This window comes from Alexandromys fortis, unplaced genomic scaffold (genome assembly GCF_014885135.2).
Source record: "Alexandromys fortis isolate MF-2015 unplaced genomic scaffold, M_Fortis_MF-2015_v1.1 scaffold_84, whole genome shotgun sequence".
In the NCBI taxonomy this organism is placed as follows: Eukaryota; Metazoa; Chordata; class Mammalia; order Rodentia; family Cricetidae; genus Alexandromys; species Alexandromys fortis.
In genome coordinates, this window is record NW_026068017.1 from 3,356,140 (window position 1) to 3,421,799 (window position 65,660).

Genomic DNA, 65,660 nt, shown 5'->3' on the forward strand with positions numbered 1-65,660 from the left:
TCAGGAGTTTGAGGTCAGTCTGGGCACTCTAACAAGCTGCCTGGTAAGAGACAGGGTAGGGTGGGCTACTCCTAAGGGCTGGGTTTGCAAAGGCATTTCTTAGAGGGATGCTCACAGAGTACTGGTTCAAAAGTTTAGCACAGTACTGAGTACAGTACCACATCCTTCCCGAAGGGTCTAGAACCTGGATGTCAACAACTCATGGAAGTGAAGGGAAAGAAGGTCAGCACCCACAACTCTTGACAGGACTCTGGAGACACTGTCCAGTCCCAGGACGCTTGTGTGTGATTGGGTGGACAGGTGACTACAGTCCTTGCTTACACAGTTAAACCTGCAAGTTTGTCAACAGACGCTATCACACACTTTCTGCTATCCTTTGCCCTAAGTGACAACATGTTCTAAGTAGTCCAAATAGTATGTATGATCCAGTTTGTAGATCAATGGAGTAAGGCTAGATTTCAAATCTGGACCCAGCCCTTGGGGTGAGTGATGGGGCAGACCAGGCCAAAGTCTTGCTGACATTCTTTCCTGCTATTGGGAGAGAGGGGGAGTACCAAAGAGTTACATATACACTCATGTGTGTACATGTACGTGGGTGCCCTGCAAGTGAGTGTGAGTGTCAGTGTGTATGTAGGTCAGAGGTCAACATCAGTATCTTCCTTCCCTCTCTAAAGTTCTCCACCTTCCTTTTTGAGACAGGGTTTGTCACTGAACCTAGAGCTCATGGATTTGGCTAACTGGCCAATGAACTCCAGGAATCCATCTACCTCAGCCATCACAACTGGGGTTGCAGTTATGAGCCATCCTACCTGGTTTTTACATGGGTGCCAGGGATCCAAAGTCAGGTCCTCACAGTGTCCAGTGGCCACTTCACTGGATGAATCACGTTCACAAGTCTCCTCCCCTTGTTTTCACTGTCAAACCCTCACTTTGGGGGCCACAGAGGTGGCCCAGTGGGTTACAGCACTCAATGTGCAGACGCGATGACGTCAGTTTGCGGTGGGCAGTAACTACTCAAAACATTAGGCACAGACACGTGTGTCTGTAAGCCCAGCTTTGGGTGGAAGGGGGTAATATAGGTAGATATTATCAGGAGCTTTTACTAGTCAGCTTAGCCCAAAATAACAAGCCTCTGGACCAAGGGCGTAAGGTGGAGAATGAAAAAAGGCATCCAACGTTTCCTAGCTTCCCAGGTTATGTGCACCCACACACTCACATGAACACACATGTGTACACACACACACACACCTCGATTTCACAAAGAACTGCTCTGTCACATGCCACTAAGGCTATGGCAGTTTGTCCTATCCTACACGAACAATGGTGACATCCCTCCCCTTGTCTGGGTAACAGCTGAACACCCAGTCCCAGCCATGGTCTCTGTCATCATCCTTTAATCATTTTACACCACTTCAAATGCCACAGGCTTTACAATTCCCCCTCCTTCTGTCATCCTGTCGGAGAAAAATCGCTCAATGCCCTCACTGCTGCTGCGGGAGGTCGGTCCTCCAATCCCTCTGCCTCTGACATCTGTCAGCCTGTGGACAGCTAGCATCTCAGCACACAGCAGCAGTGCTCTGCTCAGCAGCCTAGACATATGCCCCACTGCAGCTCTCCTGGTGATGCTGGCTCCACAGAAGCAGACAAGAGCAGGAGGAAAGACACGTTCAAAGAACACACACACAATTACTTGAGAGACACAAAAGAACATGCAAAATCATTTAAGAAAAAACACCTGTCAACAACCACCACCAAAAAGAAGTCCCTTGAAGGTGTGCTGTGGCATGACATCAATCATGCCGCAGTCTAAAACTTCCAGCCACTGGACAGTAGAGAGAAACTGATTTATGAAGTGGGTCAAGCAGAAGAGGTCAGCCTGGGGCCTACTTGGCCCTTCCCAGCCACTTCTGTTCATGCTTTCTTCTTTGTGAGGAGCTGCAGTGCCAAGTCAGAAGGCTCTTCTGGAACATAACCAAGTTTGGACAGAGACAAAGATGACTTAAAACTAGAGGCCCAAATTTTCTCTCAGATGATACTAACTTTATTTTAGAGTCATGGCTTGGTTAGAGCTCTGCCTTATCACAAGACAAGGTCTGATCTCAACACATCTCAGAAGATACTCTTTGCTGTTTTTGAGGCAATGTCTGAGCATCCCAGGCTGCCCTGGAACTTTTGTTTCTTGAGGCAGGGTTTCTCTATTATGTAGCCCTGGCTGGGATACATAACTGTAACCCAGAGATCTCACCTACCTCTGCTAGGGTTAAAGGTGTGTGCTGCAACACCCAGTTGATTTATGTTTATTTGTGTGTGCACACATGCCCATACATGCATCATGGCACACATGTGGAAGTCAGAGGACAACCCAGGAGAGTCTGTTCTCTTCCTTCCACCATGCGGTTCTGAGGATCAAACCCTGGCTGTTGTCAGGCTTGCAGTAACTGCCTTTACTCACCCGAGTCATCTCCTCTGGCCAGGTCCACCATTTCTTCCTCCCCTGCCCTCCACCAGATAGAGTTTCTCTGTGTAACCCTGGTTATCTGGAACTCATTATATAGACCAGGCTGCCCTTGGTCCCACAGATCTGCCTGCCTCTGTCTCCCAAGTGCTGGGATTAAAGGCGTGCGCCACCATGGCCCGGCAGGTCTAGCATTTCTTGAGTTGTTTTTTCTGTTTCGTTTTTTTGTTTTGTTTTGTTTTGTTTTTGTTTTCCCCCAAGACAAGGTGTCTCTGTGAAACAGTCCTGGCTGTCCTGGAACTCGCTCTGTAGACCAGACTGGCCTCAGACTCACAGAGATCCCCCTGCCTTTGCCTCCTGAGTGCTGGGATTAGAAGCATGTACCACCAAGCCTGTCATATTTCTTGAGTATCTGAAGCAAGCATTATACTAATAGCTTTCAGTTACTATACCATGCACTCATTTAACAAATATCTGAGCTCCACTATGTAAACTCTGCTCTAGGAACTGGGGACCCAGACGGAACAAAGCAAGTCAAAATTCTAGCTAACAGTATGTTTTTATTGTTCTGGCACTAAGGATCCTAGAACTTCATGGATCTAAAGAAGACAACTACCACTGAGACTGAAAGAAATCTATGTCAACTGTGCTAAGGACTACGAAAACGGAATTCAAAACAAACGCAGGGAAGAGAGTGCTATTGATTAGAATCGTCCTGGGATGCTTCCCAATTCTTTTTTCCCCCCTCAATTCTATGCTAGGAATTGAGCTAAATACTTACTGTGTGGAATTTCATTTCGTTTGAGTAACTCTGTTCAGTGCTATTGACATTCCCACCAAACAGGCATGAAAATGGAACTTAGGGAAGTAAGACTCTGCAGAGTCTGCGGGGAGGGAAGTGAGGACTAAGGACCAGGGCCTGTGTCCTCCAGGTGAGGAAACTGGGTCCAGAATTCAGGAAAGCAACTCCAGATTCACTGTCCTCCCCACCTGCACTACCCCACCCACCTGCTGGACACACACCAGCCCAAGAAGTCAAGGGTAGTGTGCTCACTAAATAGCAGCTCCATCCGGCCTCCTTGCTAAGAGATTAGTGCAATTCAATCTTCCTCTAATATCAGACTCTTCCTTTCACTCCCAGTTGAAAACCAAGCCTTATCTTAAACAGGAGAAAGACGTCTGAGACTCATTAAGGCTTCTCCCACCCTACCACAACCACCACCACCAGTACCAATTCTCTCCAAAAAATGGAAACAGAATAAGGTTTGACTGAGCCAGCCGTAGTGGTTGTTAGAGGCGTGCTGGAAGGACTGGCAATTGAGAAGCCAGCAGCAAGGGATAGCGGCCTTTCCAGCCCTATTTCGAGAAAGCACGGCTCTACCTCAAGTCCTGGAGTACCAGAATGAGCACAGGGAACAGGTCACCTGGCTCTCGTGTAGAGGAGGAGAGGAGAACCAGGAGGAGGCTGACTTACTCAAGAAGGGAAGTTCTGAAGGGAAATGCCATGCCCAAGGTCAGATGGCAATGGCAGAATTGCTGGAAATCCCAAGTTGGGGGCCCAAGTTAAGTTACCAGAGAAGCCAAACGAGAAGCAAGCAGAGGACCGAGGTTCAAATCAAAGGTCACGGTCTGCACCTACCCACTGTGTCACAGTGTTTCAGTCACCACAGCCAGAGAACTTGTGGCTGGAGTTAATCAACAACTTCAGTTTGCAGTTTCATTCCAAATCTAAGTGCATTCACAGAGACTTCACTCAAAACCTGGATTTCCACCTTCCATTCCAACGGACTTGAGTACTGTAGCTTAAACACTGACTGAACTGACCTCCCAAAGCCTTCAGATCTTTTCCCCATTGAAATACACACACACACACACACACACACAGAGAGAGAGAGAGAGAGAGAGAGAGAGAGAGAGAGAGAGAGAGAGAGAGAGAGAGAGAGAACGCCAAGGCTCAGTCTTGTTCTCCAGAAACTTATCTCCAGCAAGTCAGGTCTCATAACCCAACATTGCACCAAACAAATTATGACCTGAATGGCAAGGGAAAAAAAAACTGTGTCACCTAGAGAAACCCAATTAACAACATGACTGTGCTCTCTTCAATTCTCTCTCCCCTCCAGTCATATCCGGGGCGCTTGCGGGCTGGCTGCCTTTTCCCTGGCTAATTCAAAAGCCAGAAGACAAAGTGCTCAGGGACCTTCTGAGAAGCTAAGCATGAGGTGGGAAATCCTGCTCTATCTACACCTCGGCCGGCCGGCGGGTTGGGAAAGCTCGCAGGGCACGGTATCCAAACCACACCTGGGAGCCAGTCTGGAGTGGTTCACCTTGAAATCACTATGTTGCCCTTAAGACAAAGCTGCCCGCTAAAAAAAAACCATACAGATGCTACTGAATTGAAAATTCGGGAAGGAGAGAGAGAAAGAGAGTAAGCGCCCCACGTGGAACAATAATTGGGTTATTTGAAAGCATTCCTGACACGGTTGTTTGCTCTTAAACGGTTTCCTAATGAGCCCCCTTCCTCCAGGTCTCCTTTGCCTCCACCCCCACTGGTTTCCCCAACCTCTCACTAGTGACCACAGGCGGCATGTGTTTTGTGTGTGTGCATGTATGTAAACACCGTCTTCCGGCCCGAGTTTCCGAGGGCATCAACGCTTCCCTTCCTCCCCCTGTGCACTTGTCTGTCCTCCCATTCCCACACGGCTGCAGAGTTAGTAATGTAATATTCAGGGACCCCGAGACCGGAAATGCCTGGCTCTGGAAAGCTGCACTTGAAACGGGAGAGAAGGGATCGAGAAAGTGAACGTGGGATGGAGACGTAGGTGGAGTGAGGAGGTGAACTGCAGCCCAAGTTGCAATCCAGGGGTAGGCGAGGAAGAAAACGAGGGATGAGGGGGAGGTTGAGGCACTTGCAAAGTCAAGATTCCAGGAGCTGGAGGAGGTAGTGGTGGCAGGAGACGTGAGGACCGAGGAAGGGTGAGGGGCCACAAAAAAAGACTCTGCAGGTGATGCCGCACTGGATTTAGGGACCCTAGGGGTGACCCTCAAACGCAGAGAAGGGTGGGGACTCGGATCCCAGCAGCGAGGTAGGGGTGGCAGGCAAGTGTGGGGGAGGGCAGCACAGGGTGGGGACTGAACTGGCTCCCAGAAGCTGCAGAGGGCGGGGCCCGTGCGGCGCGAGCCGGGGAGAGGGGCAGGGGTCGCGGGGGCGAGGCTGGGGACGGCGCTCACCCGCAGGGCCGACAGGTCGATGTCGTCCAGGCTGCGGGCGGGGGCTGGGTCGCCCATGGCCGCCGCAGGGCCGCTCACGCTCCGGCTCGCTCACTTCGCTGCCGCCGCCGCCGCTTCTCCCCCATCGGGGGACCCGGGGGGCGGGCTCCACCGCGCCTGCCCCAAAGGCCGGGGAGAGGGAGGGCCAGCGGGAGGACCGACCCAGCGGCTGACAGGCGCTCTCGCCCGCGCGCCTGCAACCCGAGCCGCCGGCAGCCCTGCGCACGCGCGGAGCGGACCGTGACGCGAGCGCGCCGGGCGCTCCCTCCCGCCCGGCGCCGACACCTGCGCGCAGGCGCACGAGAGCGGGTGGCGGGTGCGCGCCAGGCCGAGCCTCGCGGGAGCCCGGCGTGGAAGGAGCGCGCCCACCCGCTGGTGCGCGTGCGCACACACCTTCCCTTCCTTTTCTCTTTTTTTTATTATTATTATTTTTGCGTTCTCTCCCCTTATTCCTCCCTTGATTTTTATTTGACTTCTCTCCTTCCTTTCTTTCTTTCGTGTGCCCGGCTGCCAATCAAACCACCCCCTCTGGATTTGCGGGGGAAGGGAGGCGGGACCCAACCCCCTCTATTACTAGGGGGTTGTTATGGTAACTCCCCACGCGAGGGCTGCTGGCCTCTAGATAGGACGGGCTGTCCACCCACCCAATTGCCATGGCAACAGTGGAGCCGCTGAGGGCGGGGCCTCTCCGTGAGAACTTGGCTGGAGAAACCACGTGGGAGGGAAAGAGGGGGTACTGTCTGCCCTTTAGTCCTTTTCCTGGCTGGAGTGGGGATGTGCGGAGCGGATCTCAGCCCCTAGGATAGGCACTCGGACTGCACACGCTTATCTTAACAGTGTTCTGCCGGAAGGGACTGGCGCTGGAGTTGCTAGTAGCAAAGCAGCAAGTATCCAAGCTCCAAGTTTTGTTCCAGCACCTTAGCTCTACTCCTGTTGACACAGCACCTCCAGCCGGTTAGTCTCACTAGGTGGGTGGTGCAGTGTAACTGTGTAGACGGTCACGGTTTGCCACTGACGCGTGCGCTGTGTGACCTTGAGCAAGTCAACTTGCCTCTCTGGCCTCTTCTTTCTCTATGGAGTTGAGGGGCGAAGGTTCCGCGTGTCTCAAAATCTCTTCCAACATTAATACTCCTTCTGAAAACCCCCATTTTCAGTCTTTTTATTTTGTTTTGGGTTTTTTTCCCCCCGAGACAGGGTTTCTCTGTCCAGTCTTAATATAAACATTGCTTAGGTGAGTTTGAATTCTCTGGAACAGTCTTGTACATTTGGATGCTCATTCAGTCTTGCTCTGGATACCCTCCTGACTCGTTTACCGTGTGCCCCATATTCAAGCCCCAACCCTCCCTCCTCCCCCATTACTGTCATCCACCCACAGGGCCTCCCTGCCGGGCACACTCTAGTCAATTCTTCATATCCAGAAGGGATTTTCCTAAAACTTAAATCTGACATCATTCTCCTGTTTAAGGCCGGTTTCTGGACCCCACCACTCAAGAACCTGAGGCAAGAGGATTGCATTTCTGTTGTCCTGGGTTATCTGAGAAGGAAGTGAGTGAGCCCACCCTTTGCTGACTCTGTTGCCCTGTGGGCAGGGGTATCAAAGACTTTCAAGATTCTGCCCGTGTCTCGTCTCTGACCTTATGCTTTCTTCCTTCCTTCCTTCCTTCCTTCCTTCCTTCCTTCCTTCCTTCCTTCCTTCCTTCCTTTCTTTCTTTCTTTCTTTCTTTCTTTCTTTCTTTCTTTCTGCCACACTTAAGCTTGTTCCAGCTGTTCTGAAGGATACATTGCTTGAAGCTCCCAGACATCTCTTCCCTGTCTCTGCACTTGCTTTTCTTTCTCTTGGAGTATTCTCGGACTTCCAGTTGGGCTGGCTAGTTTTATGTCAACTTGACACAAAGTAGAGCCATTTGGGAAGAGGGAAATTCAACTGAGCAAACACCCCCACCAGACTGGCCGGTGAGTAAGCCTGGGAAGCATTTTCTTGACCGATGATTGATTTAGGAAGTCCCAGCCTACTAGGAGTGGTACCACCCGGGCCTGGGTTGTGTAAGGGCAGGTGGAGCCAGCCAGTAAGCTGCACTCCTCTGTGGCCTCTGCATCAGCTCCTGCCTCTGGGCTCCTGCCCTGACTTCCCTCAGTGATGGAGTGACGTAAGCATTGTAAACGGAAGCAGACCCTTTTCTCTCCGAGTTGCTTTGGTCGTGGTGTTTCATCACAGATAGAAACCCATGAGACAGGGCTGGAGAGATGGCTCAGAGGTTAAGAGCACTGTCTGCTCTTCTAGAGGTCCTGAGTTCAATTCCCAGCAACCACATGGTGGCTCACAACCATCTGTAATGAGATCTGGTGCCCTCTTCTGGCAAGTGTATGTACAATAAATAAATAAAAAAAAAAAAAAAAAAAAAAAACCCTAACCAAAAAAAAAAAAAAAAAAAAAAAAAAAAAACCCTGCCCCAAAAAAAAAAAAAAAAAAAAAAAAAAAGAAACCCATGAGACACCAGCCCTTGCCGCCCTCACTGGCCTTTGCTTTGCGATCCCTGTTGGAATCACCTCTCTGTGAACATTCTTGTATGAAACTCTGTTACGTGTATTTGTGCGCGTGCCCGAGTGATACGGTGCACGTACGGAGGTCAAAGGACTACTTCTGTGTGGAGGTCTCCTTGCGCCACGTTGGTCCTGGGGGTCTAATTCAGGTCACCAGGCAGGCCTGATGAGACAGGCATCTTGCTGGCCCTGAAGCCTTTCTTGATCTGGTGAGTTTGGCTCTTGTTTTAGCTGCCTTAGGCCTTTGGTAGTGTTTGATAACTGAATTTTAAGTGACTCTAAGCAGAGATGATGTCAGTGTTGTCCAGTCCAGGGTCTGGCACCTTCAAATGCTTTGTGGATGCTAAGATGAATCCAGGCTTCTGCTGTCTACTAAGTAACTACAGTAGTTCAAGGTCGAGACCATTGTATAGTAGGGGAAACTAAATTTGAAGTACTGCTATAGGCAAGACACTAACTTCTCTGAAACCAGTCATAATTACCATAAAATAGATGTTAGGAAAAGCTTCTAACTCCAATGCTCTGGAGGCTGAGGCCAGAGGATTCCTGCAAATACAAGGCCAGCCTGAGCTACAGAGTGAGATCTAAGTCAGCCTGTGCTATATGAGGTCTTGCTTAAGGAACAAACAAAAACCCAAGTGTGGTTTACACCTGTAATCCCAGAATTTGGGAAGCAAAGGCAGGAGGAAACCAGCAAGTTCAGGGCCAGCCTGGTCTACACAGTGAATTTCAAGTCAGCCAGTGAGATTCTGTCCAGAATGAATTAAATAATGGAAGCACTTGGCTTATACTCAATAAATTTGTTGATGCTGGACTCATGAAGTATTTGATAAAGATAGTTAATAAACAAATGAGCAAGTCAACGTCTCGGGGACAGAATAAACAGCTACCTTCGCCTTTCGAGGCCATGCAATGGAGTGGAAAAGGGGAGAGGGCAAGACTGGTGGCAGCCGACTCGTGTTCGTAAAGAGACAGGGTGGCTGCCTTGCTTTCCTCCCCTACACTATGTTAGCCTTCGATCAGGAACCTGGACAACAGCCGGGCTTGTTCATTCCTGCAATCCCTGCCCGCAGGAGGTTGAGGCACGAGGCTCAAGGATCAGGAATTAGAGGCCAGCCTGAGTTGTACAGCAAGACCCTGTCGTAGCTGGCCATGAAGCAGAGGCAGGATTGCTGCAGCCTTGCTGGTCTTCGCAGCAAGACTGTCTTTAGACACTCCATGGGTAAGAACTAGAAGGCTGCTATCTGGAATAAGAAGCCAGTCTATCTCCAGGCCCAGCTTGGGGTGCTGCTGCCCCCACCTTACAGTTAAGGAATGGTTCCCCAGGGAAGGAGATATTTAAGTGCTGACAATGAGACTAATTAATGCATTGGATGCTAATTAGTACCTGGAATTTCTGTGTGTGGGAGGCGGATTTCTCGGAGATTAGTGTTTTGTTTTGCATGTGTGCGCATCTGTTTGGAGGTACACAGGTGTGTGTGTTTGTGTGTGTAGACGGGTACAGTGAAGGCTGGAAGTCAAGGTTAGTGGTCTTTTTGTGGGGGGATTTGAGAGAGGGATCTGTGTAGCCCTGGCTGTCCTGCAGATCAGGCTAGCCTCGAACTCAAGAGATCTGCCTGCTTCTGTCTCTCAAAGGTGTGAGCAAAAAATTTTTTTAGTTAATTTTTAAAATTAATCAATTTATTGTGTATGTGCACACAGGAATGCCCATGGCCTGGGTGTGGAGGTCAGAGGACAGTTTTCAGGAATCTGTTCTCTCCTTCTACCGTGTGGGTCTTGGGGGTCAAACTCATGTCATCAGACTTGACAGTAAGCACCTTGAGAGAACTGAAGGGCTACTCTCAGATAGGATGGGCCCACATCGGTACCCACCCCCCCATACACCCTCCGTGAAGCCTTCCTAAATCCTCCACCCCTCTGAGTTTCTGTGTGCTTCTGTGGCTACCTGTGCTCAACATTTTCTAACTGCAAAATACCTCAGACATATGAAGTTACGGAATAAATGTGTGTGCGCGTGTGTGTGCACACACACAGACACAGTTTGGTCCTCATCTTCCTTCAGGAATTAGGTGAATGAACTTGAGACACAGATATGCGAACAGAAGAAACAAGAATCGAGGCAGAGAGGTGAGGACGGGTGTCCTGTGCAGGCAGGGAGAGCCTATGACGACACATATCACTACTAAGAAGAGGCATGGGCCCTTTCTACACTTTTATTTATGAAATGTTTGATGAACCAATACAAAGTTAGTGTCTGTCAGCAGGCTGGTGGAGGCAGTTACAGTGTCTTCCCCACCACTGTGAGTGGGAAACTGCTGTCAAAAGTGGCTCCGTTCTCCCTCCATCTTGGCAGTGACGGACTGGGAGAGAGGCCCTGGGGCACATAGGGGGTTCAAGGGCAGGAGGAAGAGTGAGATGAGGAAGACCCAGGACAGGAGCTCCTTTTCCTGGAATAAAAGGCCTGACCTCAGGCCTCCTAGTAAGAGTTAGGCTTCTATGAGCAGTGGTTTGAACTAGGTGGTGGGAGGACAAACCTCTCCAGAATGCTCTCCTGCCTCCCCAGGCCAGGCTTGGGAGTGCTCCCTTGGGTTACTTCTCAAAGGTCCTCTGTGATTCTCTAGTATTCCTTAGAGATGTCCTCCCTAGGGATCAGAGGGCACTGCCCTTGGAGCTCAGGGTTTGTGGCAAGGATCAGGCACCAGGGAGCCCGGTGGCTGTGGCTGCCGCCAGGCTGAAGCCTCGGCTACGTCCATACTTCTAAAGGGATCATGCCCTCCTTGCTCCCCAGCGGGGGCAACAGAGACTCATCCTCCAGAAACTTGAGGGGGAAGTGAACTAGGTGGCCCTGGATGTGGCTGAGTTCAGACTGGGCCAAAGAAGGGCTGACCGTGGCCAAGGGCTCCACAGCCACGTACTCCCGGAGAGACCGCAGGGAACGAGTGGCATTGGACGGCAGGCAGCGGAAGATCTAGGGTAGAAGAGCGGACATGGGAGCCAACTGAGATTGGCTGGACCCCTCATTCCCTATGCCACCTCTCAGCACCCCTGGACTACCGAATCCTAGTAGAAAATGCTCCCCAGAGGCATCGCCTTTCTGCACAGGATAACCCATCAATTCCTCATGCCAGACCTTCCCCAGCTTCTACCTGCTCATAGATGTTGGCATTGTTCTCAGCTGTTTCTTGCCACAGCTGGAAGAAGTCGTCACAGACGGGGTCTCGGAGATCCAGGTCTGGCCGGGTATTTGCCCCAAGAATCACACTAGAGAAGAATGGTACCAGTGGGCCAAATTAAGTTCCTTAAGAAACCTCAACGCCTGGTACTTCCAAACAGCTGTGATAAACGGTAAGCATACATGTTAGACCACCTAGTGGGGCTTTGATTGGTCTTTCTTACTTTGATGTTTTTAAAAAAACAATTACTTTAGCTGGGCTTTGTAACTTTGAAGGCAGGGGCCGGAAGATCAAGAGTTCAAGGTCAGCCTATGCTATGTAGCAACTTCCAGTATCTGTGTGTTCCTAACTGGATTAGTCTGGTAAATCTGGTACCAGCTCTAGGAAACCCTCACATCTAGCTCAAAGGGCAGCCCCTCCCATCGCCCCCACATCCACCTGCACTCCTACCTGAAACAGTGCTTCCGCAAACTCAAGGCAAACCTGCCTGCCTGGTACTCCACCCCATCCATGAGGGACGCCTCCATTTCTGTATCCTCAATCAGTATGGCTAGCTCACTGTCCCGCTTCCCCAGCAAGCTCCTGTCGTTGATGTTCGCAGAACCTGGGATGAGTTCAAGGGCACACCGTGTCTACCTGGGCCCAGGAGGGCCTCCCCAGCACCTCATCCCCTTTAGCCAGAGCACTAGCCTGAAGCCCCTCACTGTGAGCTTCACTGCAGACTCTGTGTTGCCCTCTGAGCCTCCCAGCCCCTCTCTTGACAGAGGACCGGGTGTAGCACTGACCAATGATGACTGTCCTGTCATCTGCGATGAGCAGCTTGCTGTGGATATAGATGAGCTCAGAGATCGGGTGTCCGCCCAGCTCCCCGTGTGTGCGGAGCCCACAGATGGACACGTAATCCCGCCACGCTGTCCCCACTGTACACGAGAGAGGTGGGGGAGGGGCAGCGAAGTGAGAGGGTCTGCTGTGAGTGGATGGGACTCCATCCCACCTCATCCCAGCAGTGAAAAGCCACCTGCAGGCTGAAGAGCGTGCAAGAATGACAGTGTCCTTCCCCAATTCCCAGAACTCCAGCTACCCAAGCTGCCTCCCTGTCGGGGGTCCAGGCCTTGAGCCCCTAGCACTCACTGGCTGCTTTGAGACGGTGTAAGATCGAATATTCCCCACGACACAGGGTCCTGAGAGGAAAGAAAGGGTGAGGGAGGCAGAGGCTGAAGGAGGAGGAAGGGAAGAGCTGAGAGAGGCAGGGAGGGGTCGGGACACTAGTGTGACCTAGTGTGCCGGGGCCATGGAGGGGGAGTCTCACTGTGGGGAAGTCACCTGTAAGTGAAGTGCAGAATGGCCTGGATTGAGTTACCACCCCCTGTGGAGATGTCACCCTCAAAGCCAGGGAGCAAAGGCAAAAGCACGTAGACTCGGAAACACTGCCCCTGTCTGGGAGACAACAGTCAGAGGTGGGATGATCCCCAAAACGCATTCTGCCCCTACACCTGGGCTTCTGCAATGCCCCATCTCTGCCTTACTTGTGGGCCTTCAGGATTCTGTCCACAATCTCATCGCCCACCTTGTTCAGAACGGTACGCCCATCCGAGCAGCTAATAAAGAACTGGTTCTGGGGAAAGGATCAGAGAGACATCAGCATCCTGGCCTTGACCTCTGCCCCAGTCCAAGGTCCCAGCCAGGCCAGGCCTCAAAGACTGATCCTCCTGGTGTCCCCAGGCCCTCTGCTGGGACATCCTTGCCATATTCTCCCTCCACTTCTGCCTCAGTCAGACCTCAATGTACAGGAAGTGCTGGCTCTCTCTGATGGTATGTAGGTAGGCATTGAGGATGGAGTTCTCCAAAGTCCCCGCTGACCATCGGTCCACAGACCTCAAGACCTATGGCATGGTGAATAGAATGTGGTTTATAAGACCAGGAGAGGAGAAACTGGGCACGGTGGGGGGTGGGAGTGGGCTCTCTGAGGGGGGGAGGTGCTGCGGGCTAATGAGAGGGAGGGTAGGGGCTGGCTGATCAGGACTGTCACCTGCACAGTGGTGCACTGCCCGCCTGGGATGGTGAAAGGGAGATGGTTCGCAGTGCTGGTGGACTTGGGCAGCAGGTAGGGGTACGTGGGTATCTTGTACTTGGCCTTGGTGGTCTGCCATGAAGGGACAGCAGAGTCAGCAGAAGGTGAGAGGCCGAACCTGGCTTTTCCCTCCCTCCCTCCGGTCCCTCTGGAGTCAGCACCTTCGTGAAGTTCCAGCGCTGGATGAAGTGGCGGGCAAGGTCCCGGGCAGCTGCGCCGTGTACAACCACGCCGACATCTCTCCATGGCATCCTGGGTGAGGTCTCTCTGTCAATAAAATCTGGAAGTCCCAGGAGAGTTAAGGGAGAAGTGAGGGCTGGCGTGTTGGGGATACTTGGAACAGGAGTGTGCTGGCTTGTCAACTTGACTCAAGCTAGAGTCATCAGAGAGGAGGGAACCTCGATTGAGATAATGCCTCCGTAAGATTGGGCAAGCCTGTAGGGCATTTTCCTATTAGTGATTGATGTGGAAGGGCCCAACCATTGTGGGTAGGACCACCCCTGGGCTGGTGGTCCTGGGTTCTTTAAGAAAGCAGGCTGAGCAAGCCATAGGGAGCAAGCCAGTAAGCAGCATCTCTCCATGGTCTCTGCAGTAGCTCCTGCCTCCAGGTTCCTGCCATGCTTGACTTCCTGTCCTGACTTCCTTTGATGAACAATGATGTGGAAATAACCCCTTTCCTCCCCAAGTCGCTTTTTGTCATGGGTTTCCTCACAGCAACAGTAACCCTGACTAAGACGGGGACAAAAGGGGAGATGTAGAGAAGGAACCTTCCAGAGGGAAGGTCGCACTCTTCGTGACTCATTTCACCTCAGCTTCTGCCCCAGCTGTCAGCTCCTGGAGGCCTTGGGGGAGGGAGCCTCACCTTCGAAAGGCCGATCCAGCTGCACCCAGTCCTTGGTGATAAGATTGCTGTAGTCCTTTCCCAACCAGAAGAGTCGGTTATGCGACAGGTCTGGGGTGGCTGCAGGGTCTGCGCCTGCTGTGGGCGTCTGTAGGAAGAATACACCACATCCAGGCAAAGTGAGGTCATGGGGCCAGGCCAAAGAGAAGACAGGTGCACCGCAGCAGAGGCTGCTCCCCTAACCTCCCCGGTCAGCTGCAGTCCGAGTCCGAGTCAGATGTGTGTGTGTGTGTGTGTCCATCCCAGGCTGGCCTCAAACTTGAAATCCTCCTGCCTGACATCCCTATAATCTCAGCAATCTGGAAGCTGAGATTGGGGATGACAGATTTTGGATAGCTTGAGCTATACAGTTAGACCCTGTCCTAGAAACAACAACATAGCTCCTGGAGTCTCTGAACGGCTGAGGAGCTCCGCAGGTCGGCAGTGCTGGGAAGGGTGTAAACATAGAGTACCTGGCCTTGGGGAAGCTCAGGATGGCCTTGGGCAATTACCTGTGAATCTGTAGATTCAGAGGGGTCCCCAAGGTCAGTCAGTCGGTACTGCACATCATCCCAGCGGCCATAGGCAAGGTCCAGCCCCCCCAAGAAAGCCACTACTTGGTCTACCACCAGGAGCTTCTCATGATGGGCCCACAGTGTCACAAAGTCTGGGTGGCGCATCACCTAGAATTGGGTGGAGGAGTGGATGGGGAAGGGTTTAGGTGAGAGGACTGGGTAGGGAAAGATGGAGCATGAGACATTTCAGGGAGAGGAGGGGAAGTGGCTGTGGTGTAGGAAGGGACTCGGGCCCGAACATCACCTTTATGTTGGGGTGCAGCAGCAGCAGCACCCTCTTGCTATAGCCACTGTTGATGCCCAAGGCCAGTTCCACTTCCTTAAACAGCAGTATGGATATACGAACACCTTCTTCCTGGTAGGAAGTGGGAAAACCAAATCCTAGTGCCTCTCCCCAAGCGGCCCCACCCGACTCCCATGCTCAGGATTCCTGTATGCCCCTCCGCCCTTCCTGGATGTTCTCCCTCGTGCGCCCGTCAAGGCACTTGCAGCAGAGGGCTCACCCACTCATCTATCCACCCGCCTTTCATAACCTAACCAGGCATCGCCCCAACCATCTACTCATCATCTTAAACTCCTGTCTGCCATCGTCCTAATCACCTCCACCTTTCCACGTCATATCCTTCCATTCAGCTCCCTGGTCTTTTCTATCCCTGTTTGAGACACAGACTTTAGTCCAAGCGGGTATAATACTCAGCACACAGCCAAGGCGAACCCGTTCATCTCCATCTCCCAAGTGCTGGAATTACAGGCGGGTGCCACCACACCCGTTTTCTGCCCTCTATCCGCTCTCTCCCCATCATCCATGTGTCCTTTCTCTTGTCCGCATTCACATCGACATCCACTAATGCCAGATGTGGTGGCCTGCACCTTTAACTCCAGCACTGATGAGGCAGAGGCAGGCGGATCTCCAAGTTTGCCAGCCTGGTCTATATAGAGAGTTCCAGGCCAGCCAAGGAGCTGTCTTAAAAACAAAGCACTCACAAATGCTTGGTGCATTACAGGTGCCGTGCTGGGACTTAGGATGCTGCCCAGCAAAGAGACACAGCCATCTACAGCAGACAGCACAGAAAGGGTCTGAGTAGTGGGAACCTAATCTATGCGAGTATCCTGAAGAGGGAACCAGGAGGTGACAGCTGACAAACACTGAGCCAGGAGGGGGACAGTTCCTGGTCCTGAAGCCTCAGACTCCCAACCTTCTCCTTGGACGACGCCTGCTGAAGTCCTTCCAGTTAACTCCCACCCACAGCCAACCCACTCCTCACCGCCTTCCTCTTGAGCATAACGTCCAGTCTCCAGTCCTCTGAATGGGCTGGACGCTTCAGGTAAATCTCAGGACTCAACCTGGAAGTCAGGGCAGTGGGTAAGGAGCAAGCTAAGGTGAAGACAGCTCCCCCTCCCCCAGCCCCCAGGCACAGCTCTGCCCCTACCCCTCAGACCCCTCTATCCCTTGCACCTGACCTCACTCACCACCAGTCCGTGATGAAAATTTCCTCCCGAGCTCGCAGGATGGCGTCTGCCACAGCAGCAAAGTAACCTGCCCCATTCACAAACCTGGGGGGAGGCCAAGCCAAGGAGGTCAGGGGAGTCAGAAGCCAGAAAGTTCTGGAGAGTAAAGACCGGAGGATAGTCATGGGTCAGAGGTGACGGCAGGGTCAGAGATCAGGAATGATCAGAGAGGTTAGATCGTATCAAATACATCGAGTGGGATTAATCGGTGTGACGTGCCAGAGTGAGCTAAGAAAGAATGACAAAACACGATCATACAGAAACTGACCAAAGACCACAAGGATGAATTCATCACACATTAAACAGCTCCAGCAGAACAACAGGAAGCAAATGAAAGGAAAAACAGAGAAGCTGAAGAGTAAGCAAAGAATCAGAGCTGGCAGTTCACAGCAGATACTAAGATGGTTGGTCAGTCAAAGGGCAAAACGCTCAGTTCCCTAATTAACAAGAAATCAGGGCAGGGTGTGGCGCGCAGGCCTGTAACCCCAGGCTGAGGCCAGACCATTACCTAAAGTTTGAAATGTCACATTCACAAGGAATTCAAGTTAAATAAGTAGTTCTGGCTGTCCTTGAATTTACTCTATAGACCAGGCTGGCTTCCAACTCACAGACTGGACGGCCTCTGCCTCCCAAGCGCTGGGACTTGCCACTGCCACGCCTGGCTTTTTAAAGGAAACAGTGCCTTCTGCCAGGCGTGGTGCTTCACGTCTATAACCTCAGCTTTCAGCATGGTAAGGCAGGAAGACCTGTCTCACCCAAACCAAACCACGAAAGACACTCATCTGTAACAGTATCAGCGTGTAAGAAGCGGGTATTCTCACCGACCACAGGGACCGGTTATCGACCTTTTTGAGACAGGATCTCACTGTGGTCTAGGCCGGCCTTGAAGGTTTGACTCTCAGTTCTTTGCACATGCCAGTGTTCTATTGTTGAGCTACATCCAGCCAACATAAACCTCAAATTTTTTTCAAATACATACTCTTTAATGCCATTAAATATATATGGCGATTTTGTTTTCGTTTTGTTTTTTTGACAGGATCTCACTCCGCAGCCTGCTAGTCTGAAACCATCTATGTAGACCAGGCTGGACTTGAACTTGGAAAAACACTGCCTCTGCCTCCCTAGTGCAGGATTAAAGGTGTATGACATCATACCATGGCTCTTTATTTTAAAAAATTCTTATTTATTTATTGTTTTTTTGAGACAGGGTTTCTCTGTGTAACAGTTCTAAGTGTCCTGTAATTAGCTCTTGTAGACTAGGCTGGTCTCAAACTCACAGAGATCTGCCTCTCTTTGCCTCCAGAGCTGGGATCAAAGGTGTGTGCCACCAATGCCCAGCAATAAATAAATAAATAAATATTGTTACATTGATTTATTTGGAGGGTGGGGGGCAGGGACAATTTCAGGGAGTCGGGACTCTTACACTGTGTGAATCCCAGGGATCAAACTCAGCTTGTCAAGCTTGGCAAAGTGCTTTTACCTGCTGAGTCATTTTGACAGCCAGTAACTGTATTTCTAGGAATACATATTCTAAATATTTAGGCAAAGATTATGTTTATGGGGGATGTTATCTTAAAGACAGAAAGAAAAAAAATAACCTAAGTGTCCAGTCTTTTCTTTTCAAAGACTTTATTTAATTTTATGTGCACTGGTGTTTCGTTTGTATTCATGTCCATGTGGGGGAGTTGGATCCCCTGGAACTGGAGTTACAGACAGTTGTGAGCTGCATGTGGGTGCTGAGAATGAACGTGGGTCCTCTAGAAGAGCAGCCAGTGCTCCAGCCTGCAAATGTCCAGTCTTCAAATGGAAGAAAACTGAGACTACAATAGAGTTGACAATCCCATTTGCGTTAAAGTAAAAAGTAACATATGCACATGCGTATAAGAACATGCAGGTGATGCCAGAGAACACAAAACTGTTGCCAAGGTTACTTCTGGCAGGAGAAATGCAACTGACTGGAGGGGGCTACAAAACAGTGGGGTGAGGCAGGGAGTGGCAATTACAACTGCTTTGTGCAACTGTTTTTATTTCAAGATAGTGTCTTACCCTGACTGGCCTAGTACTGTGTAGTTCAGGCTGTCCTCAGACTTGAATCAATTCTCCTGTCTCTCTCAAATGCTGGGATTACAGGTCTCTCCACCATCACATCTAGCTTGAATTTTTTTTTTTTTTACTTATACATTACTGTACTTTTTTCCCTAAGTGCTGGGGACCAAGTTCAGGATCTCCCTGGTGGTAGGCAGGGGACCAAGTTCAGGATCTCCCTGGTGATAGGCTGGGGACCAAGTTCAGGATCTCCCTGGTGATAGGCAAATAGCCTCCCACTGAGCCACACCCTTTAATTTGACTTCTCAGTCCAGGAGGGTGGCCAGGAGCAGCCTTGACTCCAACTGCTTGCATGCAAATCCCAGTTCCACTGTCACCATATGACCCTGGGTAAGTTACCCAGCACGTTCTTGTCTCCACTCCTTAATATATAGAACCGAGATAACAACTGTGCTTGCCTAGTAAGAGTTCAGAGAATGCAACAGGTTAATATGTGAAACATGCTTCATTCCTGGCACGCAGTAAGCTCTACATAAATAGTGGATAGTACTCATGTATTAAAAATAAACCAGGGCTAGAGAAAAGGCTCAGTGGCTAACAGCACTGGCTGTTCTTCCAGAGGACCTAGGTTTGATCCTCAGCACCCACCCGGCAGCTTCTAACAGTTTTTGTTTTAGTTTGGTTTTGGGTTGTTTCAAGACAGGGTTTTTCTGTGTAGCCTTGGCTATCCTGGAACTTGCTCCGTAGATCAGGGTGGCCTCGAACTCATAGAGATCCTCCCGCCTCTGCCTGGTTTGCAACAGTGTTTAACTCCAGTTCCAGGGGAATACAATGACCTCATCTGGTCTCCATGGACACCAAGCATGCATGTGGTACACAGACACACATGCAAAACACACAAAATAGAGCCCAGCACACGTCTATTATCCCAGCACTGAGGAGGCAGACAGAGGCAGATCCTGAGAGTTTGCTTGCTAGCCATTACAGTTAAATTAGTAAATTCTAGGTTCAGAGAACCTAGCTCAAAAAAAAAAATGAAGTGATTGGAGTTGGAGAGAGATCTCAGCAGTTAAGAGTGTTTACTGCTCTTGCAGAGGACCCAGGTTTGGTTCCCAGCACCCACCCACATGGCAGTTCACAACCATCTGTAACTCCAGTTCCAAGGGATCTGACACCTCTCTTTCTGGCACCATTGGGCACCAAGCACACACATGGTGCATACATACATGCAGATAAAACATTCACACACATAAAAATAAGCAAATAGACAAACAAATAAAAACTAAGGTGACGAGTAGCTCAGGAAAATCTCAGCTTTCCTTGGCCTTCACATGCGCACACACACATATGTTCACGCACACCTGCACACACTAACATGTACACCATACACAAAAAAACAATAAAAGGAGAAGGAAATGGTGCTGGGCTGGATGGTTTAAGGGGCTTGCTGTGGGAGCATGATGAGCTGAGCTCAGATCTTCAGCACCAAAATAAGAAAGCCAGGCAGAGAGGCACATGCCCGTAAGTCCAGTGCCAGGGCAGGGCTAGAGACTGGCAGATCTCACGGGCTTGCTGCCCAGCCAGTCTAGCCAAATCGGTAAGCTTCAGACACCATCTCAAAATTAAAATGGAGGTGCCTGAGACACGTGCAATGGTTAAAAGCCCTTGTTCTTGCAGAAGACCCAAGTTCAATTCCCAGCACCCATATGGTGGCTCACAGCCTTCCATAACTCCAGATCCAGGGGATCCAATGCTTTCTTCTAACCTGTAGGGCATTGCATGCCTGTGGTGCACAGCTACACATGCACATAAAACACGCACACATAAAATAATAAATGTTTTTAAAATGGAAATTGATAGAGGATGACATTGACGGCCAATTTCTGATTTTTACACACACACACATACCTGGACACACACATACACACCTGGACACATACACACACGCATACACACACACACACCTGGACACACACACACACCTGGACACACACACACACCTGGACACACACACACAAGTGCATACACACACAGACAAGTGCACACACACATAGCTTTATCTTAGTGGTAGAATGCTTGCCTAGCATTTATGGCATCCCAGGTTTAATCCCCAATGCCGCAAAAGTAAGGCAATAAATAAAAAAAATTAATCTCAACACCATTGCTAAGAAAAATTTCCTCTCATGCCCATTTTGCCTATGAAGAAGGTAAGTCAACCTCCTGGCTCAGCATGCTAGATTCTGCAAGATCTGGGGCCACGGGCTCACCGGACCTATGCCTCTGGAAGCCTGTCCTGACATCCTCCCTGGGACAGTGCTCCCCTCTGTGTGCCTGTCCATATATCTACCACCCCGTGGTGAGTTCACATAGGTATATAATTAGATCACCTCCTCCCCTAAACCGGAGAGGCCTGTGTCTTACTGCCACTACCGGATGGAGCACATAGCAAGCGCTTAAAGGGATAGAACAAATTAAACAGATTTGGGAGCTCCCTGTGGTTAAAATGCTCATAAGAATCAGGGAGGTTAGAGGACAAAGGAGATGGCCAAGTTACAAGATCATGAGAAAGCAGACAAATCAATGTGGTTAAGGAGGTTAAGGGGGCCGGGTGGTGGTGGACGCCTTTAATCCCAGCACTTGGGACACAGAGGCAGGTGGATCTCTATGAGTTTAAGGCCAGCCTGGTCTACAGAGTGATTTCTAGGACAGGATCCAAAGCTACACAGAGAAACCTTGTCTTGAAAAACAAAAAAAAAAAACGAGGTAAAGCGGTCAGAGAGATGAGAGATATAAAAGTACAGACTGAGGTCAGAGGATATAAGAGGGAGGATCATGAACTCAGAGAATAGCAAGGCGGAAAGAAAGCTACACAGAAGCTCAGAACGAACATCAGGGTCTCACCACCGGGCCAAGGTGCCAGGCCGGGGCGGGGCATAGCTGTCATGTCGATGTAGCTGTAGGAAATCTCTGCCTGGACCCTGTGCCAGCTCCGTGATCTCCTGGCCCCACCACCGTGCCTGCCGGTAGCTGCCGCATTTGAGTATCAGGGACCTGCACAGAAACAAGACGCTTTACCACTAATCCTTCTCTTTCAGCCTACAGTCTTGCCCAGAGACACCTCCCCCCTTGGCTGCAACCGTCTCTTTATTCCCCCAGTAGCCCCTAAGCTGGAGTCCACAGACATACTGAACCCAACTCCTAGGTGGGTTTCCAGAGACCAGCACTGTATCAGACACTCATTTGACAAGGACATTGTTGAATGAACAAATGGAGTTTAGCTTCCTTTCCTCCCTCCTTCCCTCTCTCCCTTTCCTTAAGTCAGTTTCACTAGAGAGCTCTACAGAGCCAATCCTCCCAGCTTAGCCTCCCAAGGGCTGGGATTGCAGGTGTCCATTACCATGCAGACTTTTTTTTAAAAAAAAGTTTTCATTTGGCTGTGGTGGCGCACACCTTTAATCCCAGCACTCAGGAGGCAGAGGCAGGTGGATCTCTGTGAGTTCGAGGCCAGCCTGGTCTACAGAGCTAGTTCCAGGACAGGCTCCAATGCTACCGAGAAACCCTGTCTCAAAAACAAAACAAAACAAAACAAAAAACAAACAAGTTTTTAGTGTGCATGTGCACATGTGTGTGAAGATGCCCACAGAATCCAGAAGAAGGCATCAGCCTCCCTGGAGCTGGAGTTACTGGTGGGCATAAGCCGCCCTGCATGGGTGCAAGGAACAGAACTTGGGGCCTCTGCAAGAGCACCACCCACTCCTCTGTCTCCAGCTTCCATCCTCTCTCCATTTATTCCAATCCCCTGCACCACAGGCCCTTACTCTAGGACTATCCTAAATACATGGACAGACTAGTTCCCTGCATCAAAGCTCTGGCTGGACCAAGGACTGAAGAGCCCCCCCCAACTCCAGCTCAACTCCCCTCAGGGCCACACCAGGGAGGCCTTACCTGTGGGAGGTGTCGATCCTCACCCCATACCGTGCCTCTGTGCTCCTTTTCCCCACCTGCACCTCAAAGCCAGGGTCGAAAAGCTGAACAAAGGAGATGGTGCCAGTCTCCAGGCGCATGTACAACAGGAAAGAGTCCTTCACCACCAGCCACCTGGAGGGGAGGAGCTGCATCTACCATCCAGGTCCTCCAGATCTCCCTCTTTACCTGCCCCACTGATCCCTGCTCAGCTCCAGTCCTCACCTCTTGGACCATCGATAACAAACTTGGTCCCTGCCACAGCAGGTGAAGCCAGGAACCCGATGCCCGCCTGAGCGCTTCCGGATCACCCCTTCCCTACGGGGACAATCAGGAGAGCTGGGGACTCTAGGCACGTGTACCACATGTTTTCCAAGCAGGGAGATGGGGAGTGGTGCCTGCAGAAGGCTGGGAGAGGGGTTCCCACACTCACAGTCCTTTGGAGCCGAGGTCTGGGATAAAGGAGAGTTGGCTGACTTCTAAAAATTCTGTCTGCAGAGGAAGAAATAAGCTCAGGGGGACACTTGGCTTCCAGCCCCTCAGTCCTACTAATTCTGCCCCTTTGTTCCCTGGAGATCTCATGATCCTCATTGAAAGAAAGAAAAAAGAAAAGAAAGAAAGAGAGAGAGAAAGAAAGAATAAAGGAAGGGAGGAAGGAAGGAAGGAAGGAAGAAAGAAAGAAAGAAAGAAAGAAAGAAAGAAAGAAAGAAAGAAAGTCAGCCCCAGGTATCCTAGGACATGATGGCACAGGCCTTTACTCCCAGCACTCGGGAAGCAGAAGCAGGTAAATCTCTGTCACTTCAAGGCCAGCCTGGTCTATAGGGTTAGTTCTAGCTTAGCCAGGGTTACACAGTAAGACCCTGTCAATAAAAGGGCGGGGGGTGGGGGGTGGAGAGAGAAGAGAGACAGACACACCCAGGCTTCTAGACCCTGGACCCTGGACTTACCATGGCATGGTAATTTCGATAGAAAGACATGGTCAGGAGGCGGTTGAGGTAATTTTCCAGGTATTTCTGAACGGGGTTGGGAAAGAAGCAGATGTAAGGCAGAGCCTTGTGCATACTCCACACCTTGCTATAGGACCTGGTGTTTGGTCATACCTGCTTGCTGGCTGCGTGTCTGGTGGAGCCCTCAGAACCTCCTCGGGGCAGGGAGGGAATGTCCTCATTGGCGGCCTCTCGGGCTGGAGAGTAGGCCACAGCGAAGCTATGGAGGAGATGAGGGAGGGCTCAGGGAAGAGCTGGCAGGCTAGATCCCTGAAACACTGGAGCCGGCCTTGGAGTGGGAGAAAGGCTGGCAAAAGAAAGGGTCTCTCTCTGTCCTGGGAATGGAGACAAGAGGGGTGGGGTGTTGCCAAGCACATTTTGGGCATCCAGCCTGGCTGAAATGTTGGCACAGTATGATGGACAAAGAGAACCAGCAGGGAAAGTTTCCTGGGAACTAGGGTCCAGCACAGAGCTGGGAGAGGAAAGGTTACACTAGGGGGTAGGATGGGGTTGAGACAGGCAGACAGGAATGAAGGATGCCAGGGGGTGACGACGATGTTTGCCTTTCACAGAAAGCCATCAAATCCCACTCACCGAGCCAGAGGGAGCAGACTCATCAAGACTTTGTGTCTCTGGAGGTCCCGATGGAGCTCCTGGAAGTGTCGGAATTTCTTCTTGGTTGTCCAGCTAAAGTCACCATGAGTCAGGCGGACAGAATATAGAGTACAGGTTCCCACCTGGGGGTATGAAAATCCGAAAGTCATGGCCTCCAGGTCTTCCGGTCCAATCCACTCTGGCCAGGCCGCCCTCTCCCACCCTCCCTAGTATCAGCCCCACCTTGGATCCGCTGGTGTATCTTTCTGTGCCCACCACCTGGGCTGTAACCGGGACCCCAGGGGCGAACACCAAGGGGTGCACTTTCAGAGGCTGAATGTCGTAGATGGCCAGAAAGGGATGCATTCGATCAGCTGGGAGGAAAGAAAAGCCCAAGTGTGTAGCTTTCAGGAGGCCCCAGGTCCCGATCCTCCCCTCCGTGGGGGCCATCTCCTTCTGTACCTGGATCCTCTCCCTCCCGCAGAGTGTCAACCTCATCTGGCTCCATGTGCAACTGGCTGGAGTCCAGGTAGTCCCCGTAAGGGAAGAGGTTCTCCTGGGTTGCAGTCATTCTAGGAATAGGAGGAAACCTCAGGAAGGAACTCGCCCATACAGAAACACCCCTTCCCGTCCTAACGCCCCCAGTCCTCACCCATTTCATTCAGCAGATTCCCAACTTCTATAGTTACAGACCGACGCCCCTCTAGCATCCACTCCCTGCAACCCCCGTCCTTCCCGCAGTCCTTCAACCAGAGCCCAGCAGCCCCGCCTCTCATCTGTATCCAGGGTTCAAGAAGCACCTAGCCAAGCTGGGATGGCCTCGAACTGGGGTGAGGTAAATCCAAGGGAGGAATCCCGGTGACAGCGAGGCTCCAAGTCAGCGCAGACGGACTGGAAGCGAGGGTCCCGGCGGGAATGAGGAAGTTACGACGCGCTCCCCGCCCAGGAGAGAAATCCCGAAATCTGGGTGTGCGTCTGAGTCAGAAGGCCGGAGCAGATCCAGCCGGACCCCGACCCCGATCTCAGCGGAGCCACGTCCCCGGCCCCTCACCCTGGCTGCGGGCGCCGGCACCCGCGCGGGTTCGCAGGCACGGGGAGCAGAACACAGCGAGGAAGCCCACACCCCAGAGGGCCGGGGCGGGACCGGGGCTCAGCGCCTGCCCTCGGGGGCGGGACGGCCCCCCGGCCTCACCCCCGCGGGTGTCGCGTCAGCCGTGTCCCGCCCCTGCCACCCTCTGCCCGCCCACTGCCGGGCCGCCCACTCCCCAGGGCCGTCCACTGCCTCTGGATGCCCTCGGGGCACCTGGCTGGCAAGGTCCAGCTCCCCGAGTGTGCGACCCACCCCGCGCACATTCCTCTACTGCGCGCGCGCGCGCGCGGGTTGTGTGGTCTCCAGCGCTGCCTGGAATCAGGGCGGAACCTGCCGGTGTCCTCTTGCTGAGGCCGGTAGAGAGAGCATTTGTTGATGGGAGGTAATAAGAGAATTAAAAACCAGAAGAATGGTGATGACAAGTCCGTTGCTGTGTGAGAGATCACATTCTTTATTCGCAAACGTTTATTGCTCTGTAGGGATTAACCAGACACCGAAGTACAGTAAACCAGTCACAGAACCTGCTCGCCTGTAAGTGCCAGTCTAGAAAAAACATTTTTTTTCCAAAGCTAAAGGTCGTCCGTCCTTCCTTCTTTCCTTCCTTCCTCCCTCTCTTCCTTCCTCCTTCCTTTCTTCGGTCTTCTCTTCTAAGTTTCTGCTGATAAACATTTGAGTTATTTTAGGTTTTGTCCACTGGAAACGAAGCTACCATAAATATCTATATACCAGTCATTTTTTGTGGACTTTACTTCTCTTCTGTAAATAACCAGAGTGGGATATAAAAATATATATATACATATATATGTAAATAACTTATACTGGGTCATATAAGTGTATGTTTAACTTACAGGAGTCTGTCAAGACCTGGGCTTGGCAGTTTGTAGCCCAGCAACAAAGAGAATGTGGTAAGAGGATTGTAAAACTTGGGGGTGGAGGCCGGCTGAGACTACACAGCAAAGCACTGCCAAAATAAACAAAATAAAACAAAAACCAAAACAAACAAAAAACCCAAAAAGCAAAAACAGGGGCTGGAGAGATGGCTCGGTGCTTAAGGACCTGAGTTTGATTCCCAGCACCCACGTGGCTGCTCACAAAGAGACGTAACTCTGGTTTTAGGGGATCTGATGCTCTCTGCTTACCCCCATGGACACTGCACACACAAAACATGCACACACACAAAATAAAAGTAAAGAAAAAATTGAAAATAAAAAACCCGTTCTATTTTGCATTTTTTTCTGTTTTTTTTTTTTTTTAACAAGACAAGGTTCTTCTGTTGTATTTGTTTTTGTTGTTGTTGAGACAGGGTTTCTCTGTGTATCCCTGGCTGTCCTGGACCACCAGACTGGCCTCAAATTCAGAGAATCACCTGCCTCTGCCTCCTGAGTGTTGGGATTTAAGGTGTGTGCCACCACAGCCTGGTCTATTTTACATTTCTAAAAACCAATGAATGGTACTTCTATTATAGTCACCCCGTGGCATGCATAATGCATAGCGGATGCTGTGGGTCCCTGGTGTTACCCATCCAAGTGGCGTGAAAGGTAAGGCATTGCAATCGTAATAGCAAACCTCTGGCCTGCCTGGCGTGGTGGCACGTGCCTTTAATGGCAGCACGCAGGAGGAAGAAGCAGGTGGATCTTTGTGAGTTCGAGGCCAGCCTGGTTCCAGAACAGCCAAGGCTGTTACACAGAGAAACCCTGTCTCAAAACAAAACAAAAAAAACCCCAAAACTGTACATTTCTGAATATTAATGATCTTAGCTGTATTGCACAGGCTTAAGTACCTGTTTATCAAGATACTTAGAGGTGGCTTCTTCTCGTTTCCCTTTTTATTCATTCCTGGACCCCAGCATAGGGGTAGTGGCATCCACACTCAGGGCACGTGTTTGTTCTTTTTTTTTTTTTTTTGTTTTTTTTTTTTTTTTTCGAGACAGGGTTTCTCTGTGGCTTTGGAGCCTGTCCTGGAACTAGCTCTTGTAGACCAGGCTGGTCTCGAACTCAGAGATCCGCCTACCTCTGCCTCCCGAGTGCTGGGATTAAAGGTGTGCGCCACCATCGCCCGGCAACGTGTTTGTTTTTCAGGTCAGTGTGTTTAGAGAGCAGGAATTGCGAGTCACGCTTGTATTCTCAGCTGAGGCGGCTGAGGATCATTGTGAGTTTGAGGCTAGCCTGGGCTACAGAGTGAGGGCCTATTTCAGAAATCCAAACAACCTCCCTCTCTAGAAACATCTTCACAGACTTGCCCCAAAGTGCTCATTCAAGCCTAATGTGTTCGTTGTTGCTGCTGCTGTTTATAGACGATGCTCTGCAACTGGAGATGTAGACCAGGCTGGCCTGGAGTTCACAGAGAGCCACAGCCTCTGTCTTCTGGGTGCTGGGATCAACGGTGTGAGCCACCACAGCAAGCTCAGGCAAGTTTTTATTTTTATTTTTTATTTTGTGTGTATGTGTGTGTCATGATGTATGTATGTATGGCATGTGCATGCAGGAACACAAGGAGGTCAGAAGAGGGCATCAGAGGCCCTGGAATTAGAGTTACAGGGATTGGGAACAGCTGTGTGAGTGCCAGGAGTTGAACCCAGGTCATCTTCAAGAGCAGTGCTTCTAACTGCTGAGCCATCTCTTCAGCCTCCTCCGGTAACTCGCTCTGTAAACCAGTCTGTCTTTAAACTCACAGAGATCTGCCTGCTTCTGCCTCCCAAATGTCCGGATTAAAGGTTTGTGCCACCCCTACCCCAAATTGACCATCAAGCCAGGCAGTGGTGGCGGTGGTGAATGGCTTCAATCTGAGAGGCAGAGGCAGGCAGATCTGTGGATTCAAGGCATATAAAGCTAGTTCTAGGACAGCTAATGCTGCATAAAGAACCCCTGTGTCAAGGGGGAAAAGTGTGGATAATCAAATTATCCATCTTGGCTCTAAGCCCTGTTCTGGCCAAATCACAATAAGGCACAATGAGGAGTATTTGGAGTGGGTGGGGAGGGAGGAAAGATGGACCAGCTTTTCCTGTATTTTGTATTATATATTTCTTCAACATATAACCAATAAGTATCTTGTCAGTATAGTTAGTTGATAGATTAGCCTAAAAAAATTACCTAACCATCACAATATGAAATGTTCAGAATAAAAAAGTCCACAGAAACAGGAAGTAGATTTGTGGCTGTCAGGGGTAGAGGAAAGGAGGGATGGGGAATGACTTCTAATGAGTACAAGGGTTTCTTGAGGGTAATGGAAAATCTAAAATTAGTTGTGATGGTTATATAACTCTGTGAGTATAGCAAAAACCACCATGGAATTGTGTCTTAAAAGGGTGAATTTTATGTGTGTTCTGAAGTACATTGCAATAAACTATAAACCACATAAATTGTTATTATAGATAAATCATTATGCTGAAAGACACCAGATATGAAAGAGTAATACAGTGTGATTACACTCATATGGAGTACTGAAACCGACAGAACCAGCTGATAGTAATGGAAATCAGGTAAGGAGTGGCCTGAGGCAGGACATGGAGAAGGGGCTTTTTATAAGGGAAATTTCTAGAGCGGTGGAAGATTTGTTCCCAGGCTAGGGAGATGATTCAATCCATACAGTACTTGGAGTACAAGCATGAGGACCTGAATTCAGAGCCTCCGTCTGCACACAAAAGCCTGGGGACTGGGGAGCTGTGTCCGTGAGTGCATACTCACCGACCCTCACACACACAAGTCACGTGAGTGTGCATACTCACTGACCCTCACACACACAAGTCAGGCATGGTGGCAGGCAACCCCAGCACTTCTGGGGATAGAGACAGGTGGGTCTCTTCAGTAAAGAGACCCTTCTCTCAGAAACTAAGGTGGAGGGGGCCAGTGAGAGGGCTCAAAGGGTAAAGTCATCTGCTGCCACGCCTGACCACCTGCGTTTGACTCCTGGGACCCACGTGGTGTTAGAAGAGAACTGACTTCATCAAGTTGACTTCTGACATCCACACTTGCTATGCTGTGGCACACTCACACTCACACACACAACATGCACACAAAATAAATTTAAAGTGTAAGATAAAAATAAGATGGAGGATGATAAAGTTACCTGATGTTAACCTCTGCCCTCTGCATACACACACATGAGAAACATCTGAGTGCAAAACTCAATGGAGCTGTATGGTGTGATATGGGTGTTCAAGATATATCTGTACTTAGCGTCTTAGTTAGGTTTCTGTTGATATGATAAAGATCAAAAGCAGCCAGGTGCTGGTGGTGCAGGCCTTTAATCCCAGCACTCAGGAGGCAGAGGTAGGCAGATCTCTGTGAGTTCGAGGCCAACTTGGTCTACAGAGCTAGTTCCAGGACAGGCTCCAAAGCTACAGAGAAACCCTGTCTAAACAAACAAACAAACAAACAAACAAACAGATTAAAAGCAACTTGAGCTGGCATGGTGACACACATCTTTCATTCCAGCACTCGGGAGGCAGAGGTAGGAGGAACTTGATGTATTTAAGGCCTGCCTGGTCTACATAGTGAATTCCAGGATAGGCAAGGCTACATAGATAGTCTCAAGTTAAACAAAAAGGAACTTTCATTTGGCTCACATATCCTAGTCATAGTCCGTCGATGGAAGCCAAGCCAGTAACTCAAGGTGGGAACTGAAGCAAAGTCACAGAGGAACACTGCTACCTAGCTTGCTTCCCTGCCCTGCTCAGCTTCTTTTCTTCTACACTCCGGGACCACTTGTCCAGGCCCTCCTGCATCAATCACCAACCAAGGAAATACCTCCCCCACCCCCAGACTTGCCTACAGGCCAGTCTGATGGGGAGCAATTTCTCACTTGAGGTTCCTGTTCTTTTTTAAAAATGCTGCAAGATCCCCACAGCAGTAGGCAGCAGAAATGCTGTAGGTCCCAAATGGTGGTAGCAGGCCATGTGGTGACAAGCAGCGGGCTCTGGGAACAGCCAATCCCAGGCAGAAATGGCTGCTGGTCCCAGAGTGGTGGCCTGAGCAGTGGTGGCTGGGCCATGTGGCGGCAGACAGTGGGCCTCAGGCAGAGACGGCTGCTGGTCCCTGAGCAATGGCTGGTCCCAGGCAGGGAGACACATGGCCGGCGGGCAGAAGACAGACACATGGATAGACACGACATGCAGGGTGAGGTTGAATGTTTATTCAGGAGGTTATGGAGGAGGAAGGGTGAAGGGGGGACAGAGAGAGAGGGAGAGAGAGAGAGAGAGAGAGAGAGAGAGAGAGAGAGAGAGAGAGAGAGAGAGNGAGGGGGGGGGAGAGAGAGAGAGAGAGAGAGAGAGAGAGAGAGAGAGAGAGAGAGAGAGAGAGAAGAGGAGAAAGAGACAGAGAAGGGGGGAAGCAGAGAAGTGGGGAGAGAGGCAGAAGTGAAGCTGCCTCTCTGAGAGGAATATGAAAAAGAGAGCAAGCTCAGGCTGGAAGCTGAAGATCAGCCTGCCTCAGCGGATGGGGGAGGGAGTGGGCGTGGCTTGTCTCTTAAAGGGACCAAAACCATAACAGTTCCTTCTGCCCAGGTGACTCTAACTTGTGACACGCTGACAGAAGAATTAATGAGCACATTTCGTTTCCACGAGGTTCTTTTTTTAGGGGGCAGCAGGAAGGTCTCACCGTGTAGCCCATGCTGGACTTGGAGGAGCATCCTCCTGCTTCAGTCTGAGTGCCACTAAATTTCAGGGGTGCACCACCCCTGCCAACTCAGTTACCAGAAAACAAACCCCAAGTGTGATAGCCCTCACCTATAAAGCAGCACCTGAGAGACAGAGGCATGGGGCTGGGGAGATGGCTCACAGGTTAAAAGCACTGGCTGCTCTTCCAGAGGTCCTGAGTTCAATTCCCAGTCACTACATGGCAGCTCACAATCATCTGTAATGTGATCTGGTGCCCTCTTCTGGCACAAAAGCAAAAGTGCAGGCAGAATACTGTATACATACTAAAACAATAAATCTAAAAAAATAAGAATAAGAATAGAGAGACAGAGGCAGCATAGCAGGAGTTCAAGGCTACATGCAACTCTCTCAGAAAACAAACAAACAAAATAACACATCACCCCCTCCCCCATTACTGGGTCTTTGCTCAGTGGTCTAGCTTTCCAAGCACATATGAGACTCTGGGCTTCAACCCCAGCACTGCAAATCTTAAGAAGCAAACCAACAAAGCCCACTAGACTTTTAAGTACAGTGCAGCCAGCAGAGCTTCCCAACATTCCTCCGGGAACGATGGTGCAGTGTGCGAGCGGCTCTGCGGAGGCACTTGGTAATGGTGCTCAGGACCAGAGGTTCCAGCCTGAGTCTAGCTAAGGACATCAGTGCTGGAGTGACACACATCCCAGCTGGAGTCAGACAGACTTTGAAGAGGCAGCTATCCAGCTCTGGGTCACTGCCTGGATGATTGACCTTGGGCAAGTTACCTACCTCTTAGTGACCCCTTCCTCACCTGTGAAATCAGGATGGTAACAGCACCTCAGATCCCTGTGGCAGCGCAGTCACCTCTTGTTGAGATAACCTTGGCCAACACTGTGAGATCCACACTGTAAAACAATAGCAACACGTGACAAACAGGGACAAGCCACCGGACCAGCAGGGCAGTGTAGGCCTGTGATCCTCTCACTGAGAGGCTGAGGCAGGAGAATCACCACCGGGGGTTCCAGGTTAGTCTGAGTCACATTGTGAGACTCGGTCTCAAAACCAAAACAAACACAAAGAGTTAGCAGACCACTTAGTGAGAACACATTTCTTTTTCTGGATAAAGTTTCTCATGTCAAAAACTTACAATTCTTTAAATTTGTATGCCTTGGGCACTTTGAATTTGCATCCTAAAATAAAATTTAAAAGGCAAAGAAAAGGGAATAGGGAGGGGATGGATAGCTTAGTGATAAAGCCCCCACCCAACATACAGGAGGCCCTGGGCCCTGTTACCAAAAATTCAAAACAAAACAGATCCCCATTGCCAGCAGTGTCCAGCCTGACCCCCAGCTAAGAGGTGCTGCTCTACTGAATTTTCACTGTCACGGCACCCTTCTGCCTGCTCTGTCATGAAATCCCTCCCAACATCTTTTTGCCTGGGGATAAGAGTCCCTAAATCAAGAGGGCAGCAGATACAAGTATTTGAGTGGGGGTAGTCCCCCACTCTTCCTCCCCGCCTTCTCCCTCCCTTCTATCTCCTGGCGCCTATAATCACCAGGCGGTCTGAAGCTAAGTGGTAGTTTTGCCCACGATGGGGGGACTTGAAAACCACACCCCTCTCCCTGGGGCCCTCCTGGCCCTTCCCAACGTCCCAGTCTCCAGTATTGAGATGGGTCTGAAGGGGGCTTGGTGTTTCCCATGGTGTGGGTGCCGGAGACAGCGGGGGACTGAAAGAGGGACAGGTATGGGGGTCGACGGGGGGAAAAGGGCAGACTGGCATGAATGGGGGGGGGGGAGATAAACCCTAAGACCAGGGGAGGGAAAGGATCCTGCTGCCTAGGTGGGAAGCGGATTTCTCGTGTCTCCTCAGGGCCACCTGAAGATTTTGCAGAGACTACTGCAAAATGGAAAGATGGAAGCTTGTGCTAAAAGTCTAAGGATTTCAAGATGGTGACAGCAGATCACCGCCTCAAGCACTGGGGTGCCTTTGAGCTGCAGAGGGATTTGGAAGGTTGTCTCTCTACAGCTCAGACCACATCCCGGGGAATGGTGCTGCCACCAACATCCCTCACTCTCTTCTAGAGCCTTATTCTAGGGGAGCTGAACCCTGACCTTCCCCCTCCAACCCTTCTTCCTCTTCTGATTTCCCCCTTTAGGCCTGGAACCTGCATCCCCTCCAGAGCCCAGCCCAGCTGTAGCCCCCATTGTGACCGGGGGACTGTCCTCCCCAGGGGCTGGTGCCTACTTAAGCCGGAAAGCTCGACTCTCCTTCCGGCACCAGCTGCATGACGTGGCATCAGCCAATGACTCTACCATCTGAAAGGGACAACCGGGGGCAGGGGGTGAACTTTACTCCAGGAAGTCTTAGCAACCTTCTGTCACCACATTTCTCAGTGGTCCCAAGTCTGCCATGACCTCATTAAATTTGTTCAGAGTCGCCAAGTGTGTTGAGTGTTGGTGAGGGTGACTGGAAATGGACTAGGTCTGGGTTACAAGTCTGAGACAGAAGTGGATGATCAAAGGGGAATGCTGGATCCAAGGTAGATCCCAAGTATAACTAATAGGAAAGTTAAGTTTGCTGAACCACACCCCCCCAAATAAAAAAAAATAAAAATAGAAAAAGCCGGGTGGTGGTGGCGCTTGTCTTTAATCCCAGCTCTTAGGAGGCAGAGGCAGGCAAATGTCTGTGAGTTTGAGGCCAGCCTGGTCTACAAAACTAGTTCCAGGACAGCTAAGGCTGGTACACAGAGAAACCTGTCTTGGAAAGAAAAAAAATGTTTGCTGAAATCAGGCTTTGGAGTTGAATGTGTCAAAAGGGGAAGTTGGGGCCTGGACAAGACAGGAAACAGAATTAAATTTTGTTTTTTGAGACAGGGTTTCTCTGTGTAGCCTTGGCTGTCCTGGACCTCACTCTGTAGACCAGGCTGGCCCTAAACTCACAGAGATCTGCCTGTCTCTGTCTCCCAAGTACCAAGATTAAAGGCATGTGCCACCACGACCCAGCTAAGAGTTTATTATCTAGTGTTGGGAGGTGACTCAGTGGGTAAAGACGCATTGCTGCATAAAGTCTGAAGACCTGGGTTTGATCACTGCGACCCTTGTAAAAACCCAGGTACCCAAAGTACAGCTGTAATTCCAGCACTCCTGGAGAGATGGGAGGTGAAGACTGTACGAAGCATAGGAAGAAACAAATTAGACCTTGCCTTAACAAGGTAAAGAGAATCAATTCCAGAAAGTTTTCCTCAGACTTCCACGTGTGCTGCGGCATGAATGTGTGTGCACGCGCGTGAATACACACACACACACATTAAATAAAACCTTTAAAAGTCTTAACTTAGAAGGAGGAGGGAAAAGAATCTAAGAGATAGAGAATGGGAAGAAATGCTGAGAAACGCTTTTGGCACCATGGTCTTTGAACTCATAAACCCAGAGAAGTTGAACAAGATCAAGTCAGTTAAAATTCCAGCAAGAATGGTCTAAGAGGCGCTCAGAGTCCCCACTCCTAGCTGAGGAGCTACTAGCAATTGTTGGTTGCTAGGGAGTCAATTTTCTTTGGGGTGAGGTCCCTGGTATGCTACCCATGCTCCAGTGGATGGCCCCATGCGCATGTGCATCCAGGCAACACTAACTGGATGCACTATCTACCTACCTACCTACCTACCTATCTACCTGCCTGCCTGCCTGCCTGTGTCTGTGTGTCTGTCTAGATAGATATAGCCATATATTACATGAAAATGGAAGAGGGACATGTGGGGGGAGGGTCCAAAAGGAGCAATGGGGAGTGGGTATGATCAAGATATATTGTATAAATGTATGAAACTGTCAAAGAATAAATTAGAATATCCTTTAAAGAATGTAGTATCTACTCCTGCTAGCCAGTGACGATGACTTGTCAATGCATCAGGAAGAATTCCTTTTTTTCATGAGTTGACTTTCTAGTATGGACAGTAGATAACAAAAAGCAAGCAGGCTCGCAGGAGATAGCAATTAGGAGGAAAATTAAACAGGGTAATGTGAGAACGGGCCGGGGGGCTCACTGGGTAGCCCAGGCTGGCCCCAAACTCAGAACCACCTGCTTCCGCCTAGTATTAAAGGCGAGTTCTGCACCTGGCCTGATCCTGAGAGCTGTGCCAGAGAAGCAACGCGGGCTCATAATTACAAACATCTAAAGGATCACGTAAGGGCAGGCCCAGATGAGGGCAGGGACTTGGAGATGGCTATATACTCTCAGAAATTTTTCAGAGCTGAACTGTTAAGTTCAAGAGAGAGAGCTTAGGGAGAACAGGTATGGGCATGAAAATCTAAAGTATTTTTAGTTAAATGTTTAGAGTCAGAGATCCCTTTTCTGCTCTTTTCACTTAATTAGGCCCTTACCGCTTGTGGTGGTTTATATTGTTAACTTCATGGAAAATAAACCCCTGGGCGTATCTTGGCGGAGTTTCTAGGTTAGGTTAACGGAGGTGGAGAGAGCCATCCTAAATGTAGGTTGTACCATTCCATGGGCTGGAGTCCCAGAATAAATAAACAGTCATGTGGCACTGCTTCCTGCTCATGGGTACAGGGTAACCAGTGGCTTCACACTGCCACCGTGTCCTCTCTGCCGTGATAATCTCAGACTGTGCTGTAATCAACCTTCCCCAATTTGCTCATTAGGGTATTTTGTCTTCCTCTCCCCTTCCTTAGGGATGAGAGATTCCATAGGAACCATCTTTCCTACCCTCTGAACTATTCCATAACAGGCTCTGTAAATGCGGCTCCTATGGTTCCCTGATCAATGGACTAGAGAAAGTAAGACTGGAAAGATAGGGCCACTGAGCACCTGAGTTCCCTTAGGTCCTTGGTTTGAACAGGGACAGCTCTAAAGGGACTTAGCCCATTCTCAGCTTCAAGAGGACAGTGGCTTACAAAAATGGCCAAACGCACTCCTTATGGCTGCCAGCTAGCATCCACCTTAATTTCCACTTGTAGACAAGGCCCACCTCTTTCCCCAAAGACAAAGAAGTCACATTGCTGTGTGAAGATTAAGTGACGAGGGAAAGAGAGACCAAGAGGCTAGCGGGGGGGGGGGGGGGGGGGGGGGGGNGGGGGGGGGGGGGGGGGGGGGGGGGGGGGGGGGGGGGGGGAGGAGAGTTTAGCCTCCAGGTCAGCAGTCACCATGATATCTGCAGCAGGGGAGGTGACTGCAGTCTAAGTTGAACTTAAGACACTGCTTCAGCCCCAATATCAACCACATTCTGGTGGCTCGGGTACCTGGGTATGCAGAGTAAATATGATCTACAGAAAAAGATTCAGAAACCACTCCTGACCAGATATATTGGTACACATCGGTGAACTGGGCACTCAAAAAGCAAAGGCAGGAGGATTACCACAAGCTCAAGGCCAGCCTGAGCTATGAAAGATCTAGTCTCAAAAAAGAAAAACAAAGGAGTTGGAGAGATGGTTCACCAGTTAAGAGCAGTGATTGCTCTTTCAGAAGACCAGGGTTCAATTCCCAGCACCCACATGGCAGCTCACAACTGTCTGTAACTCTAGTTGCAGAGGACCCGACACTCTCATACAAATATACATGCAGATAAAAACACCAATGCACATAAAAATCAAGAATTAACCTAACCAATCAAAAATAATTCAATCATCATCATCATCATAATAGAAGAACAGAGCGTTTATAAACCTCCCTCATCACTTCTCTAGTTCCCACCAACCTCAGGACAGTTTTCACAAAAGAATGGAGCAACCAAGTTCAAGACTGAAGTCAAGAAAAGAACCCCAAAACAGAAACATCTCTTTGCAAAACTGTTTATTAACTTTTGCATCAGTATGAATATCTCTTATACCCTAGCACACTAGGATTCAGGGAGGTGGTAAAGTAGCAATGGTGAATTTGGGTATCTGGTCTCCCAAAAGGACCTGCCGCTCTACCCCAGATTCTTGAATGGCTGCCAAGCGGATCACTCCTCCGCTGGAGCCATCCCGTTCCATGGCCAGAGCGAGAGCTGTAGATAAAAGGAGGAAATGGGTTTGGAGTTAGGTGCTGAGAATATGCCAAGGAATAAGGAATCTTGGCATGGCTTGGGTAATGAGGGCTGAGGTCCACAGGCCTAGAAGCCCAAATTCTCACCATTGGCAGTGAACTGCAGACATTCGTCCTTGGTCATGCCTTCCCGGTAGGTAGCATCAACGTAGCCGTAGATATATGAGCTCCCAGAGCCTCCAATGGCAAAGGACTGCCTTACCATCATACCCCCCATGGGAACTGAGTATACCTGCCCGAGGGAGGGAGGAGAAAAGCCATCAGTTGTACCCCACACATGTGCATTCACCTGCCCCTTTTTATTTTGGTTTGGAGAAAGTTTATGGCAAGGTAGAGACAGAAAGAGAAAGCAAAAAATGGCTGGCAAAGTGCCTGCTGGGCAAGCAAGAGTATCTGATTTAAATCTCTGGCATATGTAAAAGGCAGGCATGTCTGTCCTTTCAGTGGGAGAAGGGGCAGAGGGGAAGAGCTGTAGGGCTCACTGGCTAGGCAGCCTGGCTATAAGGTGAGCTCTGTGTTCAGTGTGAAGTGGAGAGACTAGAAGACCTTCCCAGCATACCCCTGACACCCCCCCCCCCCCCCCCCCCCCCCCCCCCCCCCCCCCCCCCCCCCCCCCCCCCCGCCTCCACACAAAGGCCTCTGCATCTACATGCAGGCACCCACAGGAATATATGAACAGGACGGTTGGACGGACAGACAGACACACGGAATGGCTGAGGAGCGTGGAGCACCGAAGGTGTGACTCCAGTGCTCTGGCGGAAGGATCTGACCTGCCCTCCTTCTTGAGGGTCCCAGCCTGCAACGATGATCCCCGCCATCAGGTCCTCTCGGTAGCGGTAACACATCTCCTTAAAGAGACTGGCGGCTGTGTGTACTAGTGGAGGCTCATTCAGCTCGATACTAGAAGGTGGGGTCGGAAGGTCACAGAGGAGGCAGTGTCAGAACCTGGAGGCAGGCCTCTGGGTGCCCTATGTTCCAGATCCCTTAGGATGTTTGTTCCTCCCCTGCCCACAAGCACCTGTGGAAACCAAGCTGGTAAGTGACGGCATCGGCTACGGCCTGGGTATCAGCTGCTGAGCCCGAGCGGCAGCAGAAGATATGGTCATGGATAGGGGTCAGCTTGTCAGTCACTCGGTTGGCGATGTAGGACCTGAGGGATGGCGGAACAGTGAGAAGGCCCCCTGCCTCCCTCCAGCTGCAGGGAGAAATCCTGGTAGTACCCGTCAGTTCTTCTGGAAATAAAATAGGGTGATTGGGGGCCAGACCTCCTATTTTACCAAAAGGTGCAGGAAACTGGAAGCAGCAGAATTGAGAACAAATCTTTATCTCCCGGTAGAGGAGAAACGTCTCTTCCCACAGTGGTCTGAGGACGGTAAGGACGGACCGGTGGGGTATATGATGGGGTGGGGGACACAGAAGACTTTTTCTGTTTTGAGCTCACCCAGTGGTTGTTCTAGAGTCGGCGCCTAGGACCACGCCCCCATCAAATTGCACAGCCATGATCGTGGTCTGGGAAAAAGAAAAGCGTAAGAAGGGTGAAGCTGAGCCTTGCCGCCTTCTCGAGATTCACTAACCTCAGTGACTCCTCACCCGGATTCTATAATACAAAATTCGTGCCCCGCGGACCCATTATAAAATCTTATGAGGGCTTAACGCCTCAAATATAAAAAACCCAATCCTCAAACCCCAGGATCTAGAATCGTACGCTCGGTCCACCGTTCCCCTCTCACCACGAAAGGTACCACCCCACTCCAGCATCCAAAAAACCCTTCTCCATCTCGCAAGACAACACTGCCCTCTCCAACGCACGAAGCTTTCCCTCGAGTCAGGCGTTTTAACTCCGACTCTCTCCTCACCCCTGTGGAGACTTCCCGGTTTTCCCAGTCTGGGGTGAGAGCCTCCGGCCCAAAAGCCGGTGCAGAGCCCCCGCCGCGAAGAGCTAAGGCGGCCGCCATCTTCCCCTTCTACTGCTGCCACCAAGCAACTGTCGTAAAGCGCTCCGTCACTCTCTTAAGTACCGCTCCGCGGCCTTCTGGGCGGGAAGCGAGGCTGAGGGACGGCGGAAGGGAACATAAGGCGCTTACGGACCGGCCGTGTGCGACCGTGAACACTTACGGCAGCGTGTCAAATTACAAAAAAGGGGGTGGGTACAGGGAGGGGAGGCGGGGGCGGGACCTCTTACAGACGCGCCCAACCAGGGACCTGCTGGCGCCCCAGGCTAAAGACAGTTGTAACTGAGGCCCAACTTCAGAGATTTGTGTGCAGTGTCCAAAGGCTGGACATGCTAGAACCTGATTGTGTCCTGGTTAAAAGAGCCCACGAGAGAGAGTATCATTTGTAATCGTTGGGGCATGTTTTCATTCCTCTTGAGTACAAACTTAGCAGTGCACGCTCGGAGCTGATTTTCTGGGTCTTTTGAAGAAGCTAGAATTGTTTTCTGGAGCATCTGTACACTTGACAACCACTCCTGCCGTATCCACCTTCATGCGATAGCACCGGTATCCTCTCTCTCTCTCTTCCTCCATTCATCTATCGTCTGTCTGTCTGTCCGTCCATTCCATCTTTCTGTCTGTCTGTCTTATGTTTTTTTAATCATAGCTATTCTAGTGCATGTGAGCTTGTGATTTTGATTTTTTTTCCCGAATAATTATTAGTTAAGCACATTTCTATGGCTAGTGAGCTATTTGTGTATCTTCTTGGAGCAAATGTCTATTCAAGGTTTGCTCATTTTAAAAAAAAGGTATACTTAGGAGTTGGAGCACTGGCTTCTTTTCCAGAGGACCCTGGTTCAGTTCCCTGTACCCACATAGCAGCAAGCAACCATCTTTAATTCTAGTTCGAGATGGGATCTGACACCCATAGCAAAACACCAATGAACATAAAATAAAAAAACTTTAGGCCTGGCAGTGGTGGCGCACGCCTTTAATCCCAGCACTTGGGAGGCAGAGGCAGGCAGATCTCTGTGAGTTCGAGACCAGCCTGGTCTACAAGAGCTAGTTCTAGGACAGGCTCCAAAACCACAGAGAAACCCTGTCTCGAAAAAGAAAAAAAAAAACTTAAAAAAAGAGTTACTTGGTGTTTTGTTTTGTTTGTTTTTGTTTTTGTTTGTTTTTCAAGACAAGGTTTTCTAGTAGCTTTGAAACCAATCCTAGAACTCGTTCTGTAGACCAGCTGGTTTTGAACTCAGAGATCTGCTTGCCTCTGCCTCCTGAGTACTGGGATTAAAGGCCTGCACCACCTTCACCAGGCAAGTAGGATTTTGTTGTTGTTGTTGCTGTTTTGGTTTCTCGAGACAGGATTTCTCTGTGTAGTTGTCCTGGAACTCACTTTGTAGATCAGGCTGACCTCAAACTCAGAGACCCACCTGCCTCTGACTCCTGAGTGCTGGGATTAAAGGCATATATTACTAGAAACATCACATATATGATTTTCAGGTATATTTCTACCACTTGATTATAGCAAGATTATAAAATTATAAGATTATAAAATTTTGGCCAAGTAACATAGCTCAGTCGGCAGAGGTGCCCCGTCCATGCGGTGGAAGGCAAACCAACTCCTGCACGTTGTCTTCTGACCTCCACACAATCACTGTGGCTCCAATGCACCCTCCCCTCCCCCAACAAATAACTAAAAGTGAAAAAAAGATGAAATTTTAAATTTTGGTGAAGTCAAGTGTATTCATTTTTTTGTTGGTTGGTTGTGTTTCCATGGTAATACCCCAAACCCTCTTGCCAATTCATTGCTTTCTAAGATTTTTGTTTAGTTTTGCTTTTGTTGCTGGGTTCAAAGCCCAAACCTTGTGCATTTATCCTAGGCAAGCACTCTAACAGTAAGGGACATCCCCAGGACTATCTTACTTTTTTTATTTTCAAGAAGGATCTCCCTAAACTGCCAAAGCAAGCTTTGAACTTGTCTGTAGCCCAGGCAAGCACCATGCTTGTTAACTGTTGTATCAGCCTCCCAAGAAGCTGGGGTTGCAAGTTTAGCTTTTCTGACTTTTTTTTTTAAATAGTATCTCATGTAAGCCTCCAACTTGCTGTGTTGGCTTTAAACTCCCAGTCCTCCCCCCTCTACATTCCTTCTGCTGGGGTTATTAGTAGGTTGTCATGCCCACCCTGTTTTTTGTTTGTTTTTCTCAAGACAGGGCCTCACTACGTAGCTCAGGCTATCCTGGAACTCTGCAAAACAGGCTGGCCTCGAACTTACAGAGATCAGCCTGTTTCTGCCTGCATGGTGCTGGGACTAAAGTGGAGTGCTCCCACTGTCTGGAGCACACTCTGCTTTCACGTGGATGATGAGGGTCCAGACACCTCAAGTACTTTACAATAATTCAGGTGATACATAAATTTGATTTAGACAAAAAAAAAAAATGAGGAAACGTGGGGAATGGTGAGATTTTCACAGATCCAATGCTGGTGTGCTGAAAGTCAGTTTAACAAGATTTTGAGTCTGAGGATCTGGAAAGATAGAATTCCTTGCGGAGCTAAGAAGACTATGGAGGGAATATTTTATGCGAAGAAGGCATTAGAAACTCAGTCTGAACCCATTAGGTGTGCGATGCCTAGTTGACACCCAAATGGAACCGCCGAATAGCCAGCCGAATATACAGAATTCTAGAGTTCAAAAGAGAGCAGATCTGGGTTGGATGGTGTTGGCGCACGCCTTTAATCCCTGCTCTCAGGAGGCAGAGGCAGGCGGATCTCTGTGAGTTCGAGGCCAGCCTGGTCTACAAGAGCTAGTTCCAGGACAGGCTCCAAAGTTACAGAGAAACCCTGTCTCGAAGACAAAAAAAAAAAAAAAAAAAAAAAAGCAGATCTGAGGTACAGTTCCGGAGTCAGTATATTAAAGGGTTAACTCTTTCTTGTTCACTAGGATGGGAGTGTGGACCAAGGAGACCTTTGATAAACACTGTGTGGAGCCGAGTGCCTCTTTGGTGAGAGGCGTGATGCACAGGCTGTAGGTTGGAGACAGAACACAAAGGGAGATGGACTTCCGGCGGAGGCAGAGTGGAACTCAGGTGTGCTGTGTTGCGTTTGCCTTTGCTGTGTGGAGCTCAGAGGACAGGTCTGGACTGGAGACTTGGCTTAGGGCTGGCAACTGAAGCCATGGGAGTCGCTGAAATGGGCTCTGGGGAATGAGTCGTTCGGATGCAGAGAACAGGGGAGACACAGCTTCCCACATTTCCCCGCTTAAGATACGGTCAGTTCATCATACATAACGCCCTATGTCGACAGCTACTAAAGAATTCTTTATTCCTCATTGCTCCTTGCAGCTTCTTGAGGCTGAGGATGTGAGGATCCCACACCACATACTCTACCATGCTGGGGGCTCGCCTTAACTGGTGACCTCACGGAGGAGGAAGGCTAGCCAGGTGGCCCGGTCCTTGGTGCTTAGATCCCTCCCCACAACAACGCCTTTCTGGTCAGTCCGCTCACACCGCGGTCATCAAGCCAGCTGGAGCAGGCCATGGCGGGTCAGCAGGCTCTGGGTTCGGTTGTAGACGTCCTCCAGTACTCGGGCGGCCCGGGCCAGGGCCACCCGCGCGTCCGCCTCGGTCGTTCCGGGACACGCCAGCTGGAGCAAGCGGCTGCGACTCGGGAGGGCGAGGATGGCCAGGCGGGCGGCCTGGCGGACGAGCCATGGGTGGTGCTCGGCCAGCGCGGTGCTGTAGGCGTCCCCGCATTGCACGCCCGCGTCCGGACCTCCGAGCGTCCCTGTCGCCACCCTGTGGAGGCAGAGCTGCGACCAGCGCAGCGCGCGGTGCAGCAAAAGCAGCGTTCGAGAACCCGAGGCCCTGGCTTGGTCCCGGGGCGCGGTCCCGGGTAGCTCCAGTAGTCCTGCTTGCCGCTCCCACGTCGCCATAGTAGCCAGCGACGCGTAGTGCAAAGCATCTGGACCACGCACACAAGCCTCGAGGGCGGTCACCTTGACGAAGGCTTCACTGGTGGCGAAGGCGAAAACAGAGCCAAGCGGGGTTAGGAACCTGTTGGTGGTGGAAAGGTGGAGATGACTTGAGAAAGAGCAACCAATCCTTTGGAAGACGGCTTCGGGGAGGGAGACCACTCACCTGAGTAGTTCCCTCCATCCTGCCAGATACTGAGACAACTCCACATCCCCTTCGGAGCTCAAACAGGCCTGGAAGGGGCTCATCATACGACCCAGCACTCCTTGAGGCCCCAGACAGGGAGGCTCTTCCTTCCCCGGGACCACCAGGGCTGTCAACTCTGGACCGATCTGGGAGGTAGACATAAGAGAGATGGGTGAAAAGTTCCTAACCTGCTCGGCCTACTATTGGGTTCTGAAAAAATTGTCCCTCCGGTTTAGCCGGGTTTCCTCCTGGTTCTTCTTATCATCTGAAGGGAGAGGGGACGAGCGAGGAGCCTCCTTTAGCTTCTCAGTCTGGGAGCCCTGTTTTCTTGTTCAGAGCCCTCAGACTCTGGCCTTAACTCAAACGTACCTGGGAAGGTAGCGGTCCCTCCGGGTTGCAGGACTGCACCCCGGGCCTGCAGCCTGTCAGGATACCGGAGGTGATCTGAAGCAAGGCGGTAAGGGCTGGAGAAGGAGAAGGGGGCTCGAGTTCCCACAGGCTGGACTGCTGACTTCTCTGAGCCGGTAACACAAGAGGCCACTCATGAAAGAGTCGCACACTGGTGTAGAGAAATAACAGCGTGAGGATAGCGAAGGGAAGTGCATGGCAGAACCAGCGTCCCCGGGCTGGGGATGTCAGTGAGACCCCCATGACCTTTGCTGGCACACCTCACCTAGCTGGGTGGTGGCTTTTGCCTCCTGTGGTGTCCAGAGGTGCAGATGGTTAATAATTAATCTATTAAGGCCCCCTCCCCTGTGGCCTTTGACCCAGAGGTCAGAGCCTGGCTGAGGAACCTAATGAAAATCTGGGGGATTTGGCATGTGACATGTTACCTTTACATGTGGGACTAACATGTAATAAAAGGCAGCCTCTCATGGGTCCTACTTTAACCCTGGGCACAAATTCATTAGACCCTGAGGATAATGGGTCTTTGTAAATCTCAAGTGGGGACCGAGTAATAACACTGTGAGTGGAAAAGCTGATCCCAATTGCCCAATAACTTTTGCTGGGGGGGGTGATAGCAGCGTTCTTCTTTTACATTCTTATGATTTATTTATTTTTTTTGAGACAGGGTTTCTCTGTGTAGCTTAGGAGCCTGTCCTGGAGCTCACTTTGTAGACCAGGCTGGTTTCGAACTCACAGAGTTCCACCTGCCTCTGCCTCCCGAGTGCTGAGTCTAAAGGCATGCGCCACCACCTCCTGGCATGACTTCATTTTTAAGCTCCACATTAACTTTCCTTCACTAAAACAATCTTTACTCTCTACTACCATGGCAGGCCCTATACTAGATTCCCCAGAATATAAAAGTGTTTTCACGGCTGGCCATGGTAGCCCAGGCCTTCGTGTAACCTTAGGTATTTGGGAGGCTGAAGTAGGAGTATAAAAGCACAAGGCCGGCCTGCGTAACTTATCCTCACTCTGTCTTAAAAAATTTTAAAGTGTGAAAAGGGCCATTCCTACTCCAATAGCAATGTTTAGAGATGCTCACAACGGCCCAGCATTTGACATACCATTATAGGTCTCTCTAAAATACAGACTAACAAAAATGCTATCTGGAACTCCTGGTAACAGAATTGTTGATCTTTATTCCAAGAAGCTTGGAAAGGCACCAAAATCCATATGTGGTATGTGTCCAAGCAGACTTTGAGGAGTTTGTGCTCTGAGACCTAAAGTCCTCATGACATTTCCTGCAACAACAACGCTAGCAGGGTATAGGGTGATTCCACTTGTGGTAAATGTGTTCTTGGATCTAGTGAACGTTCCTTATTGAGGAGCAGAAAACCATTGTTGAAGGCACAAATACAGGTCAGAAAGCTAAGTAAATATTATGCTTTTTTGTTTGTTTTTTTTTTTTTTTTTTTTTTTTTTTTTTTGAGACAGGGTTTCTCTCTGTAGTTTTGGCTGTCCTGGAACTCACTATGTAGACCAGGTTAGCCTTGATCTCACAGAGATCTTCCTGAGATCCTACTTCTGTCTCCTGAGTGCTGGTATTTAAGGCGTGTGCCACCACTGCCCAACTAATATTAAACATTTTTTTTCTAGACAGGGTTTCTCTGTAGCTTTTGGTTCCTGTGCTGGAACTAGTTCTTGTAGTCCAGGCTGGCCTCGAACTCACAGAGATCCGCCTGCCTCTGCTCCTGAGTGCTGGGGTTAAAGGCGTGTGCCACCACTGCCCAACAATATTAAACTTTTTAAGATAATAAAAATCAAACTTTGTTCTGTGAAAAAAACATTCAAAATAGTTTAAAATAAAAAAAAAACGTATCAAAAGGGTGAGGAGTTTGGCTCAGTGGTAGAGCATCTTTCTAGTGTGTGCAAGACTCCAGGTTCAACCCCCTGCACTCTGTGTGCATGTGAGTTTGTGTTTGTGTATGTATGTGTGCACATGTGTGTATGTATGTATGCATGTGAGTGTGTGTGTGTGTGTGTGTGTGTAGCACAGCTCAAGCTGCACTGGGAGCATCTTCTGTGTTCCCCACTGGAATGCAAGCTTTGATGAAGACAGGTGCCTTCTCCCTCTGTGTATTCTGAAGACTGAACCTGTGACTTTGCGTGTGCCAGGGAAGCACTTAGCCTTGAGCTGTAGCATCTTCAAATCCCACTTTTCCCCCCTTTCCCTTTTAATTTTTGAGACAAGGTCTAAATTGAGCAGGTTGATTCCTTTTATTTATTTGCTTCTTTGAGACAGGGTCTCTTTGAGACAGAGTCTCTTTGAGACAGGGTCTCTTTGAGACGGGGTCTGGTTTATTGATTTACTTGAGACAGTGTGTCTCTATAGCCCTGACTGTCCTGGAACTCACTCAATATATCAGGCTGTTCTTAAACTCACAGAGATCTGCCTGCCTCTGCTTCATGAATGCTGGGAGTAAAGGTGTGTATCACTCTGGTCCATATCTCAGGTTGGTTCTGAACTTTCTATCCTAAGCTTTCGGAGCCACTGCGATCACACACAGGCTGGAGTCACTAGGCCTGGTCAGGTGCCTTACTTTTCTTGGTCATTTTAGGCATTTGGAATATTGTTTGCGTCAAATGCATTATAAATAAATAAACAAATATTTGTTAAGGAGAGCAATGTGTCTGAATGAGGCCAGTAAATCAGAGATGGTCCCTGCCCCCTGACAAATCTAGCATGTTTTGTTTTCTTGTTTTATGAATTAGGGGTCCATCTACTGGTCATAGGTGGGAAAGCATTCCAGGAAAGGAGTGAAAAAAATATAAGTAAACCAGGGCAAAGTGGGTGTAATCCCAGAACTCAGGAGCCTGAGGCAGAAGGATCAAGAGTTCCAGGCCAGCCTGGGGTATATAGTGAGCTCCAGGCTAGTATTGGCTCCACAGTAACCCCTATCTTAAAGAATATCAGAAGCAGAGGAAGAGCAGCCCCATTTGTTCAGTTACCTCAGTCCCTGTTCTGAAAGTCTTAGAATTATTCCCAGCTCACTGGATATGGTGCCCCCTGCTGCTAATCCGAGCACTTGGGAGGTCTAGACAGAAAAATTGTGGAGAAGGTCGGCTTAAGGCAACCTTGCTCGGGCAACCTTCATCGGTGTTTTATGTTAACAAACTAAAGAGGAGGGAATCTCAACTTTTAAAAGTCTCAGCTGGGTAGTGGTGGCACAGGCCTTTAATCCCAGCACTCAGCAAGCAGAGGATGGCGGATATCTGTGAGTTGAGGTCAGCCTGATCTACAGAGGAAGAAGAAGTTCAAAGACAGGCTCCAAAGCTTCACAGAGAAACCCTGACTTGGAAAGCGAAGCGAACGGCTGGAGAGATGGCTCAGAGGTTAAGAGCATTGCCTGCTCTTCCTAAAGGTCCTGAGTTCAATTCCCAGCACCCCACATGTTGGCTCACAACCATCTGTAATGGGGTCTGGTGCCCTCTTCTGGAAGAATAGGAAGTAAAGAGGAGGTAGAAGAGGAAGTAGAAGTAGAGGAAGTAGAAGAGGAAGTAAGAAAAAGGAGGAGGAAGAAGAGGAAGTAAAGAGGAAGTAAGAAAAAGGAGGAGGAAGAAAGTAGAAGAGGAAGTAAAGAGGAAGAATGTAGAAGAGGAAGTAGAAGAGGAAGTAAGAAAGAGGATGAGGAAGGAAGTAAATAAAGAGGAAAAAGAGGAAGTAAGAAGGAAGTAAGAAAGAGAAGGAAGAAGAGGAAGTAAGAGAGAGGAGGAGGAAGTAAGAAAGAAGAAGAGAAGGAGGAAGAAAGTAGAATAAGAAGAGGAAGTAAGAAAGAGGAAGAGAAAGAGGAAGTAAATGAGGAAGAAGAGGTAGAGGAAGTAGAAAGGAAGAAGAGGAAGTAAGAAAGAGGAGGAGGAAGAAAGTAGAAGAGGAAGTAAAGAGGAAGAGGGGGAAGTAAGGAAAGAGAGGGAGGAAGAAGAAATAAAGGAGGAGAAGGAATTAGAAGAGAGAGGTAGAAGGAAATAAAGGAGGAAATAGAAAAGGAGAAAGGGGAAATAGAGAAGGAAGTAAAGGAGGAAGAAAGTGGAGTAAGAGGAATAGGAAATAGAGGAAGTAGAGAAGAAGAATAGAGGAATAGAGGAAGAAGAAGACAATGTCTCCATAAGATTATACTGAAAGCAAGGCTGTAGGACATTTTCTTAATTAGTGATTGTTGCAGGAGGGCCATGTGTGCCTGGACTGGTGGTTCTGGGTTCTATAAGAAAGCAGGCTGAGGAAGTCATGGAGAACAAGCCAGTAAGCAGCACCCTCCATGCCTCTCACCAGCTCCTGCCTCCAGGTTCCTGCCACGCCTGACTTTCTGTCCTGAATTCCTTCCGTGGAAGTATAAGCCAACTAAATAAATCCATCCTCTCAAATTTGTTTTTTGGCCGTGGCGTTTCATTGCAGCAATAGAAACCCTAAGACAGCTACCCATTGTATTTCAGAACAACCTGGATTGCTGAGTGGGATCCTGTCTCCCTGGGTAGGTCTGGTGAACAAGACTCAAAGGATCAGGACCACAGGCTTGAAAAGAGCTTTTCCAGCCCCCTACGTGTCAACAGACTTTTGATCTATGTTAACCTGATGCTTTTTTACATCCTGTAAAGTTGCCTCTCATCCTTGAACTGTCTCTGCCTAACCCTGTTCCCGGCAGATTTCCACAGGACCACTACAGTCTCCAGCCCTGGCTTCCATTTCCAGTGCTGGGATTTCCCTCTGCTTACTGGGGACAAGTCACTTGTTATTTCTGAGACTCAGCTCTCTCCTCTACAAACTAGGAGATATTATTTCTATCTTCTACACGCATTGTAAGGATTACAGGAACTAGCCACAGCTAGCGGTCCATAATAAGTAGTTGGCAGGTGCTAATTTCCACTCAATGGCTTTCACTGCAGTTTCTTCCCTAGCTCTTGGGGGCCTCTGCTGGAAATCAGATCTTCAGGGTTCCCGGAGCCGATTAGTTTTGAGTGCCACTTAATCCTGGTCATTCTTCCGCAATCTGAGCCGTGAAAGGATAGGGTTGGTATAGTTCTACAACCTAAATCCTGATAGGAACAGGCTTGATATAAATCCATGGAAGCAGCCAGGTTCACAGGTAAATGCAGGATGGAGTTCCAGGCTGAAGCCAAGCTGCTGCTGCTGCTGCAGCTGCTGTGGGTGACATGCTGTGGACACGCACATATAAGAGTGGAACGATATGCATCCATCATTGATGTGACCAACGGCGGGACCTGGGGTGACTGGACCTGGCCTGAGATGTGTCCTGATGGATACTTTGCCAGTGGGTTCTCCATCAAGGTGAAGGCTCAGATCTGGCTCATAAAGGACAGAGATAGGATGGATTGCAGAGCTGAAAATGGCAATCCCCTCACTGAACCTCACTTCCTCTCTCTTCCTCACCCAGGTGGAGCCCCCTCAAGGCATTCCTGGAGATGACACAGCTCTGAACGGGATCCGACTGCACTGTACTAGAGGGAATGCAGAGCAAAACACGCATGTTGTGGAGTCCCAATCTGGAAGGTGGGAATTTGGGACCCGCTCTCCCCCTCCCCCCAAAAAAGTGTGATAGAGTATTTATCTAGTGTGTGTAAAGCTCTAGGTTCAATTCCCAATGGGAAGGGCACTCTCCTAGAGCAAAAGGACGCTCCTTCCCGAGGTAAACTCTGTTATAGTTTCAGAGGAGTGGGATGGAAACCGCCCCTCTGCACTCGGGAAACACAGGCGATTAGATCCAATCTATGCGGTACTGGTAGGGCCTGGTGGGTAGGAGGTGCTCACAGAGCCAATTAGAAGTCTCCTTCTCTTGCAGTTGGGGCTCATGGAGCGAGCCTCTGTGGTGTCCCGGCAGGCACTTCCTAGTGGCATTCTCTCTTCGGGTGGAGCCGTTTTCATTTCCTGGGGACAACACTGCGGTGAACAACGTACGCTTCCGTTGCTCAGATGGTGTGGAGCTGGAGGGGCCTGGGCTGAGCTGGGGAGATTATGGAGATTGGAGCGACTCCTGTGTCAAAGGTGTCTGTGGCTTGCAGACCAAAATCCAGAAGCCTCGAGGGCCGCGTGATGACACTGCACTTAATGACGTCAGGATATTCTGCTGTAACAGCTGACGCTGTTGCCGCCGGCCACTCTCCCACTGGACCCTGCCAGTACTGTGCCTCTTACTATTAAAGCTTCTTGGTCTTGGTCTTTGCTGTCACTTGATTTAGAAACGAGAGAAGCTGCCTCCTTGCTTCTTCCTTGACTCTGCAAAGCTTAAGACCTGTGTTCAGGTTTATCTTCAGGGGTTGGAGGTCACATAGTTCCGAATGAAGAACTTAAAAACATAACTTTTTTGGCCCTGGCTTTCTGAGGACACTTGTAGATACTAGGTTCCCTTTAAGAGCCCAAGCTGTCTCCTTCTGAATCATCAGTGACTTCAGATTCAGGAGCAGGATGGAAGACCCCACCTCTGTACATGGGGAAACTTGGTGATTAGACCCAATCTATTCCTTATTGGTAGCTCCTGGTTAGGAAGTCCCCAGGTTTGAGTTGTCCAGGAGGGGTGTGCATCAGGTGTGGAAGTCCCCGGGTTTGAGTTGTCCAGGAGGGGTGTGCATCAGGTTTGAGTTGTCCAGGAGGGGTGTGCATCAGGTGTGGAAGTCCCCGGGTTTGAGTTGTCCAGGAGGGGTGTGCATCAGGTGTGGAAGTCCCCAGGTGGATAGGAGGTGTCCAGGTGGAGTGTGAATCAGGTGTGGAAGTCCCCAGGTGGATAGGAGGTGTCCAGGAGGAGTGTGCATCAGGTGTGGAAGTCCCCAGGTGGATAGGAGGTGTCCATAGAGCCAGTGCAACTAATCAGACGACAATGCAGATGGCTTTCCACTTTAATTTTCTAGAATTTTGAGACTAAAGAATCTTTCCCCGTAGTTTCTAAGCCCCTTCCTACCTTGGCCCTTACCATGCAAATTCCAAATAGGGGCCTTTCTAGACAGAGAGGGTCATCAAAGACTTTGTCTTTCCATGCCGTTTTTCTCTCTGTCTGCACTCTCCCTGGAGGGAGTCCATATTCAGAATTGGATGTTCCTTGTGACAATCAATGCTTATCTCATTATCAACATGTTTTAAAAAAAAATGTTTACTGAATGAAAACGGAAGGGCATGACTGCTCCTGGGGACAGTAGAGGAGAGGCTTACTGTAGATAAAAGGGAGGGCGTAGCCAGAGACAGGGACGTCTGGGAGAATCCAGAGTGAGCATGCCCCTGAGCTGGGCCTCAGGAAGAGTGGGGAGGGGAGAAGAGAGGGTGAAGAGCCAGACTAAGAGGCCAGGAGGGCAAAGGGTAGACGGAAAAGGGCAGGTAACCAAAATGGCTGGATTGTATAGGGAAGGGGAGCTGGGGAAGGGGAGCCCAGCCCCTGGGCTGGAGAAGTTTAGGGTGGGTAGTCACACCCTGTAGAGGTAGAAACTGCTCCAGAGAAGCTGGCAGCCACTCTGAAACGTTAAAAGGCCTCTCAGTTATCTGTACTGTTGAGACCTAACACTTGCCAGCAACTGAAGTAATTCTTCACTTCTTTAAAAAGAAATGTTTGGCCATGTGTGGTGGTGCACACCTTTAATCCCAGCACTAGGGAGGAAGAGGCAGGCCATTTCTGTGAGCTCGAGGCCAGTCTGGGCTACACCGAGAAACCCTGTCTTGGGGATGGGTGGGGGGAGAAATTGCCAATGGCTGGTGTAAGAGAAGCAGACAGACGCTATAGACATGCGCATATGCGTGCATGTGTGTGCATGTGTGAGTGTGTGTGTAGTTTGACCGCAAGTAGGGTGTGTTGTTCTCACCTGAGAATATTTTGTTTCTGCAAGTAAAGTGGAAGGGTCAGGCTGGGGCTAAGCTGTTCTTTATGGCTTGGGGCTACTTGCCCAGTGTGCCTGACTCAATTTCTCATGACCTCACGACCTGAGGCTATTACCCAACAGTGGGAAGGAGTGAAGTGGGGGCTCAGTTGGTAAAGGTGCTTGGTGCCAAGTCAGAGGACCTGAGTTTGATTCCCAGGACACACATGGTGTGAGAGCCAACTCCAACTCCTACATTATCCTCTGACGTACATGTGCGCGCACACACACACATAAATGTAAAGAAAATTAAATTAAAAATTGCTTATCTTTCATCACTGGCACCTTGAGAGCACAGTATTTTATTTCCAGAACAATAACTATTAGTTAAGAAAATAAGAAGCAGGGAGTCGGGTACAAACAGAACCACTGGTCTAGCTACATCTGCAGGCCCTCCTTCCAACGCTAAAGCAGAATTGGGATTAGTTAAGAAAATAAGAAGCAGGGAGTCGGGTACAAACAGAACCACTGGTCTAGCTACATCTGCAGGCCCTCCTTCCAACGCTAAAGCAGAATTGGGATTAGTTAAGAAAATAAGAAGCAGGGAGTCGGGTACAAACAGAACCACTGGTCTAGCTACATCTGCAGGCCCTCCTTCCAACGCTAAAGCAGACTTGGGAAAGGGTGCTCAGGCCAGCTTATACCACAAAGGAGGAAACTGAGCCATAAAAGTAGTTTATTCCAGGTAAGCGGTGGGTGGGTAGTCCACTAAGACTTCCAGAAATGAGGTATTCGCGGGAGCCCACGGAACTCACTGAGCTGTGCCCTGCAAGAAAAAAAGAGTAAAGATGCAGTGAGAGCAAACAGGATGCCCTCAGCTCCGCTCCACGCCCCGCCCTCTCACCTTCTTCCGGCAGTCGCCACAGAATACGCCCAAGGTCGCGTTCACCAGCTGTATTCCACACAGCACTACTTCCAGACTTGAGGCGACCACCAGCAGAGAGAAGAGTGTCACGTTCCAGGGCACCACCTTAGGCGGCTTCTCACATAGATCCCATAGAGTGTCATTGCGCAAGTAAGAGCCTCTGTGGGTGGACAGGGTCGTTTAGGAGAGGCTGATCACACAGCAGGCCCTACCACCACCCAGGGCAAGGGTCTACTAAGATTTGCAAAATTCGATGGGTCACGTGGAAGGGCCGGTCTTTCTAGAAGCTTGGTCTGGTCCATCATTTCTGGACCAGGTAGGAAGGCAGGTGGGGAGAGGCACAGAATGGGGATATAAACACGGAGCAGGACTTACTGGGTTTCTAGGAAGTGGTAGTCCCACACTTCGTTTACTAAGCATTTGGGTCCGATTCGAAGTCCCGCTCCCGACACCGAGAGGCAGTAGAGGGCACCAAGTATCCCAAAGGCAGAGGAGAACACGGAGCGAAACATCTAGACCCAGTGTGAAAAGGTAAACTGAGTAGGCCTCCCTCCTCCCTTGGACGGTCACCCGTGCCCAGTTCCTCTCGCATATGTCAGCACTTCTGTCCAGCTGCCTAAAGCTACATTTCCTATTTATTTATTTATTTAGAATATTTTTGAATCAGTCTTGGAACTTGGCCAGTTGTAGACCAGACTGGCCTTGAACTGACAGAGATCCTGCCTACCTCTGCTTCCCAAATGCTGGGATTAAAGGCCTGCACCACCACCGCTGCGCTGCGGGTCTGAGGCTAGGCGAATCTTAAAAGTCCTCTACCGAATCCTAAAAGTCCTCTACCGCAGAGGTTCATGGGACTGCTATGACCTGCTGGTCAGGTTCATTTGAGACCCAGGACTGGGAGTGAGGTAGCACCTGAGACCTCACAGAGGTTGTTTGCCGATGATGGTGCTGGGGTTCGATGGGGAAGGAGTCAGAAATCAAACGTCCTAATTTGGTTCTTACCCTGCAGCGGTTCCCACAGCAACCTGCACCACAGCAGCCCTTCCCCCCTGCGCGGACCGCCGCGATTCCTGGACACAGCACCTGTGGGATGAGAGTTGGTGGTGACAGCAGGTTCTCCCAGGTTCCCGAGGCTGTGCTTGCCTTGTCCATGTCCTCGCGAAGCTGCCCACGATGCCCTCAGCTCTTTGGACTGCAAAACCTTATCTGTACCTCTCTGGGTCAGCGTTGCACTCAACCTTAATGTATCATTATTCATACGCCCATCTTATCTCTCTCCAGATTGTAGCTTCCTGGAGGGTTAGGTCCAATATATTACACCTATCTTAGACAAAAAGTCGCCATCAAACGTTTGGGTGAAGGGGTGGCAATATTATATCCTCCACATCCATATTGTCGCAGGGTGGGTGACTGCTGGATGGGAGGCAGGACCTCCATCCCACTCTCTGAACTGATTGCTTTCTCAGGATACCCGTTTGTCACTTGTGAAGTGGATCTGCAAGATCTGTCTCAACAGACTCTTCTCAGGACTGAAGGAGACGACGGGAAGATTTCATGTCATGACCGGCTCAGAGAGAAGGTCCCCGTGCTGATGCGCACCTTCCGTGGGTACAGTGAGCGGGAATCATGGTCGAGTGTGCTAGAGTTTGCACGGAGACTCTGGTGTGGATTGCAGGATTTCCTAGTAATCAACTTCTAATCTTTTACTTTCTCCTCATCTCTTTTATTCTGAAGCACAGACTCTCCAGGTAACCAATCAGTTGTTCCCCTGTGCTAATAGTCACTTCCGGGTACCCATAGAGTCATCTCAAACTCCCGAGGGACATGCTCATTTGAATGTCTGAGTTAACTTCAGGAAGCCTCATACCTATCCCACACTATCCTCCCAGTTCATCTGCCTTTTGTCTTTCTTGTCTTCAGCAGTGGACAATATCCACCAATTCACCAGGGCTGCAAGGTTTTAATCCTCGTATACCAGGGCGGACTCCAAGTCTTCTGTACTTTTCCTCGATAGCTTCTTAATCTTTTTCCGCTCAGCCCCTTCTCTGCTTCCTAATAGATTTTAATCGCTCTTACCCCGTGTCACCCCAGACTCCATGCCACAAGCTAACACTTGACTAACATTATTTAATTGCCCTCTTAAAAATATTTAATTGCCCTTATCTGCTCAAGTCCTTTGAGGTATCTTCAAAGATACGCTAGGCTGGTGCATGTGTGCGTGCGTGGTGTGTGAGTCATGCGCGTGTGTGTGCTGTCCGACCTGTAAATCCCAGTACTCATGGGGGTCAAGGGCTGAGACTAGCTTGTGCTACATAGCAAGTCCCAGGCCACCATGGGCTACGTAGTAAGTCTCACAAAGCCTGGACTAGAGCAAGTCTTTTGAGACTCCGTTACTCTGCCCCCAACCTCATGTACCACAACAGCCTTCGCCTTTGTACCTTGGTCCCACCAAGTCCCATGCTTGGCTGGCCTTGCACCGGTGGAATTCTACAGCTATTTTGTTGTGTTTTGTCTAACACTGAGGCTTGAACCCAGGGCCTTGTGCGTGCTAGGAAACTAACTGTACTATCACGGGGCCCACCTCCATCCCATTTTTCTTTTAAATTTTATTCTAGTCTAGCTGGCATTTAACTTAGGACCCTCTTCCTCCAGAGTGCTGGAATTGCGGGTATACACCACTATGCCTGGCTCACCTCCCAACACACCCCCTTTTTTCTTTCTCTCTTCTTTCCCCTCCTCTTATCCTCTCCCCCCCCCCCAACAAAGTTTCCACTATCTAACACTATTCAGGAGGGATTTGAACATCAGATCCTCCTGCCTCGGCCTCCTGAGTACCAAGAGTACAGGCGTTCAGCACCAGGCCTGGCCTCCACAGATGGCTTGATCAAGCAAAAACAAGCCTTGGCTGGCATGCACGCTACAGAGGCAGTATTTTGTTCTTCTTCAGGGAAGGGACTGAAAGTTTTAGTTCCGTTGTTAGTAGCAACCTCAGAGAAAGACCTGCTTAATTGAACTGAACCTCAGAGAAAGACCTGGTTAGTTCAACTGATTTATTTGTTATTTATCAGTTCTCTCTCCCGTCACCTGTCTCATGACAGTTCTAAGGACAATATTGACCCTTTCTTCTTAGCCTTTCGGTTGGGTGATGTCACTTGTGCCGTAACAACTTGAAGACACCTAGGTTTTTTGTTTTGTTTTTTGTTTTTGTTTTGATAGAGTTTCAGTGTGTAGCCCCAGTTGGTCTGGAACTTGATATCTAGACCACCACACTGGCCTTGAACTCACAGAGATCCTGCAGCCTCTGCCTGTGCCTCCTGAGTGCTGGGTTTAAAGGTCATGCCCCATGCCCAGATAGCATTGCCTTTTTGATTTATTGATTTTTGTTCAATTGTTTGTTGAGTGTCTTGTCTTGAGCTTGCAACAGTTCTCTTTGCCTCAGCCTCCAAAGTGCTAGAATTACAGGCCTTAGCCATCACATCTGGCTCTTTATAGGGGCTGGAGAGATGGCTCAATGGTTAAGAACACTGACTGTTCTTCCAGAGGAACTCACAGAGATCCTCCTGCCTCTGCCTCCTAAGTGGGATTAAAGGTGTGTGCCACTATGGTTAGCAAAAATCTTTTCTTTTTATCATTTGCTGATATCAGGTTTCTCTGTGTAGCTTGGAACTCACTCTGAACATCAGGCTGGCCCTGGGCTGGGCTCTGAGAGAGACTGTGAGTGAGTGTGTGTGTGTGTGTGTGAGCGTGCGTGCGTGTGTTAAACTGTGTATTAAGCATGGTGGCTTACACCCATAATCTCAGTACTTGGGAGACTGAGGTAGGTTGATGGCTATAGGGTTAGTGTTTAAGGCCAGCCTGGGCTACATAGTGAGTTCAAGGATAGCCTTACTTTATAGAGTAAGACTCTATCTCAAATAAAACCAAAACATTTAAGTTTCCCTGAGATGATAGGTGTGTGGCCCTGTTTGGCCTAGAAGTCACCATGTAGACCAGGCTGGCCTTAAGTTCACAGAGATACATCTGTCCCTGCCTCCTTCTCCTGAGTGCTAGATTTAAAGATATACCCCCATATTCAACATGGTTTTTGTTGTTGCTGTTGTTTTTGTCTTGAGGTAAGGCTGTCCTGGAACTTGCTCTGTAGACCAGGATGGCCACTAATTCAGAGACCCATCTGCCTCCACCTCCCCAGTGCTGGGATTAAAGGTGTATGTCACCATCACCTGGATCCTAGAAGTTTTAAAATAAAATAAAATAACAAAAAGGTGGAGACTTAGGTACGGCAGCCTATGTTTATAACCCCACCACGATTCTGTCTCAGAACAGGAGAAAAGCTTCAGAGTTTCCAGTGGCGCTTACAACAGGTTCAAATCACTCACTGCGCCTTTCAAAGGTGTATGTGATCTGACCTCTGCCCGCCTCAGAACTCATCCCATCCAACTTCAGCACTGCTGGCTGCCTGCTGGTTGAGCCTTAAATGTGGGGCCCCTGTCTGTCTGTCTGTATGTATGTATGTAATGCCCTTCTTTTCTCTTTTTCTTTTTTAAATGTCATCTGGCTGTCAGTTGTGACATCATCTCATAAAAGCTTCCTTGGAAACTCTACAAAATATGTCCCCAGGTTGGAAGATTGGCTCAGATACAGAGCAAGGTCTTGGTAGGGTCGATCTATAATATCAAATAGAAAGGAGAAAAGAAGACAAAACAAGTACCTCACGTGCCCTAAGAGCTCTTTGCGATGGTCCCTGATTGTGTGTATGTGTGTGCGTGCGTGCCTGCCACAAACTCTCTACTTTTCTGCCTCGGTTGCTAGAGTGCTGGCCTTGCAGGAGTGGCTGCCACGCCCCACGTCATCTTGCCATTTATTTGCTTCATTTATCCAGCGAGTATAAACCAGACACCTCAAAAGGGAGGCAGACCTTGCTCTCATGGGGCTTCTTGCTTCCTCGGCACCTTTTGCCCCGTCAACACAACACAGCCATTAGAAGGGCATGATAAGGTCCTTCATGAGAGGCTGCTGGGAAGGAGGACGTTGGGAGCTCAACCTGAACAGATCTACGGAAGCAGGCAAGCTCGACTGGGTAGGTGAATCAGGTGCTTTAGGCTGGAGACATCCTTGATGTGACTCTGGGTGAGAGTGTGGGCCTAAGAGGAGCGAGAGAGCTGAGAGAGCATTCGAGTGGAGTCCAACCAACCACCAGAAGCAGGGGGTAGAGCTGAGTGATACCAGAGGGCAAGGCGAGAGGGCTGCTATCAGAGAGATAGCTCCATTCGGCTAATAAAGATGTGGCCAGCAGAGGGGACCAAAGTGCAAAGAGAATTTTAACAGCCAGCTGTGCTGAAGATGGGAAGCTGTGCTAGGGAGATCTTTGTCTTTAACCCAGGAAGGTGATACACTGGGTTAACCATCCGAAAGTTCACCCAGTGGCCAGGCATTGTAGCACACCCCTGGACTTGAGCGGCTGAGGTAGGAAGGTTTCGAGTTCTAGAGTGGCCTAGGTTATGTAGTGAGTTCTAGGCTAGCCTGAAGTACAATCAGGATGTTGCTTCTAAATAAAGAAACAAACAAACAAAAAGTAAAAAAAAAAATGAAAAAGAAACTTCCTTAAATGGGGGGAGTTGGAAGATGGGAGAAAAATCTAGAATATTTGTCTCTCTCATTCCCTCGCCCCCCCCTTTGGTTCTCATTTTTTTCAAGACAATACTTTTCTGTGTAACCCTGGCTGTCCTGAAATTTGCTCAGTAGAGCAGACTAGCTTCAAACTCGGAGATCCACTTGCTTCTGCCACTCTGGAGTGCTGGGACTAAAGGTGTGCACCACCATGCCTCGCTCTTCTTTCACCGTGAATAGATCTGAGTCTGCAGGAAGACTGGGGCATCTACTCTGAAATGCTGACCTAGGCCCAGGTTGTTATCCTTAGCCCAGACTGGGGGTCCTGGAAGGGGGGCCCAGGAGGAGCGGCCAGGAGGAGCGGGAGAGCAGCAGAGAGCTGGCAGGTGGAGGGACTGATCTGAGCCATCAGCGCGGACTGAGGTTGTCCATTGCACCCACTCTCACTAGTTATGGCACTGCCCCATAACCACCCACACAACCAGCTGTTCCTTTGGCTTCTACCCTCATCATTTTCTCAGCCTGTGCTCCTGGAGGGCAGGAGAACGACGCCTAGAACTTGCTCCCACCTCCCACCTCCCACCTAGTAGGGACTTCTTCATCTCGCTCACCTCAGACACTCAGCTCAGGACCCTAGAGCTCCTCCAAGACCTTCTACAGAACAGTTAGGGTGTGTGAGTGGATGGACAGGTCCACCGTCCCCACCAAGCCCTTGCTACACCCTCCAGAGCAAACTGGTCCTTTCCCCTCCTTTCCTCTCTGTCCCGTCCACTGTCCCAGGTCAGGTGACCCAGGTCCCTGGCCAAAGCTCCAGCATTCTCACCATCAGGCCTCCTCCAATGAAGCCACCCATGAGCCAGACTTGCAAGCTGAGGTTGTCGGTCCAGGTGGTCTCTCCATTAGGTACCAGCAGGAGGGCATTGGCTATGATGCAGATCAGGGAGAGAGGGATGAGGGAGAGCCCCAGGCAGCGAGCACATTGTCCGGTACACATGGCAGTGGCTTCAGGAAAGGCAGATGCAAGTGAGAGTGAGCGGGAAGTGCCAGGGTCCAGAGCAAAATAGCCTGGAGCTTGGGGCAAAGGTCGGGGGAGAGGAGTGGCGGAGCCTGGTAGAACCACAGCGATAAGAGAAGAGAGGCCTGGAGGAGGTGGAGGGGCTGCAGCTGGGTGAGCTGAGGAGGAGGATGTGGTGCTAGGGGACGTGGGAGCTTGTCACACAAAGGAAGTTGACTGGGGTCAGCGTCCTTCTTCCTTGGTCTGTATACACCTTTCCACAGCACTTCCTCAGCTACGTGAAGCCTCAGCTGAGCCCTCCACCTCTGGAGGTCCCAGTTGTTTCATTTGTAAAAAAACAAATGGTTGAGCAAAGCCACTGCCTTGAGAGGTGGTTGGAAGGGTTCCGTGAGACCAGGTAGAGGGTCTGTCACCAAGGAAGCATAGGACAGAGGTATGGTGGCTTCATTTCTGCCCCACAGGGAGATACTTTTCTGTAAAGAAACTGAAAAGCCCACAGTGGAGCCAGGCCGTGGCGTCTGCCTGTGACTCAGTTACTCGGGAAGAGCGTGCGTGTGCGGTTGAGACTTACCTGGGTTATATGCGAGGCTTTGTTTACAAGAACAAGAGGGATGATAATGACTTCTTGACTATGTATTTCTTCTAAAAAAAATTGTTTTTTTTAACACAGTTTCACTGTGTAGCCCTGGCTATCCTGGAACTCATTCAGTAGACCAGGCTGACCTCAAACACATAGAGATCCGCCTGCCTCTTCCTCCTGAGTGCTGGGATTAAAGGTGTGGGGCCACTATCACTCAGCTCTCAAATTTTGCTTCTCAGAGTGGGCTCAAGTATTCCACCTCTGGCTTCAGTGATTCAGTGAGGAGCCAAAGGAGTTCCATTTGCTTCTCCTTTAATTTTAGTTTTATGTATATGAGTATTTTGCCTACATTTGTGAACCACTTGTGTGCCCGAAGTCTGAAAAAGCCAGAAGAGAGCATTAGAGCCTACAAGACTGAAGTTACAGGTGGGTGCGAGCTGCCCTGTGGGTGCTGGGGATCCCACCCGGGTCCTCTGAGAGTGACCAGTGCTCTTTACCACTTTGCCATCTCTGAAGCTCTTTCTTTCTTTCTTTTTTTTCATTTTTTTTCTTGTTGTGTTTTGAGACAGGGTCTCACAGTGTATTTCCCAGGTGGCCTGGCATTTGCTTTGTAGACCAGGCTGGTTTCAAACTCACAGAGATCCTCCTGCCTCTGCCTCCCGAGTGCTGGGATTAAAGGCGTGCACCTGGATGCTCCGCTCCCATTCTCATTTGGTTTCACTCACGCACTGAGAACAAAGAAGTTCTGGTTTCTCTGAGGTGCTGAAGATGCTCAAGATCCTGGCAACCTGCCACCATGAGAGAAGGCCAGCCTGTTGGAAACTGCAATCCAGAGGAGATAACAATGGATAGAAAGAGAAGCCGTGATGACACTGTTGAAACCTGGACACACAGCCTCATCAGAAGTCTGGTTGTCCCTGGACACACAGCCTCGTCAGAAGTCTGGTCACACCTGGACACACAGCCTTGTCAGAAGTCTGGTTGTCCCTGGACACACAGCCTCGTCAGAAGTCTGGTTGTCCCTGGACACACAGCCTCGTCAGAAATCTGGTTGTCCCTGGACACACAGCCTCGTCAGAAGTCTGGTCACACCTGGACACACAGCCTTGTCAGAAGTCTGGTCGTCCCTGGACACACAGCCTTGTCAGAAGTCTGGTCGTCCCTGGACACACAGCCTTGTCAGAAGTCTGGTCGTCCCTGGTTTGAGTTATGTTTCTGCCAGCTCTAATATAAGAAATCTATTTTTATCTTATTTTGGTTTGTTTGTTTATTTATTTATTTATTTATTTATTTATTTATTTATTTATTATGTATACAATATTCTGTCTGTGTATATGCCTGCAGGCCAGAAGAGGGCACCAGACCTCATTACAGATGGTTGTGAGCCACCATGTGGTTGCTGGGAATTGAACTCAGGACCTTTGGAAGAGCAGGCAATGCTCTTAACCTCTGAGCCATCTCTCCAGCCTCCCTTATTTTGGCTTTTTGAGACAAGATTGCACTATGGGGATCAGACTGGCCTCAAACTCACTATCCTCCTGCCCCAACACCATGAGGGCTGGGATTATAGGCAGGCACACTATTCCCAGTGAAGGAATCATTTTTTTAAATTTATTTTTATTTGATGTATGAGTGTTTTGCCTGCATGTATGTCTGCATCCCATGTTCAGGCAGTATCAGAAGAAAGTGTCAGATCCCCTGGAACTGGAGTTACATAAGGCTCTTGGCAGCCATGTGAGTGCTGGGAATTGAACCCGGGTCCTCTAGAAGAGCAATCGGTGCTCTTAACTATTGAGTCATCTTTCCAGCCCCTGAAATCGTTTTGGCTGCGTGAATTCCTTAAGCCTGTACTTTCTTAGGACCTAGTGGTGGAGAGTGTATGGATTCACAGTTTCCGGGCGAAGCCCCGGATTGTACCCTTGAAGAAGTCACCCACACTTGGTAGCAAGTGCTCCGTGTCACAGAGAAGTGAGGGCTACAGCAAACACCCTGGGTCCTCACAGAGCGCCTGCCGACAGCGCCCCAGGGAAGGAGGTGTCTAGTCGGGGGCTTCTGTTGAGTCTCCTGCCCAAACCACTACAGACACGTGGGGAATGGGGAGAAAGAGGTGCCAGTCAAAAATAAACGGCAGAATCCCTGCTCTCTGTGGGCCAGAGGGGCTGGGCCGAAAACAGCAGTGAAGACTCTATGTCTTGAAGGAGAGGATGCCTGGAAAAGCAAAGCACTTTGAACTTTCCCCATCTGTTCGAACTGTTTGCCTCTGACTCATAAATAATTGCACGGCTGCTGATATTGGCCATCGCTTCTGTTGGCTCGTTTAATGCTTTCACAGGCGTGCCAGTGCGGAAGGCCAGAAGTAACAACGCTTGCTGATTTCGGCACCCAGGAGAGAGAGATCGGGATCCTACAAGCTTGAGGGCAATCTGAGCTACATGGTGAGTTCTTGGCCAGCCTGAGCTACATGGTGAACTCCCACACAGTTAGGGTTATGTAGTGAGATCTTGTCTCAAAGTAAACACAAAACAAAATTTCCAAAGAGAAAGAAAGAGATGGGGGGGAAGTGGATCAGTTTGAATGAAGTATAAAGACACGAATGTATGAAAATACCATCACTAAAACTATTACTTGCCGGGCAGTGATGGCACACGCCTTTAACCCCAGCACTTGGGAGGCAGAGACAGGCAGATCTCTGCGAGTTCAAGGCCAGCCTGGTCAAAGAGTGCAGGACAAGCAGGGTTGTTACACAGAGAAACCCTGTCTTGAAAAGCAAACAAAACAAAACAAAAAAACCCACACAAAACCATTGCTTGTTATATCAACTTAAGTTTTTTTTTTTTAAATATATTTCCCTTTTCTTTAAAGTTTTTCATTCTCTTGTGCTTCTGGAGCACATTTTAAAGCTGAGGCAACAGTTGTTTTTATTTTTTTTTAATATTTATTATGTATACAATATTCTGTCTGTGTGTATGCCTGCAGGCCAGAAGAGGGCACCAGGCCCCTCTACAGATGGTTGTGAGCCACCATGTGGTTGCTGGGAATTGAACTCAGGACCTTTGGAAGAGCAGGCAATGCTCTTAACCTCTGAGCCATCTCTCCAGCCCCCCAACAGTTGTTTTTAAACGCTGTGGATCACTCTTTAGTGTCTCTCTCTCTCTCTCTCTGTCTCTGAAAAACCTCAGACTGCCTGTCCCCTCTGCAGCTTCCTCGGAGGGCTCTATACAGATGTTCACCATACCTGGACTGCCTGTCCCCTCTGGGGACTCCTCGGAGGGCTCCATACAGACGCTCACCGTGCCTGGAGCACCTGAGCCTTGTGAGCTTCGGTAAGAAGGGAACTACTCACTCTAAATCTTCAGCCCTCCCTGTATCAATGTCCTTTCATCCGCCAGTTTGTAGTCCCTCCTGCAAGAAGAGAATACATCTCTACTCCATGGGCAAAGTGGAATGTGGGCAGAACCAACAAGATCTCAGTACCAATACACATTAAACAAAAATAAATCTTAAACTTTTTTTTAAAAAATGGAATACTCTATGGCGCCATGTTTCTCTATCATTGTCAGCAGAGGAACATTCTGGGTCAGCTACTGATCTAAAAAAAATTGTAAGATTCAAGGAAAAATCCCTGGTTGAATGCCAATCTACATGTTACCCTCTAACCAAGCCTTACACGTGTGAGAGAAATGAACATTTACATTTATATGTCATTAACACTAGGGGGTTTTGTTCCATTAAAAAATTCTTCTGTGTGGGGATGTTCTATCAGGAACTCACCAAGGCCAGCTGGCCTGGGTCTGAAAAAGCCTGGGTCAAAACCGGTCTCACTGAACATAGCGGACAAGGACTACTGAGACCCCAAGAACAATGGCAATGGGTTTTTGATCCTACTGCACCTATTGGTTTCGTGGGAGCCTAGGCAGTTTCATGGATGCTCACCTTACTAGACCTGGATGGAGGTGGGTGGTCCTTGGACTTCCCACAGGGCAGAGAACCCTGATTGCTTTTTGGGCTGACGAGGGAGGGGGACTTGATTGGGGGAGGGGGAGGGAAAGGGGAGGCGGCGGTGGGGAAGAGACAGAAATCTTTAATAAATAAATAAATAAATTAAAAAAAAGAAAAAAAATTCTTCTGTGTGTGTGTGTGTGTAAGAATGCAAGGGTGCCACTGCACACTTGTGGGGGTCGGATGACAGCCTCTGGTGACAGCCCTGATTGCTGGCCTTGCTTGAGGAGGCAGGGTTTCTTCACTGCATATATCAGGCCAGCTTGTCCCACGGACTTCTGAAGACTCTCCTGTCTTTACTTCCCACTTGCGACAGGAGCGCTGGGGTCACAGGGCACAAGCCACATCTGGCTTTTCTGTGAGTTCTGGGATTTGAACTCAGGTCCTGACACTTACGCAGCAAGACTGTTACCTGCTGAGCCATCTCTTCAGTACAGGCTTTTTTTTTTTTTCTTTGTTTGGTTTTGTTTATTTTTTGAGACATGGTCTCACATGGGGAGAAAGTGACCACTAATTTACTATGTAGCTAATACGGCCTTGAATTTTTTTTTATTTTGCATACATTGGTGTTTTGCCTGCGTGTCTGTATGAGGGTGTCAGATCCCCTGGAACTAAAGTAACAGTTGTGAGCTGCCCTGTGGGTGCTGGGAACTGAACACTGGTCCTGTGGGAGAGCTGCCAGGGTTCTTCCCCACGGAGTCATCTCCAGCCCTGAATTCTTTTTTTTTTTTTAAAACAAATAAAATGCTTTACATAGAACACATTTCCCAAGTGAAGTTTGTTTCCTTTAAAGAACATTTAAAAAGCAAGTTTTGAAGAAAGTGTTCTTCATTTACTTCCTGCAGAATCTTGCCATCCTGCCGGCAGCAAACCACGTTGCTGTAAAGCGGGGTTTAATCATTAACAAGTTTGTCTCTATCGGCGGCGAAACTATTAGCCCTGATGGGAAGACCTGTGACTTACTTCAGTAGGGAATTTCACTCACAGCCAAGTCATTTCACACTATCAGATGACAGCGGGTCCATGGTAGCTGTCACCTACGTAACTGCAGTTAGTCATAGCTTCTCACTTAACTTCCGAAGTTATGAAATATAACGAGGAACCAGAATGCAGTCTTAGGGCCTGTTATGACTAGTTTGAAATATTAGTTATTTTGGTGCCTAATTCAAAAATAGGGCTGTCAAGGGTAGCAGCAACACAGTGGGGCCCCTAGGTGGTTTTTTTTTCTTGTTTTTGAGACACGGTCTCACTATGTAGAACAAGCTGGCCGGGTCAGGAACTCACAGATATCTACCTATCTCTCTCTCCCAAGTGCTGAGATTAAAGGCATGCACCCCCAGGCTCAGCTCATGGTATTAATTTTAGTGTGTGTGTGTGTGTGTGTGTGTGAGAGAGAGAGAGGGGGGGGGAGGGGGGAGAGAGATAGAGATAGAGAGAGACAGAGAGAGGGAGACAGAGAGAGGGAGGGAGAGACCCCGTTCTCACGCCTGTTAGGCAATGCTCAGCCACCGAGTCACGCTGCCGACCTTATTATCTCAAGCCTCTCTCTATGGATGACAGAACGTTAATGAAGTGTTAACAAAACATTATCGAGATTTGGAAACATTTCCTCAAACACAGTAGAGAGCAAAACAACCAAAAGTGAACTCTGAAAAAAAATAATTCCTGAAGGATTCAAAAGAAATTTTCAGAAAGTAATTTGGTGAATGTACTAGAATTCTGGAGGGAAGAGAGAGCAAGAAAGAACAGGCTGAAGTGAAAGGCTCTGTGCTTGGAGAAGGATGGACTTCATGAAAAACTAATAATACAAAGAGACGTAAGTGTGGGCTGGAGAGATGGCCCAGCGGTTGAGAACACGCTGACTGCTCTTCCCGAGGATCTGGGTTCAACTCCCAGTACCCACGTGGCAGCTCACAACTGTCTGTGGCTCCAGTTCCAGGGTACCTGACACCCTCAAAGAGGCACACATACAGGCAAAACAACAATGCACATAAAAATAATTAATCAGTCAGCAGTAAAAAACAAGGACTTCTTGAAGTTTGCAGGCAAATGGATGGAAATAGAAAACACTATCCTGAGTGAGGTAAGCCAGACCCAAAAAGAGGAACATGGGATGTTCTCACTCATATTTGGTTTCTAGCCATAAATAAGGAACATTGAGCCTATAATTCGGGTTCTTAAAGAAGCTGAATAAGAAGGAGAACCCAAAGAAAAACATATAGGCATCCTCCTGAATATTAACCTTCATCAGGCGATGAAAGGAGACAGAGACAGAGACCCACATTGGAGCACCGGACTGAAATCTCAAGGTCCAAATCAGGAGCAGAAGGAGAGCGAACATGAGCAAGGAACTCAGGACCGCGAGGGGTGCACCCACACACTGAGACAATGGAGATGCTCTATCGGGAACTCACCAAGG

General features: G+C 49.5%; 7 protein-coding genes across 18 annotated transcripts in view; 2 read left to right on the top strand and 5 right to left on the bottom strand.

Annotated features, from left to right (window-relative positions):
* The window catches only part of Mink1 (misshapen like kinase 1), a 53,780-nt gene extending 47,826 nt beyond the window's left edge, over positions 1–5,954 (bottom strand). For 5 of the 7 annotated variants that reach the window (XM_050162737.1, XM_050162739.1, XM_050162738.1 and 2 more), the window contains exon 1: positions 5,684–5,953. In XM_050162737.1, the coding sequence (XP_050018694.1) occupies positions 5,684–5,740 (57 nt within the window). In that variant the 5' untranslated portion in view covers positions 5,741–5,953. Of the gene's footprint in view, positions 1–5,683 lie in introns of all 7 variants that reach the window. The other 2 variants (XM_050162735.1, XM_050162741.1) reach the window with 1 other exon arrangement.
* A 4,508-nt stretch (positions 5,955–10,462) lies between these two features.
* On the bottom strand, positions 10,463–25,220 carry Pld2 (phospholipase D2). Of its 5 annotated transcripts, XM_050162692.1 has the most exons (25): positions 24,861–25,205; positions 24,523–24,632; positions 24,304–24,434; positions 24,061–24,203; positions 23,581–23,686; positions 23,428–23,493; positions 22,914–22,972; positions 22,706–22,798; positions 22,463–22,615; positions 21,419–21,568; positions 16,433–16,516; positions 16,228–16,306; positions 15,207–15,317; positions 14,900–15,070; positions 14,370–14,496; positions 13,669–13,787; positions 13,466–13,579; positions 13,215–13,319; positions 12,963–13,051; positions 12,760–12,873; positions 12,568–12,617; positions 12,222–12,356; positions 11,887–12,040; positions 11,410–11,524; positions 10,463–11,231 (listed from the first exon to the last, which is right to left on the bottom strand). In XM_050162692.1, the coding sequence occupies exons 2-25, from the start codon at positions 24,629–24,631 to the stop codon at positions 11,007–11,009; spliced, it is 2,802 nt and encodes a 933-aa protein (XP_050018649.1). In that variant the 5' UTR covers position 24,632; positions 24,861–25,205; the 3' UTR covers positions 10,463–11,006. The 5 variants fall into 5 exon arrangements, with proteins under 5 accessions (XP_050018649.1, XP_050018651.1, XP_050018654.1 ...); XM_050162694.1 differs by lacking the exon at positions 24,523–24,632; XM_050162695.1 differs by lacking the exon at positions 10,463–11,231 and having other exon boundaries at positions 11,450–11,596; positions 24,861–25,217.
* A 2,827-nt stretch (positions 25,221–28,047) lies between these two features.
* On the top strand, positions 28,048–33,139 carry CUNH17orf114 (chromosome unknown C17orf114 homolog). 2 transcript variants are annotated; one of them, XR_007595491.1, is made up of 2 exons: positions 28,048–28,628; positions 32,915–33,027. XR_007595491.1 is itself a non-coding variant. In XM_050162698.1 (2 exons), exons 1-2 carry the CDS (start codon positions 32,428–32,430, stop codon positions 33,076–33,078), a joined length of 237 nt encoding a protein of 78 aa, XP_050018655.1. In that variant the 3' UTR covers positions 33,079–33,139. The 2 variants fall into 2 exon arrangements, 1 of the variants encoding a protein (XP_050018655.1); XM_050162698.1 differs by lacking the exon at positions 28,048–28,628 and adding an exon at positions 32,428–32,500 and having other exon boundaries at positions 32,915–33,139.
* A 3,402-nt stretch (positions 33,140–36,541) lies between these two features.
* Psmb6 (proteasome 20S subunit beta 6) lies at positions 36,542–38,816 on the bottom strand. The gene is made up of 6 exons (XM_050162749.1): positions 38,649–38,816; positions 38,234–38,301; positions 37,811–37,942; positions 37,563–37,692; positions 36,880–37,024; positions 36,542–36,754 (listed from the first exon to the last, which is right to left on the bottom strand). The coding sequence occupies exons 1-6, from the start codon at positions 38,745–38,747 to the stop codon at positions 36,612–36,614; spliced, it is 717 nt and encodes a 238-aa protein (XP_050018706.1). The 5' UTR covers positions 38,748–38,816; the 3' UTR covers positions 36,542–36,611.
* A 2,825-nt stretch (positions 38,817–41,641) lies between these two features.
* Gltpd2 (glycolipid transfer protein domain containing 2) lies at positions 41,642–43,591 on the bottom strand. The gene is made up of 3 exons (XM_050162748.1): positions 43,250–43,591; positions 42,860–43,026; positions 41,642–42,775 (listed from the first exon to the last, which is right to left on the bottom strand). The coding sequence occupies exons 1-3, from the start codon at positions 43,529–43,531 to the stop codon at positions 42,238–42,240; spliced, it is 987 nt and encodes a 328-aa protein (XP_050018705.1). The 5' UTR covers positions 43,532–43,591; the 3' UTR covers positions 41,642–42,237.
* A 2,060-nt stretch (positions 43,592–45,651) lies between these two features.
* Positions 45,652–49,495, top strand: Vmo1 (vitelline membrane outer layer 1 homolog). Its single transcript, XM_050162750.1, has 3 exons — positions 45,652–48,608; positions 48,715–48,830; positions 49,120–49,495. The coding sequence occupies exons 1-3, from the start codon at positions 48,384–48,386 to the stop codon at positions 49,415–49,417; spliced, it is 639 nt and encodes a 212-aa protein (XP_050018707.1). The 5' UTR covers positions 45,652–48,383; the 3' UTR covers positions 49,418–49,495.
* A 1,945-nt stretch (positions 49,496–51,440) lies between these two features.
* Tm4sf5 (transmembrane 4 L six family member 5) lies at positions 51,441–58,781 on the bottom strand. The gene is made up of 5 exons (XM_050162447.1): positions 58,471–58,781; positions 53,043–53,123; positions 52,416–52,552; positions 52,020–52,200; positions 51,441–51,941 (listed from the first exon to the last, which is right to left on the bottom strand). Exons 1-5 carry the CDS (start codon positions 58,639–58,641, stop codon positions 51,927–51,929), a joined length of 585 nt encoding a protein of 194 aa, XP_050018404.1. The 5' UTR covers positions 58,642–58,781; the 3' UTR covers positions 51,441–51,926.
* Positions 58,782–65,660: the final 6,879 nt, after the last annotated feature.

What these genes read in the sequence shown, in the direction of transcription:
- Psmb6 (XM_050162749.1), bottom strand. Translation starts at nt 38,747, where the DNA reads ATGGCGGCCGCCTTAGCTCTTCGCGGCGGGGGCTCTGCACCGGCTTTT. An exon ending in GACTCTAGAACAACCACTGG is followed by an intron (nt 37,943 to 38,233) that starts GTGAGCTCAAAA and finishes GCCATCCCTCAG; the next exon opens with GTCCTACATCGCCAACCGAG. An exon ending in TCTGCAGTTCACTGCCAATG is followed by an intron (nt 36,755 to 36,879) that starts GTGAGAATTTGG and finishes TTTTATCTACAG; the next exon opens with CTCTCGCTCTGGCCATGGAA.
- Vmo1 (XM_050162750.1), top strand. Translation starts at nt 48,384, where the DNA reads ATGGAAGCAGCCAGGTTCACAGGTAAATGCAGGATGGAGTTCCAGGCT. An exon ending in CCAGTGGGTTCTCCATCAAG is followed by an intron (nt 48,609 to 48,714) that starts GTGAAGGCTCAG and finishes TTCCTCACCCAG; the next exon opens with GTGGAGCCCCCTCAAGGCAT. An exon ending in GTGGAGTCCCAATCTGGAAG is followed by an intron (nt 48,831 to 49,119) that starts GTGGGAATTTGG and finishes CTTCTCTTGCAG; the next exon opens with TTGGGGCTCATGGAGCGAGC.
- Pld2 (XM_050162692.1), bottom strand. Translation starts at nt 24,631, where the DNA reads ATGACTGCAACCCAGGAGAACCTCTTCCCTTACGGGGACTACCTGGAC. An exon ending in TGCTGCACCCCAACATAAAG is followed by an intron (nt 15,071 to 15,206) that starts GTGATGTTCGGG and finishes ACCCAATTCTAG; the next exon opens with GTGATGCGCCACCCAGACTT. An exon ending in AGCACTTCCTGTACATTGAG is followed by an intron (nt 13,052 to 13,214) that starts GTCTGACTGAGG and finishes TCCTTTCCCCAG; the next exon opens with AACCAGTTCTTTATTAGCTG.
- CUNH17orf114 (XM_050162698.1), top strand. Translation starts at nt 32,428, where the DNA reads ATGGGTCTGAAGGGGGCTTGGTGTTTCCCATGGTGTGGGTGCCGGAGA. An exon ending in GGGGACTGAAAGAGGGACAG is followed by an intron (nt 32,501 to 32,914) that starts GTATGGGGGTCG and finishes TTCCCCCTTTAG; the next exon opens with GCCTGGAACCTGCATCCCCT.
- Tm4sf5 (XM_050162447.1), bottom strand. Translation starts at nt 58,641, where the DNA reads ATGTGTACCGGACAATGTGCTCGCTGCCTGGGGCTCTCCCTCATCCCT. An exon ending in GCTGTGGGAACCGCTGCAGG is followed by an intron (nt 52,553 to 53,042) that starts GTAAGAACCAAA and finishes CACTGGGTCTAG; the next exon opens with ATGTTTCGCTCCGTGTTCTC. An exon ending in TACCACTTCCTAGAAACCCA is followed by an intron (nt 52,201 to 52,415) that starts GTAAGTCCTGCT and finishes GTCCACCCACAG; the next exon opens with AGGCTCTTACTTGCGCAATG.
- Gltpd2 (XM_050162748.1), bottom strand. Translation starts at nt 43,531, where the DNA reads ATGGGGGTCTCACTGACATCCCCAGCCCGGGGACGCTGGTTCTGCCAT. An exon ending in AGGGACCGCTACCTTCCCAG is followed by an intron (nt 43,027 to 43,249) that starts GTACGTTTGAGT and finishes TCTACCTCCCAG; the next exon opens with ATCGGTCCAGAGTTGACAGC. An exon ending in GGATGGAGGGAACTACTCAG is followed by an intron (nt 42,776 to 42,859) that starts GTGAGTGGTCTC and finishes CACCACCAACAG; the next exon opens with GTTCCTAACCCCGCTTGGCT.